Source organism: Pholcus phalangioides, unplaced genomic scaffold (assembly GCF_987345545.1).
Source record: "Pholcus phalangioides strain wild (caught in Gottingen) unplaced genomic scaffold, Ppha-v1.0 ptg000016l_1, whole genome shotgun sequence".
NCBI lineage: Eukaryota > Metazoa > Arthropoda > Arachnida > Araneae > Pholcidae > Pholcus > Pholcus phalangioides.
The window spans coordinates 3553430-3625518 of record NW_028301609.1 but is presented as its reverse complement, the minus strand read 5'-3'; the positions used below and the strand labels follow the sequence as shown (position 1 = coordinate 3625518).

The window sequence follows — 72089 nt, the reverse complement described above, 5'->3', positions numbered from 1 at the left end:
AGGCAGGCTATGAACTCAAAATTTATCTTTAATAAATTCATTGCGACCTACCCTCTAAGCCATATATAATGATAAATTGCATAAAGGCCCGTGGACCAAATATGGCCCCGGGGAATTATCTGATGCGGCCTGCCCCCCCCCCAAACCTAATTTTGTAAAAATGAACTAAGCGGCACATTTACTGTGTCCCGTGGAAGTGTCCCAATTCCAGAACATTTAAGCGGCCCGTGGCACATTTTCAGATCACTTAAATAACCCGGGCCACAGTTCCAGAACACTTAAGCGATCCGCGACATATTTAGAGATCCCTTGAGTGACATGTGACGTAGTTTTAGAGCACTTAAGTGGCCCCCAGTGCGGCTCTACATCACTCAAGTTACACGCAGCACATTCTCAGATTATTTAAGTGATCCGCGGCATATAATTACGGATCACTTGAGCGATGCGTGGTGCAGTTCCAGAGCAGTTAAGCGGCCCGGACACATTTCCAGATCACTTGAAGGATCCGCGAAACATTTAGAGATCGCTAAAGTGGCTCTGTACTGCACTTATCAATAGGGGAGAATGTTACTTCGAGTGCCGACAAACTGGCGAAAAGTTTTTCTCGTTTTTGGCGCACCGAGTAAGATGTCATTAAAAATATTTCATATTTTTAAGACAACACGGTCTACATCAGTGATTCCCAAAGTAGTTGTCGTTAACGCCCCCTGGGGGGCAATGGAATGTTCCAGGGGAGCGGTAGAAGCTACGGGTTTAACATAGGATTCTATGGGTTAGATTGGGGGGGGGGGCGATGGGAGAAAAAAATTTCTGATGAAAGCGATGGGACAAAAAAGGTTGGGAACTATGGTCTAGATCAGTTATTCCCAACGTGGGCGTTAACGGCCCCGGGGGAGGTAGAAGCTACGGGTATAACATAGGTTCCTATGGGTTAGATTGCGTTGGGGGGCGATGGGGCAAAAAAGGTTGGGAAACTATGGTCTAGATTCTCAGTAGAATTGGAAAGTAAAAGAAAAATATACGGTAAGATGAAAATACGGACGAAAAATTAACACACAAGTGCAAAAATTTGCATTTAAAAGTGCCTAAAAATATGCCCTAAAATTAATAATGGTTAATAGCAAAATATTTTCTTTAAAAAATTACAGAAATTTGATCAAATTTGAAGAATGGAGACATAAAAATAATCTTGTGCAAGCATTAATACAATGTCATCAATAGAAAAATAAAAGATAAAAATATGCATTTATTCTAAATTTTCTGTCATTTTATGCATTTATATGCGTACACTAACTAAAAAAAGCGCTAAAATGTGCAATACATATGCACTTAGCATTTGCAAATAATCCGGGATCTACTTATTATAGACAAGAAAGCTTGCGATGAAGAATATGTCGTTGGAAATGAGTTTTACGCACACGATATGGTCAAATATAAATGCCGGATTCCAGATGACCAAGGATGACTCGTAAATCATTTCTCCTGGTATTGGTAAAATGAGAAAGTGGTCATATTGCAGTCGAGCAGAGATCGGCTTAGTTTACGAGTGCGAAAGAAGCTATCATTCTTATCACTCATCTCCACAAAGTTAATGGCTTTTCCCGTCGTTTTTAAGAGAAACAAACGGCTTTCTCTTTCTGGTAAGAATTCACGCATCCTTGGAAACAGATCCGCCGCCATCTTGGTGATGTGATGTGATGACCAACACAGATAATAACGTTCCGACGACCTTGAGTTCTTCCCGTCCCGTACCGTAGCGTTGTTAATGATCCGTTCCAATCAGGGCCCGATCTATTTTCAAGCGGTTAGCTGCAATCCTTAGCTGGTCACTGGTCGAGATCTAGATCTCGCCCGGATCCGGTCCACCAATACAATCTTCAACCACCCCCCACATCTCACCCTCTCCCCCCTCCCCCATTTCATTGGAATTTGGACGTATTTATCCGCTGGGCGAAATTTTCTTGCCAACTGAAAAAAAAAAAAATTCTGAAAATTTCTTCGGTAAACTCAAAAGATAACTGTTGTTTTGAGTGACCGGATGGCCCGGTTGCAAGGTACCATGAAGAGATTTTACGTACGACAAGGGCAATATTTCTCCCGGTGTCCCCCATCCCATTACGTAATTGTCTCTTGGGAACAACGAGTCACAACATAATTACTTTGTAAACAAACAATATCCAGTAAAACTTGTTGGGACATGGCAAGAAGCAGCAATATTTGGTCAAAAATATTGCCGATCTCTAGACATCCATATAAAATGCTTGCTCATCCCTAGAAGTACTTAGGATTCAAGCCATTCTTCCTAAATAGGCGTCAGATTCTTGCTCATCCTCTAGACACGCATAAGATATATGCTTGCTCATCTCTATACATAAATAAGGCGCTTACTCATCCCTAGGCATGCATAAGATGTTTGTTCATTCCTAGATACGTGAAGTGGGCTTTTGTGAAACTCCTCAGAAATTACGTAATAGAGTTTTTACCGATCAATAAAAATACGTAGGGAGTTCTTGCCTATCCGCAAAAATGATAGAATTCTTTCCTATCGTATAAATGCGGGGAAATCTTGCCTATCCCTATAGAAATGCCTAGGACTCCAGCCTTTCCCTAGATATGCCTAGCTAATTAACTCTAATCCGGCGACAGTGTGTCCGAGTAAGTCTGGGTAAGACGGAATAACAATCATAATATAACAATAGAGTGTCATATTTCTCTCAGCACACCACGCAAAAAAAAAAATCTGGCATACGCATATCCCACACACATGCATAAAATACTCGCTCATCCATAGACACATATATAAAGATTCTTGCTCATCCCAACACATGCGTATAATGCTTGTTAATCCCCTTAAAGTATGTATAAATGAAGCTTGCGTACAAAGCCGAGGAAGCTTGCCCACTAAAAATGATTATGTGGGTTATGAGTACTTCTATAAATATATTGCAGGTTTTCTATTCCCCTCTCCTTAAATAGGAAATTCTCATAATTTCCTTGTATATTGTCATACCCATTACTTCACCGACGATTTTTTTCCACCGTTGCCGCTAATTTTTCAACTGACCCCATCCCCCTCCCCAGGAGCCGCGTACAATAGGTTGGGAGCCCATTACCCGTATATTCAGCTCAGTGGCAGAGAGAAGAAAGAGTCCGTATCTTAATGGATTATTTCATAAATATCATACAGATCGGGGACAAGATTCACGTGCCGTCCGCCTATTAGCGACGACAGTGGCGTAGCGCTGGTCATCGACTGTTGTATCGTCCATCGACATGACCAATTATTATAATCCGAAAATAATTCTTAATCGTACACTTAATCTTCGGAGACAAAGGGACACAGAGACGTCTTCAGTACCACGACGCGCATGTGCTCATAATTTTAATGACGTTTCGCGCTGTCATGGACGTCATTAGCGACTAAACGGAATTAAGCTTAGTATTTTTCCCCCACACTACGCAACGCTAATTAGCGTATTATCTAGCATAATATAATGAACGGTATAAATGTCCGCGAAACTATCCTAATGAATATTATTTCGGACAAAGGCCGATTGTGGGAGATTAGATATTTAATCGAGGATCGATCTTATAGATCGTCAGATTACAAGATGGCGTCGGTGGCGGCGACACCATTGTCGCAATATGGCTGTATTTGAAGTCCATCGAAGGGAAAAGAGGATTATATTATTCTTAGACATTTTGGTTGGCACGTCCCATTTTCGGTACCCGAAATGATCGGTTACGATGCGAGAAGATGCGAACCATGATTTCAAAGGGTGATCTTCTGTGAAAATGGGTCGAACAACGATGGACGTGACCCAATGGGTCTTCGTGCGAAGTGGAGATCGCAATCGTACCGAGAAGCTTGTGACTGGAACTTCGCGTAATTGTGCTATATGTGACTATGAACGCGTAATCGATGCATCATGACATGAGAGAGAAATAGAGACATTGTCTCTCCTTCCTAAACCTATTTGAGCAGGACACTTGGGCCGAGTCTTTCGGAGGAGCCCTTATGCATTTAGTTTTCAAAATTTTATTCTCCGTGGCTCCCTTTTCGCAGGTCTTCCCTTGTCTTACTCAGCCACCATTCACCCATTCACTCTCGTTGAAACCAAAGACCGACTCATCACTCATTTGCCATCTTTGAGCGAAATGTGGCGTCAGTGTTATTGCTATAGCCAAATCTCTCTCTCTCAGTGTGTTCCCTATCCTGCTCTTTTTTTCAACGAACAGACGTCACTTGGAGCTGTAAAACCAGTTTTTTGTTCAAAGATGGAAGGCGATGAATTTGCTCCTTTTCCTAGGTGCCTTATCTTGCCCTAGACCAGCGGTTCTCAACCTTTTTCGACTCGCGCGGAGCCCTTTTAAGTAAAAAAATTCTATGGCGGAGCCCCGTAGGCCAATTTTTTAATTATTCATCAAAGATACTGATTTATTGTTACTATTTAAAATAGTTGTAATTAATTTTTTTAATTTTACTGTTTTTTTTTTTATTTTCCTCGAGCGGCCGCGGAGCCCCTGGAGAGTGCACAAGGAGCCCCAAGGGCTCCGCGAAGCACCGGTTGAGAACCGCTGCCCTAGACATCACTTACTAGCGCGCGTGCGCAGCTCCCTTTTCTTACTTTTAAATCATTTATCCGGATTTATCCAGTCTCCCATACATGTCCACCAAAGGGAGCAATTTGGACGACAAAAGTTTGAGAACCACTCCCAAAACACCACCCGAAATTGTAGGTAGATGTAGGTCCGCATCCGCTAAGCTACAAACGGGCCCAGATCATATATTAGTATCCGGAGCGTCCCTCGCTTTACGCGAATAACTGGTCCCGCGAAATAGTCGCGTTAAGACGGAATCGCGTAAAGTGAGTTGAATTAAACATGGGAAAGATAAAGATAAGGGGTTGGCTCGCGGGGGCCCTGCACGATATTAGGCAGTTGCACCAGTTTTTTTTGGCTCTTCAGTGTATATATATACAGGGGTATGGCATTTTACTGGTGAAACCGTTGATCGTAGAGGTATACTTCCAGTAAGAAAAAGTTTTTATAAATAACGTATAGCACCAGATGTGTCATTCATGTTTCAATAGGTTGTATAATTTGGAAACTTTTTCTAACTGGAAATATTCCTCTCAACCGGTGCTCCGCGGAGCATTTGAATCTCCGTCTCCGCGACCACTCGAGGAAAATAAAATTAAAAAACAGGAATTTGAAAAACAATAATTATAATTACTTTAGAATAATAAAAATAAATCAGTAATTTTTTGCTGAATAATTAATAAATAGATCTACGGGGCTCCGCCATAGGAATTATGTGGCAAAAAGAGCACCACGAGTCAAAAAATGTTGAGAACCGCAGCTCTAGGGGATCAACGATTCACCAGTAAAATGTCATAACCCCCCCCCCCATCCCGTTGGCTATGCGCCATGTATATGGTACGGTAAAAGCCCGAAGTAAAAAAATAAGGAAGTAAAAATGGTAAAACCTAGGATTCACCGGTAAGACCTAGGTTTTACCAAGGCGAGTTGGTAAAAACCCGAAATACATATGCAAACGTTTTCATTTTGGACTCTAACCAAAGTCAAAAACCATTTTTAATGAATCAATTCACCACCATGAATTTATTATTTCCTGGCGTTTATTAATTAACAATTATAGTTATTCAATTATTATAGCTTATATATGGTTAGGTAATTGAATATTATGGGCAATTATTGTAGTTGTTTAATTAATTAAATTAGTCAAATCAATGTTTAAAGTATTAACAATTAATGTATTAGATATTAACAGTTATTTATATCTTCAATTTGAAAGCCCATTTCCAAGATTAAAGTTGAACTCCAAGTTGATTTTGCTGTTGGAATTCGTAAAAAAATCACGTTATAGCAAAACCGCGTAAAGCGAGGGATACCCTGTAGTCACCCTGTATATTTATACCCTACACCAGCGGTTCTCAACCACACACTCTCTCCGTGTGTACTTCCCAAGGGCTCCGCGGCAACTCGAGGATAATAAAATAAATCAATAAATTTTATAAACAAAAAAAGAGGTCTAAAGGGGGTGTACCGTCGTATAAATAATATACTAAATAGGGCTCTTCGAGTTAAACAGGGTTCCGCCATAGAAATTATACACTGAAAAGAGCTCCGCGAGTCAGGAAATGTTGAGAACCGCTGCCCTGTACCATAGTTCCCAAACTTTTTGTTCCATCGCCCCTCCCCCATCAGAAATTTTTTCTCTCATCGCTGCCCAACTCAAGTGAACCCATATTATCCTGTGTAAATCCGTAGCTTGTATCGCCTCCCTGGATCATTCCATCATCCACCAGGAGGCGATATTGGCCACTTTGGAAAACACTGCCTTATACAAAAGAACTAAAACCATAAGCGCGAGCCTATATAATGTGTATATATATATATATAGCTGCTACGACAAATGATTTTCGAATCAGAAGAAATCTCATATCCTCTTATACAAGATATACGGAAGACTGGATGTTGTGAAGATATTTATTATTTCAGATGTTTATTTTTTAAGGAAGGAAAAAACTCATCTCTGCCTCCACCGGGAGTCGAACCCGGGTCCCTCGATTGCCGGACGAGTGCTCTGACCACTAAGCTACAGAGGAGATAGAGATTTTCCTTCGCTAGAGCGTATATATGCCGAACGGAACCGTGCGATGGACGGTGAAACCGATCAGCTAATAGCTCATCATGTCATATCCTCTTATCTCGGACCAAATTATTTAATGATGAAATCCAATCTGTTTGACTCATTTCTCTGAGTCGTCGTCATCCGCCAGAGACATGTTTCTCACCCAATCTGTCGCAAGCTACGAGTTTCACCACCGTTAAGGAAACGGCGGTTTTTTGTTTCCTTATAATGATATATCTTTTTGTATAACCGGACTCGAGTCAATAACAGGTCTATGGTAAATCGAAACCTGCCTTATACGAGGCGCACATCTATATAAGTTTTTGTTGTAAACGCAATAATTTTAGGCTAGGGCTAAACTTCGATGCACCTTATCAAACCCAAAACAAAATACGTACTAATTATAATCAATGTTTCTTTTTTATCATATTTCAGGCCCAGTACTAATACAGGGCCGGCTTAAGAGCATCATTTGCCCCCACGAGAATCGATATTTCTGAGCTTTAATTATACAGGGTGTTTCAAAAAGAATCACCCGATTTGAAATGCGTATATTACGAAAAATATTGAACAACACATAGACACTTATGATTAATTTTATATTGCATGGCTGATCATAAAGTTATTTTTACAAACCAAATTAAAGGTGCTCAAAATGTTCTCCTTAGGATGCGCGGCATATGTCTATACGGTAGTCAAATTCGTCCCAAACTTTTGCGAGCATGTTTGCAGTCACTGCGAGTGGATTTCTGTGGACTACGTGCGAAACTCTGTCCGATGCGCTCTACCTTTTTCGTCTGACATGCGGAGACGGCCAGGGGATTTCCCTTTACACAGACAACCCTTGTGTCGGAATTGTTTATGTAATCGACTAATGCTCTGAGCGGTAGGAAGTTCAACACCAGGGTATTATCTACGAAAAGCACGATGAACATGTTACGGACTTACACTCCGCGAAGCTTAGAACACAAAACGATATCTGTTGTGCAGTCGCCATCTTGACAAACACTGAAGTGGCGGCCGAAGGAAGAGCGTTAGCGCTTTAATTGAGTGAAACTCGAGATTTCCCTCTTTCATTATTCGATCAAAACGGATTGAAAGCTGAATAGTTATGATTTTTTTTTTAAATCGATTGATTCTTTTTGAAACACCCTGTATATATTTAGAAGGGCTGGTCCTTTTATTTATCGGGTCGATCAATCGATCAATTGTTGATCGGTTGAAAATTTTAGTTGAGTTAATCGACTCGATCAATGCGATTAACTTGACTAAGAATTTTTTTTTTTTTTTTTTTGTGAATTTACATGCTACTCTCGAAAATCTTGACCAGATTCCGTAAAGGCTCCCAGGGCCATGCCCGGGTGGGTCCGCTTACGTTAAGAAGTCCCTGTGCGCCCCTCTCTCACCAGGACTTTCCACACATTACAGAATGAGTCTCTATGATAGTGTTTTTGAATTAGCACCTTAGTCAAAACACCCAGGAAAGCAAGAATCCAGTGGTCTCCATTACGTATATTCATTGTAGTTTTCCTTTTTATTGTTCTGAAACATATCCCGCGTACCGAAAACCCCACAGCATCAATTTCTTGCGGTTCCCAGTAAGTCCGTGGACCAGCCCTAAAAAATCACCCCCTTCAGTTGCCACCCCAAAATATCGGCCCTCTTTAGTTGGCGCCTTCTGCGGCCGCGTAGTTCATAGGATATAAGATCCAGCCCTGAGTGCACCCACGCTTATTGAGACAATCCTCTGCTTAGGTACTTACAATCAGAGCCGTTTGAATGCATAGGTCAACCCAGGCACGGAGCCCCAAATGTAGTTTTACAGTCAAAATGACAAAGTAATTTCGAGAAGAAATAAGTAAATTGATAAACTGGTGCTTCAGTCTGGTAGCACAGCCCATAGGCATGGCCCCCCCCCCCCATCCCGAAGCAGGGCCCCTAGGCTGGGATCTTTTACGGGGGCCCCCCCCCCCGACCAGACTTTCACGGGGCCCCTTTTATGATGAATTTAAAGCGTGAAAAAACAAAAAAATGATTAAAATCCTCTCGGGCCCCAGGGCTGGAGCCTTGTCAGCCCACCCCTCGTGGGGGTCATGCCCATAGGTGCCGGAACCTAGGTACTGAGGCCATAGGCGTACGCAGAATTTTCTCTTGAGGGGTTTTCAGATATTTTTTTTTTCCTTCGGGGGGGGGGGGGGTTTACTTTTTTCCCTGCAAAATAACACTATAATCTTGGCTGGGGGGGGGGTTAGAACCCCAACCCCTCCCCCACTTGGGTACGCCAATGGCTGAGGATATTTGAGCCCCCCCCCCTCCCTCCCAATAATTCATGAATATACAATGAAACGCACCATTCCGCCTCCTGCTTACGGGCTTGAATCCCATACGTACGGGATGGCGATTTTTTCAGCCACCTTAACATTTCCTTCATGGCGGTGCCTCTAGCACAGTCCCGGATCACTATTTTACCCGGGGTTGACGATGCTGTTGAGACGGCCCTTTTTACAGTACTTGATGTAATTAAACGTTACAAAAACTACTGTTCCAGTGCTGGAAGTCTGAATACACACAGACAGGATCAATTGTGGGTGTATTTGTTATATAGGCCTTATGTAATATAGGCCTATATATATTCTAATTTTAGCCTGTTATTCAACGAAAAAAGTGGGCGGCTGTTCTTACGTCACGTTTCGCGCCATAGACGCCAACGCCATCCGTTTCCACAATTCTATGTATTAATATTAGAAAATAAAAGAATTGAATTCTCAGTTGGCGTGGATTGAATTCGTGAGTTTGAATTTCGCTTTAAAAAGTGAGAGTGTTTTTTTTTGTAATTTTGGGAGTTGTGTGTTATATAACACGGGAAAAAGGAAAGTTTATTTCTTTTATAATATAAAAAGGCCATTAATTTGCGTAATTTATACGCTCTTTTATTTTGTGTATGTTGAGAATCGGGCGTATTTATTTTTTGGTGCTTTCCCCTTAAAAATAAAAAAAAAAGGGCGGTTCTCTTTGAGCTGAATTTTGTATATCGCGTATATTGTGTGAATAGTGAAGATCAAAGGTCTTTACACGCGATTCGTGATTGATGTACCCGGATTTTACATCCACAATCAATATTGTGCGTATATTTTGGCGGTCATCATTTCCCTTGAACTGCTTTTGTTTAGTGAATGATATTATGGTTGTTGGGAGGAGGAGGTTTCCCCCAGGCATAGAGTAATAATACTGTACTAGTATCTTTAGTCTATGCCCCCAGACTAGCCCTTAGGGGTGGGGTATGCGACATGTACGGTCGCACCAAGCCCCGCACTCTTACGGTAACACTGATTTCTTTCAAAAAATTTTCATCGATTATGGAATTCTGTGAACTTTTATCAGTTTTGTAACTTTGTTTATTCTAAATTTTCATCAGAAGTCTAGAATTATTTGTTCAATAAGTTCTGAATTATTTCATCAATTCTGGAATTCAAATTTCCATGACTTCTGTGAATTTTCACGAATTCTGGAATTATGGAATTCTGTGAACACTTTCACGAATTATTTCATCAATTCTGGAATTCTTCAAATTTCCATGACTTCTGTGAATTTTCACGAATTCTGGAATTATGGAATTCTGTGAACACTTTCATGAATTATTTCATCAATTCTGGAATTCTTCAAATTTCCATGACTTCTGTGAATTTTCACGAATTCTGGAATTATGGAATTCTGTGAACACTTTCACGAATTATTTCATCAATTCTGGAATTCTTCAAATTTCCATGACTTCTGTGAATTTTCACGAATTCTGGAATTATGGAATTCTGTGAACACTTTCACGAATTATTTCATCAATTCTGGAATTCTTCAAATTTCCATGACTTCTGTGAATTTTCACGAATTCTGGAATTATGGAATTCTGTGAACACTTTCATGAATTATTTCATCAATTCTGGAATTCTTCAAATTTCCATGACTTCTGTGAATTTTCACGAATTCTGGAATTATGGAATTCTGTGAACACTTTCACGAATTATTTCATCAATTCTGGAATTCTTCAAATTTCCATGACTTCTGTGAATTTTCACGAATTCTGGAATTATGGAATTCTGTGAACACTTTCACGAATTATTTCATCAATTCTGGAATTCTTCAAATTTCCATGACTTCTGTGAATTTTCACGAATTCTGGAATTATGGAATTCTGTGAACACTTTCACGAATTATTTCATCAATTCTGGAATTCTTCAAATTTCCATGACTTCTGTGAATTTTCACGAATTCTGGAATTCTGTGAATTTTCACGAATTCTGGAATTCTGTGAATTTTCACGAATTCTGGAATTCTGTGAACTTTTATGAATTCTGGAATTATGGAATTCTGTGAACTTTCATGAATTCTGGAATTATGGAATTCTGTGAACTTTCATGAATTCTGGAATTATGGAATTCTGTGAACTTTCATGAATTCTGGAATTATGGAATTCTGTGAACTTTCATGAATTCTGGAATTATGGAATTCTGTGAACTTTCATGAATTCTGGAATTCTGTGAACTTTCATGAATTCTGGAATTATGGAATTCTGTGAACTTTCATGAATTCTGGAATTCTGCAAATTTTTATCAGTTCTTTAACTATTTCCTACATTTATTCTAAATTTACATAAGAGCTCTAAATTATTTGTTTCATAAATTCTGAATTTCCACCATATCTGAAATTTAATTTTTAAAATAAATTCTGAATTTTCATCAATTCTGGAATTTATTTATTTTTTTCAAATTTATTTAGTAACACAAAATCAAAAATAGTCGAATTTGAATATTTGTCGTAACGAAGCCGAAGCCTGCACAGAACGACGTTCCGAAATGATTCTCATAATTTTTTTTGCTTTTACACGATATAAATTAATTACAGAGGGGGCCCCCCATGCAAAGTCTGGCCTGGGGGCCCTTCTGAAGGTTCCAGCCTAGGGTCACTGCTCTAGAATGTGAAGGCCAAGCTCATAGCCGTATTACTACGTGGGCTTAACTTGGCACGGCCGGGGCCGTTTGGTTTACAAGGGAGCTATGATGACGTTGCATGGTATTCAATAAAAATTATGTCAGACGTAGGGGACTTCAGTTCTGACTTCATTGGGTGACTCGAGGGGCCATGATGCTGTTAAGTTGTTCCAGCGCACCCCCCTCCAATGGTGACCATAGTTTTGTGCACGGCAACGCACATGCCCCCCTCCCCCCATCCTAGAGCAAGGCTCCTAGGCTAGGATATTTTGCGGGGGGCCCAATTCCAGATTTTTCACGCGCCCTTCTGTAATGAATTCATAGCGTAAAAAGCAAAACATGATTAGAACTGCCTCGGGCCCAGGGCTGAAGCCCTGGAAGTGGGGCACAAGAAGTGGGGGCCATGAGGTTGGAGGCTCGGGAAGATTTTAATTGTTTTTTTTCCTTAGTATAAATTTACTGTGGTGGGACCGTAAACATCAGACGCTAGGGGCCCTTTTGCAGGATGAAGAGATCCATGGGTGTGTACGCTTCTATAAGCCTCTCATCAAAACGTTCAACAATAAACTCTGGTTTTCAATTATTTTAACCCTTTTGTTTAGGAACCCGGATGGTATACCGTAATTAATTAAGAGAAGAAATCCAGCGGTCTTTCTATCATGGCGTATCGTCGCGGTACTTTGCCGATGACGTATGAGGCCCGTCAGCCAATCAGCTGTCATCAACCAGCCGCGCCTCCTTCGGAGCGGAACATTCGCTCTCAGTTCGCTCTTGGACACCGTAACTAAAGGACGTGTGTTTACGCTTCCGTACGTCGAATACCCACGTTTGTTTACGTTGTGGTCGGCTTGGATTTTTCTTTTGCGACTTTATTTGTGAACTCGTCGTCAATGGCTTAGACTCGATCTATTTGAGTGTTTTTTCGTTTGTTTGTGCCGTATTTGTTTTGACTCTATCGTGCCGAGATGAAAAACATCTAAAAGTTTGCGTGCCGTTTGGATTTTTTTTTTTGAGATTTTTCGTGTGTGCGGAGGTTGGTGTTTGTTTGTGTCTTCAGTCGTTTGTGTGTGTGTGCGTGTAATGCTCAAGCACGTCCACGTGTCTTCGTCGAATCTTTCGCCCTTCAGGTTGAAATCTCCGTCCAGGGATACGGTCAGCTTGACCAGCAGCCTTAGCTATGGTAGCAGCGGCATCCACGAGATGTCGAGCCGGTCGTCCAGCACCAGCAGCCTGCACGATTCCGCCGTCGTCGTGCGGCCGCAGAGGATCGGCACCACTGTACGTAATATGCCCATTGCTCTTATCAATTTCTTGTGATCGTTATGTCACGATTCTTTTCAGATCGATATTTGACGCGATATAGCTTGTCGGTGACATCAGTGAATTTATGCCAAGGGTGCTCTCAACCTTTGGGAGAGGGCGGGCCACTTTACTGAGCGACCTGGGACAGCTTAAGTCATTTATAAATGTACCTCAGGCAGCTTGGGTGATCTGTACCATGGGTCCCTCAAGCTATCTGAAAAAGCCGCGGCCCGCTTGACGGATCTGGAACAGTGCCGCAGATCACTTAAGTGATCTAAAAATGTGTTCATGTGCCGTTTAGTTCATTTTCACAAAATTAGGTTTGAGGTCAAGGGCCACATCAGATGACTCCGAGGGCCCACGAACCATATGTTGAGCCAATCCCACCCCCCATACCGAAACCTCTGTTCATGCTGTAAATCATCGGTTCCCAGAGTGTGTGTGCCATCAACCACTGTCGGGCTCAGTGGCGAGCTGTTCTTATTAATGTGTACCTATAGAATACCATGAAGCGGTTCTACATCGGATTGAATTTCTGGGTGGGGTTTCGAGTGTATTAGATTATTCTGGAGAGCCGCGAATACATGTCCACCAGGGCAAAGGGAGCATTTTGGATGACAAAGGTTTGAGAACCACTCTCAAAATCTCACCCCGAAATTAAATCCGATGTAGGTCCGTATCCCCTAAGCTACAGCAGGCGCAGATCATATTAGCATCCGATATCTGTACTTATAAACAATGAGTTTGCTCGGGAGAGGAGGGCCTAAGGTATTGACCAATCAACCCTGCGTACTTGCGCCCTAATGAGGATTAAAACAGTCTATGTTAGTGGCACATCTATAAGAATTGGGTTGAAATACTGTATCAAATATCTCACGGCCCACCTCGAGGTGCACACCCCCCCCCCAAATTGTTAATACAAGCGCTAGTTAGCATGCCTTGACAAATCCCTGGTGCCAGTTCGACTACAAAATCGGCGTTTCATTCCTAAAATCTCCTATGAAATAATTAGTCTCCATTGATGTCTCAAATATCCTGACTATTGAAATCCGAGACATCGCAAAAATTTCTGAACATTAGCAAGCGTTTCTACCCTCGTGAGAAAAGGTCATTTGGACCCAAAAAAATATTTTGGCCGTTTTTTTTTTCTCCTAAAAAAAAGGGGCTTGGCTCTTAAAAAAATTTGGCTGGCACCTAGCCCTGTTGGTTTTGAATCGCTGTCTCAATTACTTCGTCCAATACAATTTTTATCCTCACAATATCAGGTCCATTGGCATACGCAAAGGGGGGTTTTGGGGTTCTAAGCTCCCCCTCCCCTTGAGCCAAGATTATAGTGTTATTTTGCTGGGAAAAAAGTAAACTCCTCCAGAAGGAGAAAAAAATCTGAACCCCCCCCCCCCCGAGAAAATTCTACGTACGCCTATGATCAGGTATATATATATCCTCCATATCACAGGACACCAGTCCTGTGTGGAGGACCGGAGCTCCACAAAAGAATGTACACTTATTTTGCATAATAATCCTTTGAAGCGGGCTCCACCCCGGGTCTCTCGTGAAGGCATGCTACGGCCCTTGAATGAATCTCTTTTTACACTATGAATTTACTATTATTGGGAGCGTGAAAAATCCTAAACTGGGAGTCCCTGCTTCAGCTGATTTCCTATTACCTCCTAAAGTGCTACTCATCTTTAGGCGCCCTTTCCCCCTCCCCGAGCAGGGCCGTAACTATAATGTGTGGGGGGAATAAACATTATATTTTACCGATCTTACCACTGAAATTCAATTATTTTATAACAGTACTTTTGTTCCAAAACTGCCCCCCCCCCTCCTTCAATATCTACTTAGTTATCTGAGGCATGCAAGGGCGTAGCGGGGGGGGGACTTGGGGGGTCTGGTCCCCCCCCCCCGAAATGTGAGAAAATGACAGGAAAAAAGGGAAAAAGATTGCCAAATCCATTGTTCTGTCACTTTTGTCCCCCCCCCCCCCCGAACGAAATTTGTGGCTACGCCCCTGGAGGCATATAAGCCGCAACATAAAAACAATCTGGAAAACCTAGACATTGAAATTTTAAGTTTATACAGACGAAATGTTTTTTGTCAAAAATTTTCAGTTAAGATTTGGTGCTCATGCAGGGCTTACACAGCCCTGGTGCCGGCCCTGTTTCTCGCATGAGCAAACGTGGCACGTGCCAAAGGCCCACAAATATTCAGGTCCCCGAAAGCGGCTGCTTTTTGTGGCAACCCTACCTAGAGATGAGGTGAGTATATTGTGAAATATAAATCAGTTTTCATTGCCTGAAACATTTACAACAAAACAATTTTTGGTATAATCACCCCCAATGACAACTTTTAGTTCGAGAATATTCTCCAGGTCATGACGAGAGGTTTTAAAAGTTTGGTTACGAAGATTTTAGGAACCTTCAGATTATAAAACCTTTAAAAATTATTTTAAAATTAGATAAATTTTCAGAAATAAGTTCACAATAAGTGCAATTCAGCCCTGTTGGTTTAAGTTTCTTGCTTTCAAACTTTAATATTGTGATCTACAAACGTCAATGTCCCCATCTTCTTGACGGGAAGAGAGACGGGGACAGAGAATATTCTCTCTAAGGACTATTAGAAATTACTAGAGAATATTCTTATCGAAAGTAATAATTATTCTCAAGTTATTTATTATAATACATGTTATTACATATATTCTTGATAATACTCTCTGGAAAGATTTCAGTAACTGAAGAATATTCTCTGGAAGGACTATTATTAACTTCAGAATAATTCTTATTATTTTTATAAGAATATTCCTCAGTAATTTATGAAAGTAGTCCTTCCACAGAGAATATTCTCAAGGATATTATACGTAACTATATATCATAAATAACAGGAAAATATTCTCATCAAGAACTTATAAGAATATTCTCAAGTTATTTATTATAGTAGTCCTACCAGAGAATATTCTCCGTTGCCTGCTATTGCCGGCTAAACATTGATACCTGCTATAAAAACCTTCTGACACACCTTCTCAAGATTTCAACCTAGGACTTTTGTGTCGTTAATTATATAGTTCATGGACCTTGGATATTCAAAGTCGGTTAATTTATTGCTTTTCCTTCGAATGTTCTCATTGTTATACTGATTCAGTTTATTACACAATTTCCTATTCAGTGTTTGTGTGTGTATCCGTCGTCTCATTACCATACAATCGAGTGACGCGTTTTTTGTTTAAATATGTGCGTGACCTTGTTGACAGGTTTCTCCCAGTCAAGAGCCCTTTCACGTTATTACGCAAAGTATGAAGTAATAATAATAAGGTCCTCGTATATATACACCACGTGCTGCGCACGCGTGCGTACGTGTGGTCGTTACGCGTTTACGTAATGTCATTAACATTTATTGGTTTTTGTTATTCTCTCGCGGGAAATACCTCGAGGAATTTCTTCCCCCCCCCCCCCCCCGATTGCATTATAATAATCAATAGTAATGGAATTTGCATGCCATGGTATACCCAGGCTTTTTATGTGTGTGTGAAACGTACTACTTGAGAATTATAAGTAAAGATTCGATAAATGTGGGGGTGTCCCCCCTCCCTACATCGCGAGAAATCATTTATGTTGAAATCAAATCAATCATTTACTGAACTGTGAATTTGAATGTGAATTTGCTATTCAATACTTCCCTCGTGGAGCCCCAAGCACTGTCTTGGGAGGGAACCCCAGTTGAGAAACACTGATATACTTGCATAGGCGTACGCAGAATTTTCTCAAGGGAGGTTTCAGATTTTTTTCCCTTCTAAGGGTGTTACGCTTTTTCCTGCAAAATAACACTAATCTTGGCCCCTGCGTACGCCAATGTATACTTGTATTATTTTTATGTCAAATCTATTTTTCTGGCTGCTAGAGGAGTCGCCAATCTTTGTCAAACCCAGGCCATGGACGTCGCGACGATCTGGAAATATTGTTGCGTGTGCCTATTTATGCTTTGAAGTGGTTCTTTTATGAATGCAATATCTACTGAACCCAGAGTGGTGAATTCGAAAGGGCTGCAAATTTTAGTAATTGGTGGTTAAGAACATGGAACTATAACCGCGGGGCGGTAAAATTTGAATAGCCCGTAGGTGGTGAAGCTATAAATCTGCCTCGAGACACAAATTTTGAAGACCTCCCCCCCCCCCCTTGTTTCTTTTAAAAAAGTTGACCTCAATGCACTCCCACACTAAACATAATTCGCACATAGTCTCTTAATGTGCGTTTTTGTCGTTTGTACGAGAGAAAATTCTTTTCTACCATCAAAACAAACAAAGTCAATGTCTGTCTCTTAATTGATTGTCCTCTGTTACGAAAATTAATGGACATTCTTCTTTGCGTGTGTGTGTGTGTGTTTGTTTTTTATTGAATTAGAGCTTTTTGTCTCTGCTTTCGTACCTGTTTCAACAGCTGGGTGGCATGCTATTATTCTTCCAGCTGGAGATTCTTCGTCTAAACGAAGTTTTGAGAATTTCTGTCTCTCGCTTCACGGTCTGAATATTTGATTTCTTACCTTTGAAATCTGAACTTTCTATCACCTACAGGTTTGTTGAACTCTGGTCCGGTTGGGTAGTGTTTTATATATTGTGCCGTTTCGAGTTTCATTTGTGGTTCCCAGTAAAACAATCGTCCAACCTCTCTCTCTCCCAAATATTAGTATTATTGTAACAATCGGGCCTGTGAAGCATTTTATTATACAATAACGGGAGGGGTTTTCCGTTGCAATCTGGCATCATTATAGGGAGATTACTGTGCCAATGTCATAATAATGCCACTATTGCCACAGCCCTTTGAGTGTCAGTGACGTGAAAAGTGTCAAAAATTTTGTATTACAACCAGGACCGCAATTAGTAAAGTGCGGGTGGGGGACTGGTGCCACTTGCACTGGGGAAATGTTCAAAATTACTGGATGGATATTGCAGCCCATGAGTGAACGACATGGTGAATTGATGATCGAATAATCCGAGTTCGATGCTAATTGAATTGGCCCTTTTAAAAGTTATAACCCTGGTCTTCAATTTTTCTGAAGTCACGAGCAGCGTCTATGCCAGTGGTTCTCAACCTTTGCGAGTCCGCGGCCCGGTCTCATTCATTTTTGAAGTAGAAGGCCCCCCGTCAAACACACGACCAACGGAACGTGAATGAGGAAAAATGAAACGACTAAACACTCGCGGCCCGGTATGAATGATTTCAGGGCCGTGATTCAGGTGGTTGAGAAACACTGGTCTATGCCACTGTTTCTGCAGCGTTCAGCGGCTTCCTTGTCGTGCTGTTCGTATTCCCGTGACACCCTCATGGTTATATATCTATTGCAGCATAGCCAGTAAGCACATTTTATTCGTAAAATTTAAAGGAGTTTGTATATTTGAATGCAGTTTGCGAAAAAGTTATTCTGACGAAGGGAGATTTTTTTTGGTACAGAAACAAAAATTCACATTTTTGTCACCCACAGGATCCAATGTTAACATAACATAACCCGTAGCTCCTACCGCCCCCTGGAACATTCCATCGCCCACGTTGGGAATCACTGTCTTAAAGCTTCAGCCGGCGATTCGTGGCTGAGCCAAAACAACTTCACCAATAGTACTTTATTCACAAAATGTCAACGTCACAATGAAAACCTCGTGAAGCGCCAGAAACAATAAAATTAGAAGTAAGCTGGTTTTTTTTTATCGTATAGCCAACATTTTATAGGACTCTGATTTGCATTTCTCTAGTGGTTTGCTCACGTAAAGTGCTCTCTATCGACAAAACTTTCAACTATTTTTTTTCCTGTACAAAAAAAAAGACATATTTTGTGCGAATAAATTTTTCATAAATTGCATTCAAATATACCTATTTTTTTTCATTTTAAATTTTGGAATTTTTAAACGATTTGCGAATTTATATAATATTTTTTCCAATGAAACTTTTCGCAAGGAAAAATTGCTGAAATATTTTTTCAGTGTGTTGTTGTTGTGTATCGTATGTGTTGCTAGCGAACTCGTTGTTGCGTGGAGAATATTTTCCCTGCCTTGTACGAAATTGCCAACTCTCCGCATTTAGGCGAAAGACTCCGGAGTTTTCATCCTTCCTGCTCTCCGGATTTTGGCTGATAATTAGATTTTACGCGAGCCTTCACGTCTGCCGTCGTCGTTGTTAGCGAAAACACCCATATAGAGGACAACAGTGGTCAGTTCCATCGAGCAGCCGTAAAAATAAGTCTTGGTGACCGCATTTAAGCAACTGGCAAAGACGTGACTTTGTTTACGTAGTGTTTATCGGCAATCATTTATATCAGGGGGTATGACCTTGGTTGCCGAAATTCCTGTATAATCGTTATTGTATTCCATTAGCAGCCGTGCGGTGTATAAACACAAGCTTTTTCGTCAGCGGCTTTGTATTTTGAAGGTTTTTAAATTGTTTCCTCCGATTAAATATGTCTTCAGAAAGGAAATATAAAGCTTTAAGCTATACAAAGCTTTTAAGAGTTCATATATCCAAGATTATCAAACACTGATAGCATCCACGAAAGGAATCACTTATGTTTTATGAACAGTATGTAGATGTGGTTTCTCTATTCTGCATGGAAAGACTGACATGAAATTATATTCTGCTCAAGGGCAATGTAGAACCTGCCTTGGAGTGGGAGAGGAATGGAATTTTTTTGATCGAGTCTATGAGTGTCGAAGAGGGGGGGGGGTGGGAGAATCTCCGGATTTCTGGATTCCAAAAGTTGGCACGTCTGACTGTATAATAACCGGAATTTTTAATGCTATCTCACAGAATGGTTTTTCATCGGCTGTGGCAAAACTTCCCAAACCTTTTTTGTACTCACTACAAATTTGTTTCGGGCATCGCCCCCCCCCCCAACTTGAACCAGCCCATAGGATCCATCCTATATTGCACCCATAGCGTCTACCCCCCCCCCCTTCCCGGGCTATCCACTCTCCTCCCAGAGGGCGATATTGCCCACTTTGGGAAACACCGGGATATAACGGACTTGAATTATCAGTCACTTGAAAATCGTAGCTACGGGATCTGACTTTATAAGGACAGAGGTCACTTTCGCTGTCCGTTTCGAATGCACCCATGATTAGCTTAGGCGTTAAGCTGGGAAAGCCACCTCTGCCTTAGGTCAAACTTCCTCTCGCAAAAGAGTCCTTGCTGAACGTGTGGGCAGCAAAACAACTTCCAGTTCCTCCTTAACCTCAACATCACCGTCTTATAGTTTTAAACGGTGCGTAATCATCCTTTAGAATCTATTTAAGAGACGAAAACAAGGCGCAATATCATCGTGTAGGCGGTGGGCGGCCCGTCCTTTTTAAAAAAGCTTGGGAAACAAAATATACAAGGAAAACTTCGTGTTATTGTTGTGTTTGTGTGTATTGTACGAAATAGGATTTGTGATGTTTAACCGCCATGTTATTTTGTGGTTTTTTCGGCCAATCTTTTTATTGTCTGTTGTTTCTACGTGACGCGTGGATGCTTCTGTGGTTTGTTTTTTTTTGTTGTTGGTTCTTTTTATTTTATTACTGGACAAAAAGGTCCCCATGCATATATGAACCATTTGTCTCATAGATCACACAAAAGAACGCCATTGTGCTGCTTTTTAATATCAAAGAAAAATTCCCATGTCCTGGATGCTTGTGGTTTTGGTCATGGCTTTGCTCATTTCCATGTCGGTGCTGAATCAGAGGATATTCAGGAAAAAAATAATTCCCTTATTGCGGATGGTATAATAAGTGACGTACGCATGTTGGTTATTCATTAAGATGGCCTTGATTTAGTCTGTTTGATCGTTGGTTTCCAACCTGTGGTACACGTACCTACATGAGTGGCTTACCTATACTAAATGGCTTGTACGTTGCATCGAGTTGATCGCTGTCTTCATGGGGAGAACGACGTGTCTGATTCGATACTTGCGAGCACCGGGCAAGGGGAGCCACTACTATAAATCTTTGCTAACTTTTTCGACACAACTCTGCCTCTTTTGAGGTAACGGAAGTAAAGTGCTTTGCATCAGTCCGGGGTTGTGAGCGGTTCTATTTACCTATATGAGTATCAAAAATTATATTTCATACACGAGAAATTATTCGCAACGGTGGAAGAAACGCATAAAATATTGTGCTAAGCAAAAGATGAAGCTCACACACAATATACCAGGGGATACCCTAGCTTCCTATGCATTTCCATGAGTGCGCTCACACCTACCTAGACAACGTAAGCTTCCTATGAGTTTTTACGAGTACGCACAACTACCACATACCTCTAGTGGTGCGCAAGCTTTCTACGCATTTTACGAGTACGCACACACGTACCGCGTATTTGCTGGGGGCGCAAGCTTCCTACAAATTTCTACGGATAAGCAACCCTCAGAGACTATGCAGTCCTGAAACGCATGGCATGGGCCCTAGAATTCTGGCACCTACTAATTCCGTCGCCAGTCTATCTTCCAGCCTGGCTTTGTATTTCTAGAGCAGGTGGCTATCTCTAGGGCACGGAACCATTTGGGGTTCCGAAAAATAATCAACAATTGTGGAAAAGAGTAAAGTATCGAAAATATTGTGAAACATTTCAGATATAGTCATGGCCCCACGGAGGTCGGGGAGCTCGGAACGATTATTATCATTTTTTGTCTTTTCACGGTATAAATTTACTATAGATGGGCTCCCGCCAAAGATCCCAGCGTATGGGCCCTGCTACAGGATGAGGGCTCATGGCTATAATACAAAGAAAGCAAGCTCATTTCTATGACTACGTACACCTTTCATGTTAAATTTCTAGTGATACGCTTGTCTGGTGGGGAAGGGGCAAGGAAGACTCCTACGTTTTCTCATGTTTTGGGGGTTGCTCAAGTTTCTTACATATTTCTAGGTGAAGACCAGGGCTTGACAAACCTCGGGGGGGGGGGAAGAGAAGTCACCATGATGACTATAAAATCGGTATTGGTGCTTAAAGTTTCGTATATACGATTACTAAATCATGGTCTTCCAACATGAAAAGAGGTCATTGTCTCTGAAAAGTAAAAGAAAACCACATTTAGGTGGTTTTTTTCGCCTTTGGAGGGAAAAACTATGCTTGACTCCTAAAAAAATTTGTCTGGTGCCGTAATTTTCTTTTTTTTTTTAGATTTGTCAAGCCCAGCGAAAGACCCTTTTACGCATTCCAGTGCGTACGCACCTGAATATCGGAAGGTTACGAACCACTGCGCGTTTCTTCCTATTTTTAGAAAACTTTCCGTTTTCAAAGATGATGATGATGATGGCGGTGCTCATGGACGCTTTTATCCCTCTCCTCTCTATTTTGGATGTCACGAGCCGCTGGAGCGTCAAGATGGCGATCGGTCATCAAAGTGTTGAGCGATTTTACTGCTATAAAATGAAAGAAAGATCAGTGTTAACGCGAGTCCTTCGCGCAATGCGGAAACTGATATGGCGCCAGATTGCTGTAGTTATTACTTTCTCCTATTTTCGCCCTTCCCAATAATTCAATGGGTGGCTAATTGCGCAAGGCCGCGAAAATGCATTGTTTATGGCATCGTTAAAAAATTATACTACTGTATTACAGATGGATTGGTGCTTCAGTCAGTCGTATTGCGCGTCGTCCGTGGAAAACATAGTGGTAGGGAGAGTTCATTTCTCCTTGTAGAAGTGTATTAAATCGAGTCTTTGTGGCATACACAGGCTCAGCTCATGACCCATAGCCAAATGTGGCTCTTGGAGTCATCTGATGTGGCCCGCGACCTTAAACCTGGTAAAAATTAACTGAGCAACAGTTTCAGAGCACTTAAAGAGCCAGTGGAATACAGCCGAATCCCGTAATAACGAATTCCAAAAGACCGAAATCACTTCCTTATAACAAAATTTCGTTATAAAAGTATTTCAGGTTTTTGCATTGTTTCTATGTAAACTTTTCTGGGGATAAGAAAAGTGTTCGTTAAAACGAGATTTTTTTCGCTATAACGGTATTCGACTGTATTACTGTAGATGATCACTTGAGTGACCTGCGGCACAGTTCCAGAACTACTTAGGTAGCCCACTCTGCAATTTCAAAGCACTTGAGCGACAAGGGGATGGAATTCCACATCACTTCAGCCACTCGCGGCACTGTTGCGGATCACTGAAGTGGCCCACGGCACAATCCTAGATCACGTAGGTGTCTCGCGGCATTTTTACAGGTCATTTGAGAAGCCAGCGGCACAGTTCCAGAGCACTTGAGTTACTCGAGGTACTGTTACGAATGGGCTGCTCTCCCCAACCCTATAAAGACTTGACCTTAGTTGCTCCGACAGACCAGGCGCGACCCAGGCCCTGTCCCTCCCGGGATATAAGCCATTTACCCGTGTGGGTTGGGTCGTGCTGGGGAGAGTCAGGGGTGCCGGGCCGGGTCGCCCTCCGGAGAATGTCCGAAAGGCGCCCCCTCCCGACACCCCCGACCCTCTGTCTAAGACCCTAGCTGCAAGCACAAAGCCTGGTGTTTTTATTAGATGAAAATATGTACAAAGTCGCCTTAGTTGCTCCGGCACCAATAGCGGATCATACGCGGACTCATCATTCAAGTGGCTGGCTCACGGCACATTCCTAGATCACTTAAGTGACTCGTGGCATTTTTACAGATCACGTGCGTGACCCACCCGTGGCACAGTTCCACGACACATAGGCGTCCCACAGCGCATTTACAGATTATGTAAGTGATCGTAGCCGCATTTGCAGATCGTTTGAGTGGCCCGCGGCATAGTTACAGAGCACTTGAGCGTCCCACGGAACATTTAAAGGTCACTCAAGTGTCACTCGGCAAATTTACAGATCACTTGAGTGACCTCCGGCGGTGTTCTAGGCGATTTAAGTGGCCCGCACTCTCCTAAAGGTTGAACAACCGAGCTTTATGGCATCAAAAAAATCTTTAAAATTCCTCACTCAAGAAACGAGAAAAATACTATATCCATAACTCTATCTCACAAACTGGTATTCATTCATTCAACACGTCCGTCTCGAACCGGATAATAACGGTCATCTCGACACCATATTCTACTAATAATGACACCTGGATCCATAAACGTAGTAGGTCTCGATACGCCTCCACGCAACGAGGCCGACACCACGTTTATTTGCACAGCCAGAGCTCGATATATTAAGGCCCACGTTTTACGATACGCGCACTACTATAATAGTGATAGTAGTAGTAGTAATGATACACACGGACTCGCCCATCACGACCGGATGCACCAGAATTAACAGTTCGTTTCTGGTGCTGCTGCTGCTGTTGGCACAATATGGAAGACTTTTTTTTTTGCCGAAAAGAGGGTCAGTCCAGTTAGTCAACTGCGATGGCGAAAAAAGGATGTTGACTTTGTCAGTAGACGCGTGATTGATTCTCTCGGACCACCGTCGGTGTTCTCGATGCAGTCGAATCCCGTTTTAACGAATACCGTTATAGCGAAAATCTCGTTTTAACGAAAACTTTTCTAATCCCCCCCCCCCAAATAAGTTTACATAGGAACAATGCTAGGTAACCTGGAATTCCTTTATAACGAAATTTCATTATAACGAAGTGATTGTTCCGGTCTCTTGGCGTTTGTTATAACGGGGTCCGACTGTATTATGTATAGCGACCATTTTAAACGGCTGGAATGTGCGTTTTTTAAATATCGAAGTGAGGTTGAATCCGAGGACCCCCCACATTATCCTTGATTGGAAAGCTCTGGACCAGGGCTATAGGCAAATACCAGGTGACCGTGGCGACTAAAAAATTGGCTTTGGCGCCTAAAATTTTCTTTGTGTAGTTACTAAATTGCAAGCTGAGAGCAGCACAAAATGTTTGGAATTTGTAACAGCATGTGTCTGCCAACATTAAAGATGGTGACTATGTCCTGAAAATGTCAAAAGAAGCACCGTTTTTGGACCTTTTTCTTCGGAAGAAGAAAAGCTTCTTTTTTTTTGTGGCGCCTGAGAAATTTTTCTGGTGCCTAGACTGTTTTGCACTTTGTCCAGCTCTGCTTTAGGCGGAGTCAGACTTTGGGTTTCCCGGCCTTCTGCAATATCTTTAATGCTACCCACACCAGGGCTGGACGAATCGCGAAAAAAAAAAATCTAGGCGCCAAAAAACATTTTACCCGCAGAAAAGGTCGAAAATAACGTTTCTTTTAACTTTTTCTGGGCACACTGACCCTTTTTCACGTTGGCAGATAAGTTTTGAATTCTGAGCATTTTGTGCTGCTCTCAGCCTGCAATTTAGGAACTAACAAAATTTTAGGCGTAAATACCAATTTTTTACTCGATTTTTTTAAGGACACCCGGGGCATTATATCCGCCTGGGCACCCGTCCCTCCCAATTGCGGCCTGCCCTTAGATAGGATTTTTGATGGCCCCCGAGGCTGAAACATTTGGTATGCCACTTAGGTTTTCCAGCGAATGTATATAGTCGTCTACTACTAATTTGTAATCTGAAGAAAATTCAAGTCCATCCCCAGTGCTAGATCCCGATTTTTGGGGGGGGGGACACCTCATAGCAGGGATTTACAAATCCTAGGCACCGTGGCAACTAAAAAAATTGGTATTGGACTTAATATTTTTCCAAGTGGCAATTCCTAGCACGGGCAGAAGAAATGCGCTTGGTTCCTAAAATATTTGGTTGGCAACTAGGTTTTTTTTTCTCAGTGTGTCAGGCCCTGGACCACAGTTTCGATTGATGAGAAACGGCCATTCAGCTTTAGTGTCCACTTGAGGAAAGCGCCATCTACCGACAAGACAAAAAATGTTTTCCGTTTGGATCGCGGGGGGGGGGGGGGGGGTTTTCAGATTTTTCTCACGGTCGGAACGTTTTCATGATCAGACGTTTTTTTTGTTTAAAAAAATCAGAAAAATCCTCGTTTCCCTCAAAAGTATCGCTATGATTAACGTGAAAATCCTTTTCCCCCCCACGAATAACGCAGAATTTATGTTAAGAGAGGAGTTTTTGTTTTGGTCGAAATGAGTGTTATTTATTAATATATTCGTCTTTGACATTACGTAAGAGGTCAGCACCATGGATGCTCCTCTCGCGCAAACTGTTCGTGAGATCTGGTCATTTCACCATCCACCACAACAACAACAGTAATCGTTGTATTGTTCGGTTTCCCCTTGTGTTTGGGGATTGTCTCTTTTGTTTCGGTGGACGATTACAAGTCGCTCCTCCTCGGTAAATCATCGCTCGGAGATATTCGTGTTTTTCTCCCCCCCCCCACCTCCTACTTTACTTGGACGTACAAGTGTGTAAGAGATTCACTCATGTGCGAGAAATGGTTATTTCTGTGGGAATTCACATAACTTTTACTGGTTTTTTTTATCCAGGCTAACTATTGTTAAAAAGCACGTGTTTGTTTTGTTTTTTTAACTCGCACGAGGGGAGCTAGAAAACAGCCCCCCCCCCTTGTAACCTGGAAAAGAATGACTTATAACATTAACATGATTCGTCACGTACCGCAGGGCTTGACAAATTTCAGGTGCCATGTGGTGGGGAGGGAGACACTAGAAAATCGGTATTGGTGGATAAGATTTTCTGTATGCGCTTGCTAATCTGAACATGACGGGAAATTTTCTGATTTGAGGGTAATAACTCTTCCAGCGTCAGAAAGGATCATTAAGCCCGGGAAAGAAGAAAACGCTACTTGGGACTGTTTTTCGGGGGAGGGGGGGGGGAGCCTATGCTCTCGACTGCTAAGAAATTAAGCCTGGCTTCTGTTATTCAATTTGTCATTCTCTGGCTCGCCTACTGATGTAGGTGACGTCGCTATCTGTACTTATTTCAATTGTGGGGGGCGAAAACATTTTTGGGGTCTCTCTGAGCCCCCTGATTTTATGTTTTCGTTGCATCTAGAAAGAATTGCATGCACTTAGACAATAATACAGAGTGGTTATAAATAAACTGCCACTGCTTAGACATGTAGCGTCCATTTTGATGGAGGTATTTCGATGAAACTTGGTGTATAGGATATATGGATCATGAGGGGGGAAAAGATTCAATAACAAAATAGTTTAATTATTGACCACCAGGTGAAAACGTGGCACTTTTTTTTATCGCACTTACCTTTTCCGATGGTCCAAATTTCCCCAATGTTCCATTCCAAATTTCATCAAAATACCTCCATCGGCATGGGCGCTGCATACGTCTGAGTAGTGCAAATTCCCTGTAAATTTCGTAATTCTTCCCTTTTGAAAACATGCTCCTCAATATTATCTAGAAAACAAAAATTATTTACGAGAACCGTCGAGAGATAGAAATGTTGGGGGAAACACAGAAATATCCAAACAGAAAATTATTCCGCGATTTTTATCGATTAGCGACAACCCTTCCTCTAACGCTAATCGACCAATAATCAAGGGGTGGGAACTAACTTCCCAGGGTAAGGTTTATTCTCACGTGAGAACATTTCTTATTATTCTGAGGGAGTTTAATGAATGGAAGTAAAAGAGAAGGGGGAGAGAGAGAAGAAGCGACACATCAACATGACTTCTTGATTAGGGTCTTCTTTCTCTTTTTCATGTGAGAAAAGTGTGGGATTGTTCCCACGCGCATCGTTGCAGCCGCCGCCGCCTTGGGCCTTCCCGAGGGTCCTTTCTTCTCCCCCCCCCCCCCCACTTCATGCGTACGTACTACATCATGGAAATTGATGAGGAGCGATGCGCTAAGGTGGTTGGCCAACCGGTGGGAAAAGAAAGTCTTCAGTAGGTCTTCAACGCTACTGTAGGGTTGCTATTTATACTTTCTTTGGAATATATATATATATATATTTTTTTGGTTCTTATACGCAGAGATTTATTTTTTCTCTTCTGTAGGGAAAAACAAACAACATCGGTAATTCCCTAGGATCATATATTTTATACGAATTATATGTAAGCGGATTTGAATTATGGACTAAATTGATGGGGGATTTGTGGATGTTTGTCGTCCCAGTGGGTGTTCGTTTATTCTGAATTCTTCATTGACTTTGAGCAATGGTGTATGTAGGCTCGGATTTCTGAAATAGTGAATAGATATCTCTTGTGGCAGTGATTACCCAGCCTGTGTGCTCCGGCATCTCGGGATGGCATCAGGTATTTTTCTGTGATGCAACTCCCGGTTTAACGAATCGGCGGATGGAACCGATATTTTTATTCAAGAAATCGAGGATTTCATCGAAGAAATCGCCAAATCACTAATCCAGAATTGAGATACAGTGATAAACGGTCCTAACGATGCAACAGTCAGGGCCAAAGTCACCCAAATCATTGAAATTTTTTAAGCATTCTGAATTTTTAATCTATTTCAATGTCCCATTTCATTTTCCTATTGGCTGTAAAATTCGGCATTTCACCTCCGCAATCCAAATGTTTGGGACCCTCCGACTCTCGAAGTCTTCAAGACGGCTCTGTAGAGATGATCATAATTTTTTACAAGGACTCCAAAAAAAAACCCTGCAAAATAGAAAAATATTGTTAAATCGGTGTTCGACTGCAATACAGTGGAGCAAGTAGTTAGCAAGTAGTAGCATGACCTGCCCCCTTAGGGCGTACATAACCTAGCGTTCTCTATCAAGACCTTTCCGATAGGACCAAAAGAAAAATTGTTTGATCTTAAATATATTTTTTTCGCACATTACAGAAATGTCTCGGGTGACAAATATAATTCGTTCCGGAAGCAAATTCCTTTGCCGAAATGCGATTTCCCATAGGTTTCTTTGGGAAATCGTTTTAATTCGTTCCAGGTACTTCCTAAAATTTAAAGGTAAGTTTTTTAACCACCAAGGAGAGCTATAAAACAGGCCGAATGATTAAAATTAACAGCTTCAAAGTCGGGTGAATGAGAATTTACGGGAATCTGAAGGAGATGCTGGAAATATTTTTCATTTTAGGCCAATGTTTCTCAGCCTATGGTCCACGGACCGACTTGATAATTCAATTCTAACTGTGAATTCGGAATTATTCAATTGTGATTTATATTACTAATATCCATATGGGTTCAAATCCGTATCTTAAGTTGAGGGTTGAAGGTCAACGTTAAGTTGTGCCTTCATATTTTATGTTCATCAAGGAAAATGCGGGAAATTGCGATCCAAAATATGGGTTGTCATTGATTATAGCCAAAAGTTGTATTTTGCCTATAAAATTTTTTCATATTTCATTGGGAAAAATAAGGTGAGCTTGAATTTTAAATACGATAAAACACAGGACGTCGCCATTCGTACCAGAAACGTTGCCAACTATTCGGTAAAATCCATATTTGTAGTTTTTTCGCTGAAAATTGAGGAAAAAAAGTTGAGATGAATGTTTGCATTTATGGCCATAATTATCATGACAATTATGAAAACGCTGTTTGTTCACAATTTCAGTAAACATTAAAAATTTAAATAAGCATCGGTGAAACAATTCGGAACTACTAAAAATACACAAATGTCCCATAATACGGGACACAAGTGGTCCGTCGAATTGTTTCAGATATCTTACTGGTCCTTGGGCTTATAAAGGTTGAGAAACGCGCTGTTTTTATAGACTGGCTATGCAATCAACACCGGATTTAGTCTTCTAAAGCTGGTGTTGACACAACCCAGTTGAGTTCATAGATGTGTGTGTCTCAATCCGTTCGTAATTTGGTCAACTCATTTCTGTGTCTGATACATGCAGGTGGGAAAAGATTAAGCTCCTAGAAATTCCAGACTGTTCAGTGTAATGCCAAAGAGTCTAGCGCTGAAAGAACGTGTGCTCTTAAAACGTAGGCTCCTTCCTTTTAATGCATTTTATATTAGCTGAATCTTTCATTGTACATGAGATGGTTCAAAAAACTTCCACAAAGGGAAGTGAAGGTACATCCGGGGAACGATTCCGAGTTGGACATGAGCTAATTGGACTCGAGTGACAGTAATTCTCTGATAGTGCCCGAGTGGCATGGTGGTAAGATGCTCGTCTACCATCGTGAAGGTTGTTGTCAGAGTCCCGGGTTCGAACCCAAGGGAGGAAGGATATCGATAAGATATTTTCCCTAACGAACTCGAGGCGACCACCGATAGACAGCGCCTTCGCTTCCAGCCCATCTCACTAATGGCAGTAAATTGCAATATAGCGATATGGCCAGAGTTGGTGTTTGGTGAAGTAGTAGTAATTCTCTGATGATGATCGGCATTAAAATTCAGCTCACGACGCGGCTGTTTTATGTTGGAGATTGAATCCACATTCAAAAATGTTCGTTAACCGAATCCGTTTTCGTTGGCCGAGGCAGAAGAATCACGCACAAAAAAAATTCGTAAGCCGAGGTATTGCTGTTGTTCACTTCTGTCTCGGGGGACGGAATCACCTTTCCTACCAGATCCGAAACTTCGTAGGGTCCTGTAGAATTAATTGAGACTTGGGTATGATGGGATTCTTTTAGACAAACTTCGTTGAGATATATTCGTATATTTGTGCGCAATCATCATAAAAGCACCTTTTTTTCCGTCCCACGGGCGTGGGAATATTTTCCTCTCTCAATGACCCCCTGTTCGAAAATATGTGTCGCACCTACGGGGGTCAGATCATAACCGAATTTCTCCACATGCGTAACCATTTCTCCCTCAGATCTCGTAAAGAACATGCACACAATAGGGGTCTCAGAATGTGCAAAAAGGGCAAAGGGGGAGGAAAGTTCGTTATTTACCCCCAGAAAGGAATTTTTATTCACCATCTGCGCGAAGGGACCTCTTTTTTTTCCAACTCGTGAAAAAGGACTTGAACTGAGCGATCGGCTCTTAGTAGAGCACTCATTGGTGAAATTCAGGTTGTGGAGTAGGCGTATAACTGTTCCATATAGCCTGTAATTTTTTCTTTTGCAACGATCTAAAGAGATGGTGGGGGTCCGTGAAAGTCCCTGGGAAAGAAACGCGTGCCGCCCTGTAAGAAGTTTTTATCTTCCATTACATGATCATCACGGAGCGAAGAAATCTCGCCCCGTGATCGTCGTCTTAATAACGATTTCGCTTTATTCTGCGCTAAAGCCTACGCTGTATTCTTGACCATGACCGCCATTTATTTTCTTCGCTTTCTTTTCGTCTCTTAATGTGATATGATGATGACCTTGGTAGAGTGGGAATGGGAAGAAAATAAAAGCGTCTTCGAGGAATGTTTCCACTGATGTAAAGTTTATTTTGAACGAGACGTTGTGTCATATGATTGCGTGGTGTTATGATGAAATGGAGAAAAAGTGATTTCAGCTGTAGTTTATAAATCAGTTTTTCCAATGTTTTTTCACTAGCAGAAAATAGCGTGGGATCAACGTTGCATAAAACTCGTCGAAGTTACTTGTATGAAAATCCTGCAATCAGTTCCCAACCAGGGAGCCCTTGGAGAGATTTAAGGGATCAGTGAACTTGGATTAGATAACAATTTACTCATTTGCTTTTATAAAATTAGTCGGCCTCACTTAAACGTATATGAACAGTTCCAACACAATACTCAGTTGCTGTTTCACACCGCTAGTACAGTTTGCACTGTTATCACATGTAATTAGTTAGCATCAATCAAGGGCGTAGCGAGGGGGGGGGGGGGAACTTGGGGGTCTGGTCCCCCCCCCCCAAAATGTGAGAAAATGACCGAAAAAGGGGAAAAAGATGGCCAAATCCATTGTTCTGTCACTTTGGTTCCCCCCCGAAATGAAAGTGGTCCCCCCCCCCGAACGAAATTTCTGGCTACGCCCCTGGCATCAATTATTATCAATATATGATGTCTTTTAGTTCTCGTAGGGGTGGCTGTTAATTCCCGGGGTAAAGATATACTTCCAGTCACATTTTTCTAAATTTTTCGCCATCTTAAGAGATGGTGCGAGATGACTCTTAAATTGTCATCATCCCTATTCCCTTATACGAGCCATGGCTTCGATGACTACTGCATTTAATTGGCACAGTGATGATAGGGCGGGGGGTGTATGAGCTGTTGAAGTCTCATCTACAGTACCCCGATATACGAGTGAAGGTGCAAGGTAGCAATATCTCCATGGGAAAAATTTCTGTGTCCAGAGGATTTTATCCCGTTACTTGACTAAAGCGGGGCCGTCGGTATGTACTGAATATTATTCTAAAAAGGGGTCCGTGACTTTTCTTCTTATTGGCACGAAGGATGAAGGACCCTTCTGCCTTAAATGCTGTGTGCAAATTGTAGGGGAGCTCGAATCCATGTTCTAGAGCGGCTGACGGCCACCGGTGAAGCACGGAGAGATGGTCCGGTGGAGGAATTCGGACACCCCTGGATATTCTGGAAATATTGGATTTCATCTATCACCAAACTCGATATTTTAAATTTCCGTGGACATCTAAACTAGCACTCTTATAATCCCAAATTCAAATATGCACTACATAATTTCTCTATTTCTCTTCACGAATCATCAGAAATTTTCGCGTGGACCTCCGATTTGACAACTGTTGTTCTTTGAAGAACCTTTGAAATGGGTATCCATGTTTCTAGAAACCCGTAACATGCAATGTACATGTATTTTCTGGGGAAGTCCAAGTTGTGTCTCAATTATTGAAATTATATCCACAATTTTGAATGATATACTAAATTCACTTCCACCCTAGAGAATGTTTGTGTCCTGGGGGCGGCATCTTGACCCTCAACCTGTTATTGACAGGTGAAACTGATCCTAATGCAACCTTACTTCTGGAGAACATGACCGACCGAAACGAAAATCGAAAAAAAAAAATCTGAAAACGCCGATGTCTATGAAAAAAGGAATAAGAAACACGTGATCAAAGTGTCAGCCGATGATGTAATATTTACCTCTTGGATTTTGAATAAATACTCGAAACCGATAAGAATTTCCGCCGATAAGTATTGGATCAAAAGGGACACCGACTTTCTCAACCTTCAGAGAACATTCAAATCAAAAATCATTTGATTTATCCACGTCGTTTAAAAAGATCATTTAGACGTGTTTGGAATCAGTCTAATTATTTTGACCACTCCCTCGATATTGGCCAATATTGGACGGACGTAACTCGGTTGTTATTGACTGTCCTTCTTTGACTGAGGAAAGAAGAGGCCATTTACTATTTTATGAATCGAACTATTTATAACTAAGAATGTAAAGGAAAATATCCGTCAGTGGTGTTGAATAATGCATTCTTTTATTGCCAAAAAGAGCTGCTTTTTTTTTGCCGTGTGTTGCCACGCCTGTGTTTTTATTTTCTTTCGGCAAATGCGAGTAAGAAAAGGGGCCCTTTTTCTTATTTTTTCGTCTTCAAACACAGGAAATAGTACTAAATGGAGCGGGTTTATCGTATAGATGAGCTTTTTTCGGAGCCCTTAAAATGTATTGAATTGCAAAAATGGGTGCCCCCCTTCCTTCTACCGACTGCGCGGAGCCATTGGCGGCTTTTTGTCGTTTATGGGTCGGTCCCCCTTGGTACCCTAGTAGTGTCCTCTGTAATGTCTTTTGCCGCGGATCCTATTCATTGATTCCTCCCTTGGATTTAACCATGAGGAGAAATGAAGGAAAGAAAGATATAAATCTCCTTTAATAAGGATTTAACTTGTGGCTGTGAGTATACATCAGGGGTCTTCAACTTTTGTCGGGTCGCGAGCACTGCCTATGCTTATCATCAAGCGAAGAGCACCCCCTTTCGGCAAGGCTGAGTACGCGAGACACTTGAGTGATCTGTGAATATGTCGAGGGTAACTTAAATGATCTGGAACTGTGTGGTGAGTCACCCAAGTGATCATGGATCATTTGTGCTGTGGGCTGCTAAAGTGATCTAGAACTCTGTTGTGGGCCACTTGAGTAATCTGAAGATGTGCGATTTGTTCACTCAGTGATCTGTTAATATGCTACGGGTAACTTAAGTGATCTGTAAATGTGTTGCGGGTAGCTTAGGTGATCGAACTGTAGACATGCCGCGGTCCGCGTGCGAGATCTGGAACTGTGCCACGGGTCACTGAGTCATTAGGAAATGTACCGCGGGTCAATTAAGTGATCTGGAAATGTGTCACTTGAGTCATCTTTTATAAAATTAGGTTTGAAGTCGCGTGGCACATCATATTACTGCCAGGGCCACATTAGTCTCGCGGGCCATGAGTTGAGCACGTATGCCTTACGACAACGTTTGCATACGTATGTTTGAAATCTGCATTAATTGTTGAATGCAATTTTTGCGGAGTATTTAATTCAACAGTTGATCACAAGTGCTCGCGAGCACGAAATTTGGCACGATCATTGAGCGCTCCTGGTGCTCGCGAGCAACAAGTAGAAGATGGCTGGTGTACATTTTTAAACGTTCCTCTGTTTGAGACTAATTTGAATTGAATTTTTTTAAATTTAAATACTCCCACACAATAAATTTTCCGATAATGTCATGTTCGTGAAAATAATTAAATATTCAAATATTTTTCATTATTGTTAGTTTCCCCTTTTTTCCCATGACTAGCCAATCCACCAAGAAATTTCTCAACAATGATTTCTCCAAAAATTCAATCAAGAACAATGTTTTCAATCTTCTCTCTTCTCAATAATGCTTTCAATCTTCTCTCTTCTCAACAATGTTTTCAATCTTCTCTCTTCTCAACAATGTTTTCAATCTTCTCTCTTCTCAACAATGTTTCTTTCCGTGTTTCGTTACAACGATGTTTCTCTTCGTCTCTTAAGAATGTTTCTCTTCGTCTCTTAAGAATGTTTCTCTTCGTCTCTTAAGAATGTTTCTCTTCGTCTCTTAAGAATGTTTCTCTTCGTCTCTTAAGAATGTTTCTCTTCGTCTCTTAAGAATGTTTCTCCTCAACAATGTTTCTCACTATGTCTCTTCTCAACAATGTTTCTCACTATGTCTCTTCTCAACAATGTTTCTCACTATGTCTCTTCTCAACAATGTTTCTCACTATGTCTCTTCTCAACAATGTTTCTCACTATGTCTCTTCTCAACAATGTTTCTCACTATGTCTCTTCTCAACAATTTTTCTCACTATGTCTCTTCTCAACAATGCAGTTATTTTTCAATATATCCTTTCCCGACAATGGTTTTCCAGTGTTTTTTTTTTCATAATACCCCCTTCCGTCTTTCCTCAACAGTGCTTTTCTCACTGTTTGTTTCCCAACAATGTTTTCCAGTGTTTTTTTTTTCATAATACCCCCTTCCGTCTTTCCTCAACAGTGCTTTTCTCACTGTTTGTTTCCCAACAATGTTTTCCAACGTCTCTTTCCTCATTGCTTTTTGACTGATTCTTTTTCTCTCTCACCAAAATCCTTCTTTTACCGATTGTTTCTTCAATAAAGCTTCTTTTACCCAAGTTTCAACAAAGGCTTATCCATCGTTTCCTTCCCCTCCAAGCGAAAAAAGTGGGGGGGGAGGAAGAGTTTCGCCACAAAATTTTTCCTGAACAAGAGCGCCAAGATAATTTTCGATTGAATGATTCGGATTTCCCTACAAAATTGCGACGGAGATCTCCGATATAATCGAGGACAGTATCGATATCCGCGATCAACAAATGATTTCTCGGCCCCAGATGGTATTTTTGATTCGTCAATTTTCTAATTAAAATTGCAATTTATGGTCTCCAGCTGGCCTCCTAATGGCCAATACGGCTACCATTAAACCGTGTGAAAATTCCGTTCCGAGACAGACAGTGAGTGAGAACAGTGGGTTTTTATTGTGTAAACCGGAACTGAACGCATCTCGAAAGGGGTGTAAATAAACCTTCGGCTACAAGTTGTAGTAGATGTATCCTGTCATTTTGTGTTTCTTTTTCTCACCGAATCCCGTCTACCTTATTAATAAGGGTGGCCAGCTGGGAGCCATATTATATTGTGTAGTAGAGGGCGTTTCTTCCCGCTGGACAATGAATTCGGGAAGGGAGGTCTTCCGGTTATACGTTATGTTGTTATTAATACGTTATTACAGTGACAAAGGAAGCGTGAATAGCCGTAAGTATCTTCCATTCAGAGTGTCTCTCTGTCTATCGTGGCGTTTGTTTGGTTGTGATTTACTCTGTGGCCTTTTTCAAGTACATTCTAATCATCAAGGCCTATAAGAAGGTCACCTACTGCAGTTGTCGATTACGATTTAGGTGTGTATCGTGTATCCAGTGGGGGGGGGGGGGGGGTTATGACCTTTCCGAAGAGCCGAATAATATGAGGAAAATTTATTCGTCCCGTATGATGCAATGAGCCTACACAATGTAAGTCGCTTCTCCCGAAACGTCGTACTAGATCCGCGAATGCCCCCCGCTCCATTCGAAGCTGAATATATTCCTGCCTTCGCTTAGGCCAGGGGTTCTTCAACTTATGGCCCGCTGACCACATCTGGCTCTCGGAGCTTTTCTTCGTGGCCCGCCGATCAAAATATTAAAAACGATTAATTCTAGAATTAATTTTGAAAAATTTTCAGAATTAATGAAAGTGTTATGTTTCTAGAATAAACGAAAAAATATAATTCTGGAATTATAATTAGATAAATTATTTCGAATTTTGATGAAGGAACTAATTCTTGAATAAATGGGAGAAATTATTTCAGAACAAATTGATGAAAATTCAGAATTAATGAAAGAAATAATTCCAGAATTAGCGAAAAAAATTACTTATCAATCAATAAAAGAAATAATTTCAGGACAAATAAGTCTTCAATCAATTTTTCGTCCCTGTTTAATTCGGGGGCCCCATTGGCAGCTTCTATTAAGATGTCCCTAAATTACACGAGTTGGTGGCCCGTGGGCTTCGTGGAAAGTTTCAATTTGGCCCGAACCGCCGTGTCTGAAAGGTTGAAGACTCCCGGCTTATGCGTCTATCCAGAAAAATGAGGAGACTGATCGCCCCTCCAACACCATCTATAGCAGAAGGCATCTTCGTTCGAAGCTCGTGACGTCACTGAAGGTCATCTCGCCTACATCCATTGGATATACTACAGAAAAGGGGTGAAGATGGCTCGCTCATGCGTTGGCCTGCTAATCTAATGGCTATAGGTGAGATGACCTTCTTCAGTGACGTCACGAGCTTCACGCGGAGGCCTTCTGCTGTAGATGGTGTTGCAAGAGCTTAATAATATGGGAAAATTTGCCTGTCCCGTAAAATACGGAATGATCCAATGAACCTACACAATAAGTCACCGACACATCGCCGTGGATCTACGAATGCTCTCACTCCATTCACAGCTGAAGATGTCTGCCTTCGCGTAGACTCTCATCGGGAGGTGGATTGATCGCCCTCTAAAGAATAATACGGGAAAATTTGTCTCTCCCGTGGAATACGGACCTTCAACGAACCTTCACAATAAGTCACCCCTCCTAAAAGAATCACTCCTGTCCCGATCGGATATCAAATTTACTAAAAAATTATCTTCTGGCCATTGGTGTATTTATCGATGTTTTTAGCCGCTTGAAATTGTGTTCATAAGGAGCCGTATTTCTCTTGCCGGAATTCAAGACCACATGCGAATGTTCAATGGGAGCGAGATGACTCCCAGGCCAGGAATGACATATTTCCATTCATCGTCACGTTATCCTTGTTGAGAAGTGTCAACGCTGCCTTGTTTATAAGTGTCTTTGTATAAAACCCTTTCATTTCCCAAATGCAGTCTTCCCTAGACATCGTAGGCCTTTTTTAAAGTTGCAGCTACGTCTTATGTAAACCGTTTTCCTTCGAGTAATTTTTAAAAAAGAAAAAGATCTGGTTGGCATTAGAGACGTTGAAACTGGAACTCTTGAATCATGGCTATCTTTGTCCCATGCCACGGGGACCTACTTGATGAGATGAACGTAAATAAATCTGTAACGTTATATTTGTACTCCTCCATCATCGAAACGAGGCGTTCTTTTATGTTTTCGTTGAGGTTTTTTTTCCCATCTTGTGTTCAACAACTCGTTTTAATTATAGAGAAACTAGTGGTATCAAGATGCATGTTGGATGGTGCTCCAGCCGTATAATGTTGCTCTGAGGAGAGAGTATGTATAGTATCGGATTTTCCAGCGTGACCTAGTAATAGGGTGATACCTCTGAACAACCAACACCGGCTTTTGGAGAGGTGTAATTCGACTATGCTGGGGAGAATGCGATAGGTCATTAATGGGTCTTTATTCCGCTTGAAATTCAGTCTTCGGTGGATGTGCTTTACGGGCTGCGTATCCCGTGATGGGAGGTCCCCCCCTTTTTTTTCCCACGCATTACTGAGTGACAGACAGCATTGAGTGTCATGCTGTTTAAGAAGACAGCTCAAAGCTGTTACTCGCGAGCCCAGTGGTGCTCAGCAATGAAGTTACTGTCACTGCTCGAAGCCTGTGCCCGATTTGATTTCGTGCTCGCCGTCCCGATTAGACCATCTCTCATTCAAGCAGTCAGTCGCATTTAGTCGGTCTTTGTTTGTCGTCGTATGGGTGCTGTTCTTCTGATGCTGGGCGTAGACGGTGCTCGCGACTCTTCTGAGAAAAATTTCAGTTTCCCTGCTGTAGGGTGACTAGTAGTACTAAATAAAGTGATTTATATAGTGCTGTTCTTTCTACGGTGGACAATGCCAATATAATTGTCATAGGTCTTTGGCAACCATTACAGAAATACTATAGTACTTTTTATGGTTCCTTGGAAAAAGTGTTAATAATATGTATAACCCTCATATCTTTAAGCGGCCGCTATACCATGAATACTTAGGTTAGATGGGGTCTCCAGGAAAAATTTTTAGCCAGCCCTTTGTAGTGAAAAAACTCATATATATACATACAGACGGATCTTCAGACCCCAGGATCAAGCCCTGGTGAAGGTCATAAGTGTGTGACCTTTTTCAAGCTGTTGGAAAATGGCTTCTGGGTGCTCAAAGAAGCAAGTTCACTTTGTGTTTCTGGATATTAAATGACACAGGAAGAGCTCCTAGCTATCTGTGTGTGAGTTGGGGAGTCCGACTACGAGGAGTGCCGTTCCCTCCCCTGCGGGGGGGGGGGGTTCGCCAGAGAAATTGACTTATCACGACCCCTGTCAGCAGGATCAAGACCTCTAACCCCTCCCCATGTAAAATAAACGGCGGGTAATAAAACGGTGCAAACACGGGAGCCTGAAGACTAGGAGGCGTATCTTGTTTCAATTCCGTAGATGACCGTTTCTCTTGGAGATTGACTGACTGATCGGATGTTCCTGGAAGGAATCCTTCCTTCAGTTCTGAGGCTGTAAATGGAGAGGACCGTCGTCGTGTCGTCTCAATTGACACATCCTGTAATGATGCTTCCAGTAAATAACTTTCCAAGAAAAGGCGAGAAATCGAGGAATCCAATTCCCTGTTCATAGGTTGGCAGAGCGATGACCATAAATTAATTCGTTATTGGGTGAAATACTATCCACGATGATTGTAGTTTCTCACGGCTGGTGATTTGTTGCTAAAAGCGTTAGATGGTTCTGTTTATTGCAGCCCTTTATTTGGGGGTTTCCTCCGCCTTTGAAGCAGGGTTCGCTGACCATTGCAAAGAATCACTAATGTACTGACTAAAAGAAGGATAACTTTCGTTGTTGAAACACCTGATCGATCTTCAACGCGTCACTAATTACCAAAGATTGAAGCAACTTGGCGTGTCGTTCTTGCAAAATTTATTTTTGGATATTATTGTTGGTTGGAGCTTGGCTTTGGGTCATTCGGATGAGTTTATCGCACTCGCTGATCCTTTTTTGTTCTCTTTTCGCTTTCTGCTGTCTCGAATTTTCTACGGTCTAGTTGGGAATATTAGTATGTGAATCCGACTAATACAATAACGTTTTTGATTAGTTAATTGGTTCTTTGAATTTTCAGCTGTCATTAAATCAGTTGAAGTGACGAAGAGTCGTTTTTCCAGTTTTTTTGGTAACAGTGGTTTGTTTTCCTGTTTTTCTCAAACAATGGTTTTGTTCCTTTTTTTTCAACAGTGGCTTTTTCGAGCTTTTGTTCAAACAGTGGATGGAAAAAATAGGCGAAGATAGACTTTAAAGACTGGGGGGAAAGGGAGCATGTTGATTATGCCAAAGCATATATGTATGCATATACATTATATCAGTCGGCTACGAAATTGAAGCTGGCGACCCACCCCGTATCTCTGCCCGTGATTCATGGTCAGTTTCTGCCTTCTCAAGAGGTGACCAATGATCCTATGGTGAATTCTAACGAATACATGTGCCCCTGACTTCCTTGTGGATTGCTATTGTTAAATTCTGTTACAATATCCGCAATATATCCTTTCGTCCGTGATATTTGATCGTTCCATGCTACAGTCTTCTAAACTCTAGCCGGTCACTAAGTGTTTTCCACCAAACCGATATGGTCTCTAGTTACCGGTTTCGATCAGTGTCCGCTAAACAGAGGATCGCTCAGAATCTGCAAATGGCGATGAACCATTGGCTCCAGTTATGTATTTTTAAACCGAGATCTTTTGTTCTTTATATACATATAACGTTTACAGAGTTATCTCGAGCGTGAAATGGTAAGTGTGCGTGTTCGAGAAAAGCGGAGGAAAAAAAACATTATTCTTTTTCTCAACATGGATTCTGTTGCCAGCCATCTTCTTTTTCTCTCGTTAAACGATTTTCGGAACGGCATCAGCGATCTACGGGAAACGATATTTCGGTTGGTCCTCACGATAGGCCAAACACCACAGAGAGATAATAGAAAAAAAAAATGGTGCATTCCCACACGCGCCATCTTGATTCCTATAAAACCTCTCACTCATGATGGCGTCGACGTCCATTATATAGATAAAGGCACAACACTACATTGCTCTTCCCATGAGAGGAAGGGCCACATTCTACTTGGTATATAAGACAAGGCAGGACAGACTTTGAATTATAATGACACGACAGAGAATTGAACTTCCTGTGGATGAGAGAGAGTGAATTGCCCTAGGCAGGAATAATAATAACAACGTTTTTAAAGGCACTTCCTGCCCTCGAGACACACTAAGACGTTTAACACAAAGCACTTTGTTTCCACGCCATCCCTTGGACGACATCATGTTGCATCTTTTCCCCTTTTTCCAAGGTAAATAAATTTGGAAGGGGGAAAAAAATGAAACTTGTCTTTTAATAGTCATTTTGTTACATATTGTTATCTCCTCGAGGGTTATCACACGATTCGGTTTCATTTGGAGCGATACGTCACGGGTGATGTATGAATGACAAAACACCGCGGAGCAACACTATCCCGAATATTTGAGATAGTGGAACTCTTGAATGGGATTTTTGAACCCCAGAAAAATAGTTCTTGGAAAATGTCGGATTTTTTGTGACTCCGTGTAGCCGGTTCACGAAAAATTGTGAAAAAATTCATGATATAGCAATTTTTGGAAGGAAAAGAAAGTAGCGTCGGAGCAGCGGTAGTTGGGAAAATTCGAGGGGAGAAGTGTTGGAAAAAGCAACTGTTGCAAAATAAAAACTTGAAAAGCCAATGTTAGGGGGAATACGAAAAAAAGTCATGTTGAAAAGAGGGGAGAAACCACTGTTGGAGTGAGGAGAAAACCCATTGTTGAAGGAAAAAATACATTGTTGGAACGAAGAAAATAAACCATTGTTAGAGAAAACAAAAATGTTAAAGAAAACAGAAAAAACATTGTTAAAGAAAACAAAAAACATTGTTAAAGAAAACAAAAAACATTGTTAAAGAAAACAAAAAACATTGTTAAAGAAAACAAAAAACATTGTTAAAGAAAACAAAAAACATTGTTAAAGAAAACAAAAAACATTGTTAAAGAAAACAAAAAACATTGTTACAGAAAAAGAAGCATTGTTGGAGTAAAGAAAAAAAAATTGTTAAAGATGAAACTAAAAAAATTATGGGAAAAGAATAAAAATAGATTGGAAACATCACGAACAAACATAACTGTTGGGGAAAAAACTCAAAACCCACTGTTACAAGAAAAATCTCTGTTGAGAAAAATGTGAAAAAAATCCAGAAACTGAGATGGATGGGGGTGGGGGTTGCATTGCCAGGCCAGCATTAATAGCGGAGCCGACTAATGTATGCATATATATATATATATGAATTAGCATAATATTCTGCCTCTTCCCCCCCCCCCCAGCCTTTCAAATCTATCACCGCCTACGCTATGAATAAGAGCTGGTCAGTTCGCTTTCAGGGCTTGATAAATCGGGGGGAAATTTAGTCGCCGGCAGGTTTTTTCTAAGAAGCAAGCGCATTCTTTTTCCAACAAAGAAAAGCAACGGTCCAAAAAGTTTGTTTCTACTTTCTTTCTTAGAGCTCTGGGTAGGGGACTGATTCAGTGAGAAGCAAAAAGATTGACCCAGAATGTGCAAACATGTGAAAAAGAGTGACCTAGAGAGTGTGCAACCGTGTGAGTGACGAAAAAAGTGACTTAGAAACAGAGGCGTATCTGGGGGGGGGGGGCCCGCAAGTGTGCTGCAGCCGAGAGTTATAAGTTTGGAGTGGCGGCAAATTTGAGTAATGCATAGTGAAAAAAATTGGACAAAATTTTTTTCGGAAAACCGTCTTGAAAAACGTTGTAAGCGGGAAAACGCGTCAAACGGGAAATCTCGATGAGTAAGAGCTGGGACCACGAAAATGAGTCGTAGTAAGCGGGAAAACGTTCTGAGTGGGAGCGTTATAAGCGACATCCATTGCATGTGCATAACTCTGCAACACCATTGGGTTTGTGCGTTTTTGTCACCTTAAATTCGTCGGGAATAAATTGCCTCGAACGGTCTTCAATCGATCACCTTTCGAAACATGACCAGCAATTTTTGTTTCCAATATTCACACGTTTGTGGCCACAAAATAATTCAAATGCATTCATATTCAATCTGTGGCAGCAATAACCACGATGAACCACTCCGCGGATTCCCACACGCTCACCGCCAAGGCATTTGCATCGTTAAAGATGTGTCTAACGACCACAATCGACCTTTCTCCGATCCGTATCTGAGAACTCTCCGCTTTAATCCTTCAACCAGAATCTTTTGTCAGCTGGACATGGCCAGTGGTGCTGGTATGATGCATGATGAAAAAATTCAATAGATTCAATCTGATGATTGTTCTGTCACTTTTTCCGTAGTTATGCGGCGATGCTTATCTACTAATTTGCGACGTCACGTTCAAGAATCTCTCTCTCTCTTTATTTTATAAGCTGTGGCATCTCATTATACAAAGAAAGAAGACACTGTACACTTGAACCCTTCGGAATGTCGTATGTCTAGACTCCTTTGTGGCCTTTTTTTTTTTTTAAATCTTATTATTCATTTCTCTCAGCTGTGTCAGCTCATTTGTTCTGTCCCGGGGTTGCTCAACTATCGCTCTTAGAAGATGGGGTTGACCGTTCGTTATCGACGTCGCAGTTAGGTAATGGTCGTGTGTCACGTGTGGATTCTCATATCGTTATCAATCTCTGTTCCCGAATAGTTTGTTTTCGTTTCTGAGAGCCATCCCCCTAAGTGTTTTAGTTCTAGACTTTATGGATTTGATTAGTGGAATTCTTTGGAAACCTAGTCTGGAGTAATTTGATTTCGAGGATACTAACTAACTAACTGTGTGATGGCTCGGTCCATATCCTACGGGACTTCTAACTGGAAACCCATCACCGGGGAAACATTTTCAATATGGTTAAAATGCAAAATGATATAATACATATGCTCATCCCATACGCATTCCACAATTTCCGAACATTTCAGAAATAGTTATACATGCAAGCACAGTAAAATAACAAGCAAATCAAAATAGTACATATGTGTATCACATGGATATAGAGCTCTGTGTCATTACCGTGAGATATTTTAAATTATTATATCTCACTCTTCGAATATGCTACGACATACGAAAATAGTATGTTAATCGCGCAGAGCAAACATTTCAATCATTTAAGAGTGGGCAAATTGCTAGCAATTTAGTGCTCACTGAAGCTCTAAAGCAGTGTTTCCCAAAGTGGGCGATGAAATGGTCCGGGGGGAGGGGGTTGATAGAAGCTGTGGATTTAACATAGGATCCTATGGGTTCACTTGAGGGGGGGGGGGCAATGAGGGGAGAAATTTTTTTGATGGAACGAAAAGTTTGGGGAACTATACTCTAAAGCATTTTGTCCCAAACTTTTTGTTCCATCGCCCCCTTCTTTATAAAATGTTTATTCCCACCGCCCCCAACTAAATTGAAATATTGACCGAAAACCTTAAGATACTGTGGAAATTGCATTGAAGGACTAGAATTATGCGCATTCGAGTTTGAACGTGTGTCAGAATTATAGTATGGGTGCTCACATTTTCTGATGGTGATGGTCAAGTCATGGACGGTGCTCGTGACTCGAAGTTCATTTTTAGATGCCACTTGAAAGCCAACATCATCGACCTTTAGCTCGCACGGTTCTGGGTTCGCATATCTTAGCCAGCCGTTGAGCTATAGGCATATCGATGCAATCAGCCCTTAGGACTATGGAGCGGGGTAAAAAATAAAATAGGCCTATGAGAACTGCCTGCTTCTTTGGATTCATAGCGAGTTGGGGGGGGGGATTTCGAATTTATACATGCGGCTAAAAAATTCAGGGGAATAATTTTCAGACATCTGTTCGCTCTGATAAGAATCTAGTTACTTCTTCAACCGCAAGCGCGTGTCCCTGAAGGGATAATCCATAAATAACACGGGAAAGATTGCACTTCGCTGGTTGCAAAAACTCATCAAGAGAGACACCGATACCGAGTATCATCGAAATAGTCACAACAATCCGGGGCATTCCAAGAATGGGGCAACCCTTTACCGCAAATATGTGGAAAGAAAAAGAAAAACGATTTATAAGGAAAAGTGGTTTTTTTTCGCAAATACACCGCTGTAAAATCTGGGGCATTTGCAAAGGAAGGCCTGAAGCCTCGCGGGGCCGCATCGCAAGTTTGACAGCGGGAATTTAATATTTTACATGTAAATCTGTCCCGAAGCAATTATTGATCGAATAATTGATGGAAAAATATTTAGCGGCACGTGCCCACACTCCTTGTAATATTCAGTAAGTGGTTTCGAAGATTAATAGTCGTGTAACCGGCCACTAGGCAGTGGTCAGAGCTTTATCTAGGTTAAGTATTGCGCTTAAGGAAGGTAATGGTCTTATCAAGGTTATTTACCTAATGGTGATGTATGGTCATGTCGTTCCATCGACGGAGTGAGTGTCTTGGTGTCCGGAAGCGGTAATTTTATTTAAACCGCGTCGGGAAATTTCATTGTTTACCGACGGGGTTTAAGGGCTCCTTGATCGGCGAGAGTTCAATAACATGTCGATCACTGTATGCAATCCCAGCCCAATGTTGTGGTTTCAGCGGTCCCTGCCCCCCTATTGTCTGTGTGAAGACACCCATTCGGCATTGGCCGAGGTCGGCGATAGTTATTATTAGAAGGGGAGGTTAAAAAAATAATAAAGTTATAGTTGAGCATAGAATGAAGCCCTGTCCCGTGGAAGGATATGCATAATTGGCGGAGCGTAGATCGATACGCTGACCTCTCGATGTACACACAAAACTAAGATTTTTTTTTTTTGTTACTTGTATTGTCACGAGATGTCACTTTTTTTCCGTTGTTGAATAATTTGATTTTTCCCATCTACTCATTGCGATTTCCTATTGATACGTGTTAAGTTCGACTTTAATGCTAAGACCAATTAGGGACATCTGTATAAGGCAAAGGTTTGTAGCCTATGCGTTGCGACCCAAACTTACGTTGCAGCTGCTTGGGTCCCGTAAATAGACATACATTCGTGTTATAAATCATGAAAACCGTCCAATGTTGTTGTTGTAGGGAGGTGTCCGAACTGATATGTTTTACTGTATTGCTTCCTTGTGTTGGACTTGATGACGGGACATGAAGTAATAACCGATTTCGGTTACAAAAAGCGGGGGTTATCTTGAGGGATTCACCAGTACTGTACATCATCGGTGCCTCATCTCCAAGGGGCAAAGAACTCATTGAGTCTCGCGAGATTATAGAGGGACATATACGCACACACGAGGGAAAGTGTTGGTTTTTTTTTTGGGAATTTTTTCTTTTTCTGTTGAAAAACGTTTCTTCCCTATGGTTGAGATTTTTTTTTTAGGCCTCCCTTGTGTGTTAATCTTTCCCATGATGTGAAGCGTCATTTGATCCTTGAGTAACACCAGTAACCATCGAAATGTCGAGGGGGAAGAAAAAAAACCCTTTAAGAGAGTTTCTTGAAAAATCCCATCGCGTTTATACGTTTTTTTATTGAGAAGTGAAGTCGTTTGGATCTGATTTTTTGATGAGATTGCGGTTTGGCTGTACGAGATCGAAAAATGTGATGTGTGTTCTCAACAATGTTTTTTCCCAACAATAGTTTAAACAACGCTTTCTCAAATGTTTTTTCATCAGTTCTCTCAAAAAAATGTTTCAACAAACGCTCCCAAAAGTATTTATCTACAATGGTGTCTCAAGAATGTTTCTCAACAATGGTGTCTCAAGAATGTTTCTCAACAATGGTGTCTCAAGAATGTTTCTCAACAATGGTGTCTCAAGAATGTTTCTCAACAATGGTGTCTCAAGAATGTTTCTCAACAATGGTGTCTCAAGAATGTTTCTCAACAATGGTGTCTCAAGAATGTTTCTCAACAATGGTCTCAAAAACTTTTCTCAGCAAGGCTTTTTCGAAAATAGTCCATAACAGCGATTTCTCGAAGAAAAAAAAAATTCATTAAAGTTTTTTAAAAAAAAAAAGTTTTCAGCAAGGGTTTCTTCAAAATGTTTTTCAACAAAAAATTTCTCTCAAAAAAACTTTTCAACAGTATTTTTTGTATTCTACAAATGTTTCTCACGGTGGTGTCTCAAAAGTATTTTTCAACAATTGTGTCTCAAAAATGTTTCTCAGCAAAGCAGTCTCAAAAATGATCCGAACAGTGCTTTTTCGATAACATTTTTCTTCAAAGCTTAACAAATTTTCTCAACAAGGGTTTCTCCAAAATGTTTTTCAACAACAATGGTCTCAAAAAAAAATTTCCAACAATTATTGTTCTCAATTAGAATGAACGACGCTTTTTGCCAGTAATTCTTCTCAGCAATAATAAGCACAACAACAACAAATGATTTTTTTCAACAATGATCGTTCTCGGTAGTTTTCAACAATGACCATTTTAAGCATTTTTTTAATAGCCATCTCAACAATATTTTCGTGCTAAGATTCTCGCACTTGATATTTGTTTATGAGAATTTTGGAATCAATCAATTCACTTGTCTCTCAAATTTTAAACAGATGGCGTTGAATGCATGACTGTCGCTTTCTCTTACCCCGTATAAGCCTAATTTCCGCTTAGGACAGTTGTTATGGAATCGCCCTTAATTGTTTTTGTAACAATTACCTTCCTCGCATGAATTCCTAATGATAATGGAGCTGATCTCGTGCCCTTCTCAACGAGAAAACTGCTGCATCCGGCCTTGATTAGGCTCTTAACTATCATGCTACCCGCTGGCCTATCCATACCCAGACGTCGCTTAATGCATGCGTGTTTTGTGTTAGAATATGCGTGCCTGGGATTGATTAAACATTTCGACCGTTAATTTTTCAGGCACCTCTTATGGATGCTAATACGAGTAGTTAAAAAAAGGCATGGGAACGGCCTATTTTATTCATTTATTGCCTCGGGGGAAATTCGTATGTTGATTAAGAAATCTTTCTTCGAAGGCCTTTCTTTGGTATGTTTACGACATGGTCGATTGGGTCTGCATCTTCACAATGCTGTAACTCTTATGTAGGACTTTGGACACGTCATTGTCAGCCTAAGTGCCTCGAATGTGGCATACAGGCCAGATAAGTTGCTGGTTTCGGGGGCTAGGATTGATGTAGACATGAGTGAAATCACAAGTGTTTTCCGTAAAACAGGCTCCATTAGAGTGTCAGTGCCTTATCATCTGTTTCTCATTTATTGTCTTGCCTCTTCCCAGTTGTGAGGAAGGGCGCTGATAAGGCTTAGACATCATCCACTTTGTTTTTAACGCCTTTTTTTTCAGGGCCTTATCAGTTTTTAAAATAGCGACGTGCGTTTTCGTCGTGGGTGAGGCTCAAAACTGCCCGTTGGTCATTTAGGAGGAAGTCGGGACCAGCAAACATGATGGTCATGGTGTTGTTTTCAAAGCAAACAGGAAGCGTGGAAGAAAGGCTTCCACGGAGCGGCTGGTGTAGGAGATTTTGTTTTCAATTAGCGCTTACCCACGGACCCCCCCCCCCCCCCATCAAACTTAAAACCCCACCCTTGTAGGACTGACCATCCCATTGCACAAATAAGAGAAATTATGCCTTTTGGAACACATTCCGTCCTCGGATCCTCTAAGCACCCCTTCCTTTTCGGGTCCGCGGACCACGTTTTCAGAACAACTACGTTACACCAATTATAAATTATTTCATCCTGGCTAAAATTGTTGGCCGCGAGGTTAGCAAGAGGCAGTGCCGTCTCATGGGCTTGGCCCCGGGGCCTAACGATGTTTAAGATTTTCCAGATTAAGCGTATGAATTTGTAAGTCGGCATTGCTGAACAGGTAGAAGGGGGGGGGGGGTTCAGAAAAATTTCTTTTCCCGAGGGCCCATGATGCACTTAAGACGGCCCACACACAGGCCAGAGGAGCCATGAGGTACACAGTTAAGAGATCCAATTATTACTTTCAATACAGCTGTATATCAGGTTTGGACAAATCTCAGGCGCCAGGTCGACACGGCGACTAAAAATTGGTATTGGCGCCTAAAATTTTCTTTTGTGTGGTTACTAAATTGCAGGCTGAGAGAAGCACAAAATGTTTTATATTTACAGCAGCATATCTCTGCCAACATTCAAAAAGGGTCACTATGGCCTGAAAAAGTCAAAAGCCGCATTATTTTGGACCTTTCTCTTCGGGTAAAAATTTTGGCGGCTAAAATGTATATGTGATTTCAACAATCATTTTTCCCAGGGGCCGCTCTTACCAGATGCTGATCCCGGTTCGACAATAATCGGGGGGGGGGGGGGGGGGCTCTATGATTTTTGCCAATTCTTTAAAGCATTTATACCCAGATTTTCATATTTTAACCATAGTAACATTTTTTATAACAGAAAACAGATTTTTATAACAGATTTTATAACAGAAAAAGAAGAAAAAAAACGTTTGCCACCTACAATGGGGGGGCAACATGCGTGCCCACCCTCCAATGGTGTTTCTGTAACCCCAATTTTACTTTACGTAAGGGGTTTTTTTTCCCAAGTTTCTACTATCCACTAAATTCAGTTCGGCGAGATATTTGAAATTATATAATCTCTTATTTTCTCAAGAGCACCTTATTTTCTTCGCGGCACTCTTAGATATTACAGCTTTATTCAAACTAAAAACTTTCTTTATGGGTTCACAAGCACCATCTGTCAATAGAAAAGAGCACTCATCGAGCGATTCCTAAATTTAAATCGGTATTATGCTAATTGCCTTGAAATGGTGTTTATTTGGGATGTCGATATAAATGGGATATACAAAATAGGGGTCGGACAGTGAGCACCCGTGGTTCAAGATTTCACCAGCGATTTCAAGCGATGAGTTCATTCTTCCCCATGCTCAAATATTGTTTGAAGCCCGTTATTTAGGTCATTTTGACGTTTTATTGTCATTTTTAAATTTTGGCTATTCTTGGCAATATCGAAAATTCACCAAATCGTATGTTTCCATGGTCTGATTTCAAACACATAGTGTCGGCAAAGGGTTAATTTTTACGCTGACCCCGCTTCTTCGTGGGAAATATGATATAGGTGGGCTTCTAGAGATGTAATCAGGCCACTCTCTACCCCGAATTAGATCCGCTGATGTTTCTGTGCGGTCACAATCTATCTCGACGTGATTGGTCGGGGAACCGGACCAGATCTCGTCCCAAAATCAGTTTCATCAGTTCTATGCAGTGGGCTCCTCTGAAAGTTTATTACACGATAGCTGCGTTGCTTTGAGAAATTACGCGTCGGGAAAATGGCAACCTACGCAATATTCAACGGAATGCGACATTTGTAATCTTGATTTTGTGAACGTCGTCGATTTTGGTGCAGAGGCGTCAAGTCTCGTTTCTTTCTGGAGATCTTGTCGCTGGTCTGTGTTTGTGTGTGTCCATGATGCATGGATCCAGGGTCAAACGAATTAAGTACCTGCTGTTTCGTGAGAACGAGCGTTTCGAGTGGGCAGCGGCTAGTTTTTTGTTTTTTTGTTCGTGCTTGTTTCAGTGTCGAGGTCGGTCCCTTTTCGTAGCTCTGAGGCTGGCTTCGGACATCATTACCACATCACCCAGGTGTGCATGTCTGTGTGGTCCACGGAGCAGAACAGTCCATGGCCACTTCCGTGACGTGTAGGATGGCCAGTTTTTTTTTTTTTTACTTTTTTGGACTTCTTTTGGTTTATTTGGCGAGGAATTCTAGTCAAGGGTGACTCTGCCGTCGATTTTGGTAGTTTTGTTCGAACGGTTCGTAACGTATCTTCAACCAGTCGCTCGTGAGCACTTAGGTGCTCATTGAACAACTGGAGGTGCTCTTGGGACTTTGACCGATATTCCCTCCATATATATCGATTTATCTCCCATCAAGCTATCTCATTTTAAAAAAATTCTGGTTTTAGTTTAAGAATATCTCTGGGCCCAGATTTCTCGAATCGCGAACACCATTTCTGTCTTGATGGGCCGGACGATTCCCAGGCGCCAGGTCAACGTGGCGACTAGAAAATCATTATTGGCTCCTAAAATGTGGTTGAACGCATTTAAAGTAAAAGAAAACATTATTAGAAAGACCCTACCCTAGAGGTCTTGCTACAATATGTTGGGGCCAATGGGAAGGAACAGCACAGGGAACTTTTGTTTCTTTCGGAATAGTAGTATGTCAGAATTTGACACCAAGAGTGCCCTCTGTGTCTAAGAGCACCCATACCTTGCAATTTCCAGGAAAAAGGGTTTACCATCATGGGTCCTCAAGCTGGGCAATGCGCTGGGACTTTCCTACAAGTCTCTCTGCCTCTTGCCGTCAATTGCTATTCGAAATCATTAGAGGGCACATCGTGCAGTAAGAGACTTCTGGGCCCTCCTCGGCAAAGTGCTCTTGCGGGCCCCGATTCTAGTTGCTCGTCAAGTCAATTATCAATCCTCAAAAAAACCATGCAATAACTCGGCCAGCTCAACATAGAACTCTATTGTACCAGCGACGGGTAGATCCCACGGTCTCATCTGGCGTGCTTTGCTTGTCATCCCCCATGATCCCCAGACTGAAATCTTTGACAAGCCCTCAGCCAGATATTTTTCACGCCCCCCCCCCCCATCTATCTGCATCGTGAAAAAACAAAAATATATAAGGATCGTCTTCGCCCCCCCCCCCAAGCTGTAACCCTGTCAGCTCCACCCTTGTGAGGGGACGCGGCCATCTCATCTACATCGCGCACAAGATCAGAGCATTGTGGGGGGCTCCCTTTTTTTGTGCTGGTTGCGAAATGAGTGACTACGCGCAGGAAAAGCAAGGACCCGGATCCGGAAAGAGCATGGATAGATGACAACAACAGCTCAGCACTTAATAAAGATTCGCATGGATGGGTTCCTTGTTGTTGGTTTCCGTTGAGGGTGGTGCTCATAATATAATAAGGACGGATATTCGCTGACACCACACACATAAAAAGAATTATATTTCTCTTCAGTGTATCAAGGAGAGTCAAAGAACCATGAAGCAATTGAAAATGCAACGAACTGTCGGATCATCCGCGGTAACTGAAGTTTTTTTCTCTCTCTTCACAAACTGAAATTGACGTCTCGACGAGTGGCGGCATGTCTGATTCCGCAGTGGAAAGAGCCATTGGAAAACAATACCAGTTGAATTATGGCGGGGGGTTCTCAAACTGTGCTGCGCCGCCCATCTTTGTCAGGTTTTTCGAAGAGATCCTTTGTTGAACTGCTCTGGGGAGTAGCGGATAAGCGTTGATCAAGGAAAGGTGGTGACTCGGGTGGAAGGAGTTTGAGAATTCCTGATGGGACGTGCTTTCAGTTTGGAATGGCAAGGAGGGACCTAAATTTAGAAAAGGGCGAAGAGGGACAGAAATCCGTAAAAGCACAAAGAACCGAAATTTGAAAAGGGACAGAAATTCGTGAAAGCACAAAAAAGGACCGAAATTTGAAAGGGGCAAGGAAACACAAATTTCACAAAAGGACGAGGAGGGGAAAAAAATTAGGGGGGGGGGAGAGACAGAAAATTTCGGAGAAGCAGGAGGAACCAAAATTCAAAAAACGGATGAGAAGGAGAAAAAATTTAGAAGGCAAAAAAGCACAGAAATTCTGTGAAACACAAAGAGGGAGGACAGAGATATCGAATTGGTAAAGCACGAAGGAGGACTGATTTGTTAAAGGGGGAAAGCAGAGCAGTAGTGTGCCTTCTCGGGGCACACTTTTCCTTTTGCCCCCCCCCCCCGAAAGGCTTATCATTAGGCAAAACAAATGCAAACTTTTGCGGGGGGGGGAACCCCATTCGAGTCCCGGAGCACTGCCCCGATTGCCCCCCCCCCCATTTTGGTTACGGCCCTGAGCGAAATTAAGGCCATAAATTTAGAATAGCTAAAGGTACGAGAAGGAATGAAAATTCGGGAAACGACAAGGACAAATTCTCAGAAAGGGCAAGGAGAGACAAATCTAAAAAAAAAACGGAAAAGACCGAAATTCGTAAAAAGTGCCAAGAGGGATAAAAATACGAAAAGGGGCGAGGGAGGACGAAATTCAGGAAAGGGAGGACCGAAATTCGAAAAACAGCAAGGAAGTACAAAAATAATTTCCATAAAGTACAAGGAAGGGACCGCGAAATTCGGAAAAAGGCAAGAAAGGACAGCAATTCCAGTTGATCAGAAACCCAAGGAAATAATTGAATAAAATATTGTACACAATTATATGACTTTTTTTGTATTACATATATCAACCCGAAACACCCCCCCCCCCCCCACAAAAAAAATGAGGGCCCCCCGATCTCGATAAAACGGCCCCTGATTATAGACCATATCAGTGTCAGGCCGATGTGGGCATCTTTCCGAATCGGGAAAAACCTTGCGGATAGGCCCGAGATAACAAAGGGCTCCATAAATATTTCTCGCAAATTATATTTCTTGGCATTGATGGTGTAATGGTGTTTACATGCAGTTGAGAAAGGGGTGGAGGCCCTGCCGAGTGCAACAGAGATGTGTGCGACCTTGCCCTCTTGAGACACGCACCACTGGCCGTGGTCAACCATGTGTGGAGAATGCAGTTTGGCCGACAATTCTTGCCTTTGGCATCATCTTGCAAGATGCGCGTTTATTTATATGCGACTTGGACCTCGAGAAGCAAACCGTTTGCCAGGAATAATGACGGCGCTGGAAACAAAAGGACTGGGCAATATTTCTCTCGGCTTTGAATATTAATGGTGGTTTGGGGCAGGCTTGATGATGTTGGATTGCCTGTGGCCGCCGCCACGATTCCTCGTATAATCGTGGCCATTTTTGTTTCCCCCCGTGGAATTCAAGTCGGAATTACTGTACTCGAAAAAATAAATTGCCGTATCGAAGTATAATGAGCACTCACTCGCGGAGCCCTTCCGTCAAATACTGAGTGAGCCCCGCCCCATGATTTGATTTCTAAATTACACTCAATTATTTTAAAGATACCCCCCCTGGAAAAACTTCTACGCAGTGTTTCTCAACCGCCGGGCCGCTACCCAGTACAGGGCTCTGACACTAGTCACTGTGGGCCGTCAGTGATTTGCAGTTTCATTTTTCCAATGCATTTCTCGTTAGTTGTGTGTGTGACGATGCCTTTCACTTACACAAAAGAGATCTACCGGGCCGCGGGTTTCCAGAGTTTGAGAGCCACTGTGTGTTCTAGTGCAGTGGTTCTCAACCGGGGGCCATAGTGGTAATGGGATACTTCAAGGGGGCCACGGAAGAAAATTTAAAAAGAGGCCATGACCGGTGGTTTGGAGGGCTGCAGAGAGCCGAGAAGAAAAATTAAGTGTGAAGAAATAATACTTTTATATATTAGTGACTATACACTTACAGAATCCAACGAAACCACCCACAAAACCAGGGCCGTCTTAGGTCATGCGCCCACCCGGGCCTCACCTCATTTTGCAGCAGGTTCCCTAGGATGGGGTTCTTTGTAGTCCCCCGGCTAGATTTTTCGCAGACCCCTCCTCTATATTAAATTTATAGTGTGGAAAACAAAAAATGATAAAAACCATATCATTCCCCGGGCTGCAGCTCTGTCAGTCCCACTCTTGTGAGGGGTCATGTCCGTGGGTCTCGTGTTCATAAGTGACCCCACCTTATGATATTTTGTATAGTGCAATAAATTTTGAAAATAAGTAGTAAATATGTAGGCTGTTTATTTCCGGCTAAGTATGGGACTACTGTAGCATCATTTTGCCTAGGGGGCCCATGATGTTGAGGCGGTCCTGAATAGAACTCGGATTAGCGGGCAGCTCAACAAATTCTATGCCAGTGGTGTGGAGGGCAATCTTATTTGCAAAATTTTCATTCAGTATAAATTCACTGAAAAAATCAATTCAGTAAGTATAAAGGATATTGCTCCTAGATGAGGGTCTAAGACTCTGGGTAAGACAGGGGAGCCACGAGCAAAAAAAATGTTAAGAAACGCTGTTCTAGTGGACCACCTTTTAAAAAAAACACTTCGTTGAGTCTCGATTCGAAACGGCTGAACTAAGACCATGAGCCCCACATTCTGCAGCAGCCCCTAAGTTGTGGGATCTATGGTGAATTTGTAGTGTACAAAAAAATTGCAATTAACAATTGCCGTCCCTGACCCTCGGACTGGAACCCTATCGACCCCACCCAATCTCCTTGTAATCTCCACTAAACATTAAAACATCCTTGTCCCACCTAGATGAAATTAAACCTGTTGAGTCGGAAGCCGATAACCCCTCAGTTATCAGGTGACTGGAGAGATGGATGGCTTCCAAATCTTTGAGTGGGGCTCCTAAGACCTTGATTCTTGCCTGACCCTGCACCAATGCCTTAACGTTTTGTAGTTCTTCCCCCCCCCCCCCCAATAAAAACTAATTTTATGGTAAATTTATTTTCCATTTATCTCTAATTTGATTCGGTGTTTTACCGTCGAAGGATGGGTTTTTACGGGGGGGGGGGGGTTGTCCCAAACACTTTTTTGGGACCTTGCAGTGCCGTAACTAAGGGAGGACGGTGCTCTCGGGCGCTGAAAGGGCACTGAGTTCACTCTTTTTCCGTCAAACGGAAATCCGTCTTCCCGTCCTACGGGAAGGGAGCCCCAAAAATTGGTGCTAGCTCCGAGTGCCAGTAAATTTTCGTTTCTACTTACGGCCCTGGGGCCCCCATACACCACGAATTTGTAAAGGCTTCCCTATTTGTGCTGATCAGGTAAGGCAGGGGGGGGGGTCTTCAACGTGTTGCCCGCCGACGAAAAAGCTTATAATTACAGAATTAATAGAAATGTTTAAAAATAACCTAGATGAAAAAAATTTGTTAAATAATTGGTGAAATATAAGTAATTTTAAATTTACTTTCAGAACTAATGAAAAATAATTTCGTTCTTATTGAAAGAAATAATTTCTAAATTGGTCGGAACGTATGCGCGAACATCGTCCAAAATTCCAATTTGAGATGGTTAGTAGTTCAGGTGAGGTGAGGGTCCCTCATATCTTTGTTCGGGGGTCCAAAATGCTTTCAAGACGTCCCCGCGTGCCAAGAGGCATCTCTCTGATCACGCGCAGAGATTCTTTTGAGGGAGGAAGGGATCGCGGAATCGCAATAATGATAAAACACACACACGAGAAGGAAATCATTATACAAAATCTCATTGCACAACAACATGAGAATCTTTTTTTCTGTCTCTGTAGGTCTCCCGTAGCTTGTGTTCGTCTCTTGGCCCCCATCCGATGAAGCCACATGGCCCGCAGGCACATCCGGTGCTTAATGTGTATATATACACATACACACACAAATATCCAACTGTGCCATGCACATGGCTAGGCCCAGACTAGCTTCCTTTCTTGTCTTTGGAGAGTGTGACGCGCGTGCCATCCTACAGAGATGGGTATGGGATATTTTTTTTTTGTATGCAGGGCCCCCAGATTGGCATCAACAGCTGGAAATGCGTTGTGGCCTTTCTGTGATTTCTATCTTTGAGCCATGGCCTCGTGGTATTATAAACCATGTTGAATACGTTTTTTTTATTGCTCCATATTGGAGGGAGTTGGTTTCCCCCCCTCGTATGTTTTCTGTGTTGTTTTTACAGTGCGATGGCGGCTTGGACTATTGTTTGTTTGGACAAGAGGCGGCTGCCGCTGTTTTTTGGGGGGGCTCCCATCTTGTTATTTTACGCCGGGGAATGACTGGTGCTGTTTAGATTTTGCTGTTGCTTTGGGAAGTTTACGGCCCTGTTGGGGGAATGGATCTTTTTTTTTACGCGGTACGTGTGGTTTGTTTTCCTTTGAGGTGATGTTTTATTGGTGTGTAGGTGGAGAAAAAAATGGCGAAGCAGGGGAAATGGCATGGCTTGTTCCTCATAAGTTCGGGGGGCCCTGGCCAAACATGACTTTCTTTGATTCAGAGGCGTAAGCAGGGAGAGAGGAGCATTGAGGGGAGCCATACGGCTGAGACGATCAAAAGTTAAAAATGGTTTTTTTTATATAAAAAATTGAAATATCGAAAGAAAATGCCAATTTTTTCGACCCGAAAGCGTATGGCCACGGCACATGCCCAGCTTTGCCCATGTGAGGAACCACTGCGGTGCCGGGGCTGTCTTTACGTATGGGGCCCCACCAGGGCAGTCTCGTGATAATCAATTTTAACAGAAAAATAACCGAGAGTAAGTGTGTCAAATGATAGGAACTACAAGCTAGAACAGCGGTTCTCAACCGGTGCACTTCCCAGGCTCCGTGTGCACTTACCAGGGGCTCCGCGGTCACTCGAGGAAAATAAAATAAATCAATAAATTTGATAAGCAAACAAAAAAAGAGGCCTAAAGGGTACCGCCATATAAATAATATACTAAAAAGGGCTCCTCTAGCTATACAGGGTTCCACCATAAAAATTATACACTGAAAAGAGCTCCGCGTGTCAGGAAACCGCTGAGCTAGAACATCACCTCTCCCAAGGGTCCACAATTCCGTCAAGCAGTGCCGTCTTAACGCTCGGTCCACTCGGGCACGGCCCGGGGGCCTCAAGTGCAGGAGGGAAGCTCTTGAAAATAAGATCTGGTTAAAATTCTCGAAAGTAAACATGTCTGGACGGGTGGGGCCTCAGAAAAATCACTTTCCCCGAGGCCCAAGATGCTCTTACGACGACCCTGCGTGGGATCATGTATCCAAGTTCAAACTCTTCCTGTTTGGCTATCTATTACCGGAACATCTGGGATTTTGATTGGTCCATTAAATCCAGACTAGAAAGTTCCTTAAAAATAACTTTCAATTCATTATATCAGAGAAAAAAAGTATTACGCAAAGGATGTCGCTTCCTATTGACATCTATGCTATACGAAGACTTGCGGTGCCGTATAGCTTCCGTATCCGGCTATTCAACCCAACACAGGCGCATGGTGTGTTTGTGTGTCCAGATATTGCCCTAGAACGAAGTAATAATGTCTTAATAATAAGAGAAAGAAAGAGACATCTTGTCGACCTTGTCCTCTGCCACGCGTCTGCATCTCGTCACGGTTATTACGACATTCTTCGTCTTTTCCTTGATGGCACCGTGCCAAACTTGATGTGTTGACTCCATGGTTTTTCTTTTCCAAAACCACATTCCTTATGCACAATGACAGAATCGGTTCCATAATGTATGTATAGTGACCTCCCCGAAGGTCCTGTATGGTTGGTTGCGGTCATTTCTGGTATTTGTTCGGGTCTTGGTATTTGGTATGATCTTGAATGTCCTTTGTGATGGTTTTGTTCCCGATTCATTATCCTTGATTTTTTTGGAGGTGATTTCGGTAATGAATTGAGGCTATTTTTTGTGGGATTTGTGTCCATGATGATCATTCTATAGCCATCGGAAAGGACGTTCAAGGCTGATAATTCGGAGTTGGGTGGCAATGTATTCTCATAAGCGCTATTGGACCTGTTAGGAATTGCTTTTTGGTGATCTATCCTTGATGAGACTAGATGTCGCTTGCTGTGACTGTAGCAACCCGACGTAACCCAGATTCTATTTCTATGAGACTACGACTTTTGACGTCGTAGCCTTTCTTTTCTTTCATACCGACATGGTCTTGGCTGTACCAGCAAAATTCACCAGTCTACGACTATGTCGCTTGCCGTGACTATAGCATATTTGGATATAGACACGAAAGAGTGGGAGGCGGGCACGATAATGAAAAGCTGAAGGGGCATGATGTTGATGCCAACTCATATATATGCAAATGGCGGTTCCGTCATTGACGCTGGGGAGGGGGGGGGGTTTCTGACCATGGAATGCAGCAACAAGACATGAGCTGGGCTCTGTTACCATGCGACTTCGACTTGATTTCGCTTGCCGTGACTGAAGCAACCAGACATGCCTGTGCTCTGCTCCACGTGGAATGTAAGCCAATACCTCCTAGATAGCTTAGACGTAGTATCTAGTAAGTGTTGTGGAAGCCCGTCATTTTATAAGTTAGCTGTGACTGACACACCACAGTCACGGTCCGCTCTATGGATTAGAGCTGAATGCGAATTAAGACTTCTGTGTCTCAGGTGAATTGAAAAAGCTCGGGTGCTGAACATTCGGATGATACTTAGTCTGGAGTCTTGTGGAGCACGATATCCCCGGAAGGCGAATTATTCGGTCCGATTTAGACTTTTGTCACTACAAGGAAAATGTTTCTCCGGAGGACCCCGTTGACAATGCTAAAGCTGCTCACTTATAAAATTTACTCACTTTTAAGCTCACTAATAGCTAATTTTGATTTCTGTTTTTATTGCAACACATCCCGCGGACTCCCTCTTGAAAGCGCTTAGTCAGTGGCCTTCAAAATGTGGCCTGTAGACCAACACAAGTTGAAAAGGGAGCCCGCATGGGATATGTTTCCAAAGTGGAAAATCTGAGTAGAGATTAAACGACAACAACGGCATGGCCCAGAGGTCCTCGGGTACCCGGTGTTTGTTCAAGTTATCCGTGTCAACAGAAATCAATAGAAAACACTGGTCTAAGCAACCTTTTTTTTTCGATGTATTTATTTACATTTTGGAGCATGTGTCTTCACATTGTGATTAAAAGTGATTAATTGTCTTCTTTTATTTTTTTCAATCATTTCAGACGACGATCCGTGTCTTCTCGAAGGTTCTGTGCGCGGACATGGAGTACAAGACGTTGTGCATCACCCAGGACACGACGAGCGCCGACGTGATCCGAATGCTCCTGTCCAAGTTCAAGATGAAACACAGGGATCCAAAGCTCTTTTACCTCACAATGGAGGTCTGGATGAGGAAGAAAGGTCAGAAAAATATCCATTCGTTACAGGGGGGGGGGGGGGGATAACAGCTATAGACTACAGCTGAAGTAAGGGATCGAGCACACTTTGATTCTTCAGTGAGCACCATAGTGCTCGCAGGAAATGAGTTGAAGATGCCTGATCTATAATTTTTTTTTTTTCTGCTGGTTGTTTGTGCTCGGTTTCTCAAACACATTAATTACGTCATACAACGTATATGTTACGGTGTTCAAAAATCTTGATCATTGAGGCGTGTAGAACCGATCTCTATCTTTCTCTGGATCCAGTCCTAAGAGATCGGCTCCAAATTTGGGGATGTGTGTCACCGTGATTAAGGGAATCAGATGATATCTCTGGAAGGATAGTCGCTGAATATATTCAACGCGTAACTTTGTTATGATCACTTTGGATCTGACCATACAACGGATTTCTTGTTCATGAACAACACGAAAACGGTGTTGTCTTTCCAGACTGAACGTTACTCGAAAAGTACGCGTCTGTAAGTCGTGTCCATAAAAAATGGGGCTATTATTCAGAATCAAGCAGAGCTGTCCATAGAACCAGGGGCCATCTTAACCCTTGAGTCCGTTCGGGCATGTTCCGGGGCCTCATACCAACAAGGGGCCTATACGATTAGATCTGGCACTATGATCTCCAAATGTAAGCATGTAAGCTGTTGCTTCCAGCTAAGTTTGTATTTTGAAAAAGTGTTCTCATGTTTGATCAGGTGGGGTGGATATAGATTGATGGGCTAGGGAGGGTGTTGCTACTTTTCCAACAGATACTCTTTACGTTAGAGGTTCCGTAAGGAATATTAACGTGGGGTATCTGTCTTGTAGTTCAGGTTCAAGCTAAATATGGGCCCCAGAACGTCACATGAGAATAGCGTGGACCCATGATATTCAGACGGCAATGCATATAAAACCTCACAAGTAGGAAGCTCACTGAACTCTAACCCAGGGTAGGCGCGGCCCCGAGTTATGTTTGGGAGGGTCGAGGGTTTGTTGTGTATGTGTGGATCATCCATTTTTCCCATATAATTCTTTTTGGAGGGATGGTCACCCACCTCCTGGATCCGTACATACATCCCAGGGTCCAGAGACCGATCTTATTCATAATTTTTTTTTTTTTTTGCTCATTACTAATTTAACTTCGATTAAACGCAATTCAATAAGAAGAAAGGATCTCGTTCTTGGATGAGAATAGCGGGACCCTGGGTAAGACACGATCCACGAGTAGAAAATATGATCTAAAGAGGGCCGTAATCGAAAAAGGTTTAGATACACTGGTCTAAGGAATGCCATTCTGCTAAAGGAAGCTTTTTGGTAGCCTTCAAAGTGACACTATTCTGTATTCATACAGGTATGTCGGCGTGAGGCAAGAGTTACACTATAGTAATAATAATAGAGTAATAATAATATATATTAGTAATATAATATAATGATAATGTTATTTTATTATATTTATAACTCGAGGCATCCTCACCGCATCCGGTAAATAGTATTTTGTGGCAGTGAAAATCATCATTTCGTGCTTTCATTATTTCTAATGCGATCATCATTATAGTAGTATACTGGGAAAAGATAAGACTTTTTATATTAAATACAATTGCATTGAAACATTTTGATGAATGGAAATCCGCGCTCTTATCTGAACGCGGATACGGCCGAATAACCGCGACTTCCTCTTTCCCGTCACTAACGCTTCCGGCTCCATTCATGTTTTTTTACCCAACACGTTCATTTTAATATCCGCCATTTTGTTTGGAAGCGGATGTCGTCGGTTTCATTCATGAAAGGAATCGACGCACCCATTTTTCGATGTCGGTGAATACGATCGGGAATTTGTTATGAAACATTATTCAGTTTAGATAAGCTTACGGGTAGGCCTGAGTGATCAAATGGCCTTAAATGTGTATTGAGTTGAGTGTTGCATCACCTAAGCATGGGCCCCACATCCTGGAGTAGGGTCCGTAGGCTGAGATCTTTTGCGGGGCTCCCTGACCAAACTTTTACGGGGGCCCCTTTATGATGGATTTATAGCGTGAAAAAAAAAATGATGATAACCGTCCCGGGCCCTAGGACTGGAGCCTTGCCAGCCCACCCCTTGTGGGGACCATGCACCTAAGTGTCATCATGCCCCCCCCCCCCAGGCTTTATAGGGCTCGAGATTGAGACCCCAGATTTTTTTCTTTAATTTTTACGATAGAAAATTCATATAGGAGGCCCGCTAGAACCTTGGCCACAAGGGTACCCGCTAAAGAATGTGGGTGCTTGGAAGTAACTGAAAACTAAATAAGTCGTTTTAAATTGATAATGCGTGCATGTAATTTTCGGACTGTTTATGATCCCAAATGGTCAACGAGCGAAGGCTCAGAACATAGACCTGATTTCCGGAGCAGTTTCCTCTCGTGTATTTTCCCTTCCCCGTATAATTTGGGGCCTAACTTGGTGGAATTTACTGTCACGTTGGCTAATCAAATATATTTGACCCTGGTTGTTGGATCCATCGATGTTCTCCAGTCTCAATTCGAATTCGGTGGTTCGCAATTTGCTGTACGCGTACCCTTTGGGGGATAAGTGACAAGCCATTCAGGAGTACGTAAGCTTTTTTAAGCAAGCTTCCTGAATTTCAATGCGTTACGCACGCTGTAGAATTTCTAGGAGTGAGAAAATTTTCTACGTATTTCAAGAGGGTCACACACGATTTAATCGCATTTTTAGAGGTATTTGAAGCTTAAAAGGTTGAGGCATGGGCCCTTCACAAGAGGGTTGACAGGGCTTTGGCCCGAGAGCCTGGGACGATTCTTGCCATCTTTTGTCTTTTTACGCTATTAATTCACTAAAGTGGAGCCCGACAAAGATCCTAGCCCGGGGCCCCCTGCTGCATTATAAGCACCATGGGTTGGGGGCATTACTGGCATAAGTGACACGATCGCCCTGGTCAATGATCTTGATTACAGAGACCTAGCGGAGATTTTCTTCTCCAAAAGAGTCACATTTTTGTTTAGAACTGGCCGTGTCTTCACATTCTCTGAGGTAGAATGGTCTGCAACTTGTTGAGTTCTATTTTGGATCTGGACTAGGGACTGTCTGGTGTTGCTAGACGTGCAGCCCTATGCGAGATCGGTTTGGTACTATGTTGGTAATTAAAAGTTCCGGGTAATCGTTGACTTTGGTGAGCTTAAAGCTCAGCATTTTCTTTTGGGAATAAAAACTTCAAGGTGTTTTTTTCGGGGGGGGGGGGAAGTCCTGATTGAATGGCGAGATTTTTTACGGTGATCCAACCAGAGGTGATGAGGGGAACGGATCTGGAGCCCCGGGCACTGGTCTGGGGCGGGGGCGAAATGCGTCCTTTAACTGCTCCTTCTACCTTACACGGGGGACGATAAAATGCGTGCTTGCCCGTCTGACAAAGTACAGTAAAACCTTTTTTTTTTTTACGGACACCAACGGGACAAAAAAAACTCTTCCGTAAAAGAGGGGTGATCGTTAATCGAAGTTTGAAATGCATACTTTCGTTACATAAGGGGCCGTATAAGTATTACGTTATCATCGATGGGGGGGGGGGGAAGGGGGTTTCCGATTTGCTGACTTTTGATGACGGGGGGGGGTTTGGATAATGCTTACGTCATCAACCACCTCTTATGAAAATATGAGTTAGGATTCAGAGGGGCAGAGCTGATGACGAATAAGGGTGGGGGGGGGGGTTGTCAAAAACGGCTAAAAATTGGCTTACGTAATACTTGAACGGCCCCTAATGGGAAATTATTATTTGGCCACAAAAGAGAGGGTGATCGTTAAGAGGGGTTTTACTGTATCTAGTTGCGGGTTTGATGTCACCAGGCGCTTGTCAACCTTTGTCCGGGGTTGTGCAGGGTTCACACACGCATTCAATGACACGCGGCGATGGTTCTTCTGCAGCTGAATCTGGCCACTTTCTCATCGTCTTTCTTTTCGAAACATGCGAACCGAGAATGTCTGAGCCTCGCGTGAGACAAGTTGTTATACATGTACGTGGAGATCTTTTTTCCATGGCGGAACACCTGAACGGTTGGCTTCCTTATAATGCAGTATCCCCTCCCCCTTCTGTCTTGTCTATCCTTGTATAACGACAGGCAGGTGTACGTGAAACGCGAACGAACTTGTCCGTCCGTTTAATAAGCGACTCCGTGTATAGCGGCGAAGTGAAAAGAAAAATGTACAGAAGAAACGAAATGGCTGGTTTGACTTTTAGTGTGGCGTGAAGTTGGAGAGTCCGATGTTTTTCGTGCTTCGAGGTGGGCTCCACGAGAGGCAACGTCAAGCTCAACGGACACGCATTAGAATATTCAGGAGGAAATAAATAATGGCGTGATGTGTTTGTCGGATGCATGCGACATCGGTCCTGGCTTTGACTCGATACTTCGTGACCGAGTGGACTTGCTCGACGCCAAGCCGTATGTGTAATGGCATTCGCCATGTCGGTCGTGTATGAGAACTGTCGAGAGCAGGGGTTCCCTATCTCTCAAGCTTCAATTGCTCCCTCGGAGGCAAGAATACCTCTACAAATGCATATGCACAGATGCCCAGAAATGCGTAAACTGTGTGCATATCTCTAGAAATGCGTCTGAGGTTGCTTACCCATAGAAACAGTGGCGTTGCAGCCAGAGGCGCACGAGCACTCACAGCAGGGGCGTAGCCAGAAATTTCGTTGTGGGGGGGGACCAAAGTGATAGAACAATAGATTTGGCATCTTTTTCCCTTTTTTCGGTCATTTTCTCACATTTTGGACCCCCCCCCCAAGTTCCTCCCCCCTTGCTACGCCCTTGACACAGTGTTTGTTCCTTGCAGCAAAATACCTCACGAGACTCGCTAATAAGCCCAATGGGTGCCAGCATCGTCTTTTGTATATAATTCTAAAAAATATAACTTGATGAACGAATAAATGGGGAGGTGGGACTTCGCTGAGTGGTGCGCATGCGCAACATCGGGGGTTCACCGCTTGGTAGGGAGCCGGATGGCAGAATTTCATCATATCTTACAAGTCGGAACGAGTGGGGGGCCCACAGGGGTGCCCCTTGCCGCTTTGCCTGCCACGGGACGGGATAGGGGAAGGTTAGAGGGTTGGATGTGCCGGAGCGGGGAGTCTTCGAATGTATCTCGAGGGCGCCCCGGTCGGACACATTCAGCACTCTCCAGCACGGATCAATTCAGGGCTTATATCCCTAGCGGGACAGAGCTAGGTCCCTGCCTGGTAAAAAAGAAAAAAAAGGTGTTTATTCCTCCGGTCTGAGCGACCCCACGTATTCATTCAGAAATCAAGCCAAGCTCTTACAGGTAAATAACACTTGCGGTGCCGCTTCCACCTATAAATGCGCCCGAAATTGTTTACCCTTACAGATGTTCCTGACCTTTCCCTCCTACAAATGCGTTTGAAATTTTCCACACCCAGAAATGCGCCTGAGGTTGTTTACCCTTACAAATGCGCCTAGTACAGTATTATCCCTAGTAACGCGTGGAAGGTTTGTGTGTCCCCTTTGTATATTGTGTCGTATGTGCTTTGCAATTTTTCCATTACTGCACTCGTTACTTTCTGCTCCGCTGGAATGTCTCTAGAATCGTAAAAAGTAGGAAATACATACCAGTGACAAGATTCGTTATCTGTCCGGTTCTCCACAAGAAGCGGAAATACATAATTTCATCTCGTCGAGGCCTTATATCACTCAAACCTCTTCCTTTCATGTAGGCCAGGCCCAATAACTCAACGTGGCTCTGGCCGAGTCGCAAAACCCCACTCTCAGGGCCTCCCCGTAATAAAACGAAAAGGAACTGCACTTATCTTATTAGTGGCGGCCCGTGGACACATCTAGTAATAAAGATCGAAATAGGGCCCTATTAAGAGACGAGGCAGCGCGTGCGTGTCTCTTGTCTTCCAGAGATGGAGAACGTCCCGATGGAATTATATTACAGTGAAAGCCAACGAAAATGATTGTTGGGCCTTAACAATAGGGGCTCGGTAGATAACATCAATTTCAGTGGACGGAGAAAATTGTACAGCTTCGTAAATAACTCCATTGATGTGTGTCTCCACTGTCACGTGTCCGTATATTTTTCTTAAATAGGCTACTAGGCTCATATTTTGCTTGGAGCAATAAATTTGTTCAATAGTCCGCCATCTCTAAGGAAATGAAAATCTGTGTGAAATTTTAGGGCTCAATTGAAAATTTGGTCCAGTGCCGTCTTAACGCATGTGCCACAAGTGTAGAGCGGGCCTCAGAAAAAATTAGATCTGATTGAAAATTTCGAGAATAAGCATGTAAATTTGCCTGGTAGATCCTCAGAAAATTCACTTGACCCAGCTTTCCCCCCCCCCCCCATGATGTTCTTGGGGTGGCCTTGAATGGGTCCCATAGCAAGAGGAAAAATGTCTGAATAAGTAATTTGACAAAAATCTTGTGAGAGATGCGGAGACATACTCGGGCGGGTGTGGGGGAACCTGGAGCAAATTAGCTGGTTGGGATAAAAACCTGGTCTGGAACAGTGTTTCCTAATCCCCCCCCCCCCGCCCCAGGAGGGGGATACGCTTGCATTGCTCTAGAAAAATTTTTCAATCTATCATTCTAGGATGGTAATTTACTCTGGGTGTAGTGTAACATTTTACATAAACTTTCCTGATGAAAGTCCACCACGTACACAAACCTTTCCCATGCATTTAGGACCAGGTTTTTCACAGGCGACTATAGTAAATTTTAACAGAGAAAACGGAATTAAAAGGATCGGAGCCCTCTCAAGCCCCCCCCCCCTCACTGAGGCCTTGGCTATCAGGAAAAATTAACCTGCCGCTTCATAAGTGGTCCAGACGGTACCTGAACCATGTCATCCTCAGACGCTATAGCACCATATGTTCTTGAGAAACCATCAGTTTGACACTAATTGCCCTCCGTCTCGTAGTTCATAAATTTCCGCGAATTTACCATCAACTTGTTTCCCCCGAAACATTTTATTGTAATGAAGAAAGGGTGAGGTCACTGGGTTTCTTCTGGACACCAAGAATAGAGTGCGTGTCCGAACCGCACCTGTATGCAGTTTATTTGATTAGGGGCTTCATTATGGCAGGTAAATCGGCCATCAGCCATCTGTCAGGAGCGCAAAAAAAAAAAAGCGGTGGAAGAAATTGGCCTCTAGGGCCTATGAGTAGAATCCAAGATGGCTACGGTCGGATGGACGCCGAAAACGCCAATAAATTCTCCACGCATCGCGACAGATGGTTGGCTGATCCACGCCGTATAAAAGAATATATTTTTATGTATTCATTATGTAATCCTCATTATCCTAAATCACTGTTCATCAGGTTAGCAGAGTGTGGGAATATTTCTCGGGAAGAAACTCGTCATTTTCCTCTATTATTTACATGTATTCTGCATTACATCATCGTATTGTAGGTCAGTGAATGGAATTATTAGTGTCGAAAATGTTGTGAATAAATTTTGTTTTGTATCTATTTCAGGGATCCCTATCAGATCGATAATTGTGTTGGAAGACGAAGCGCATCCAGCTGAGTTGCAGGCGTGCCATCCCAGGGGCGAATCCAAGTGAGTGTGATTTGATAAAGCGATTCGGTTGCACCAGTTCGATAATGGTTGCCAGACGTCCCATATTTCAGAGAGATCTCCGTTTGTCCCGTATTTCAGTTTTAGGTCGAGGAATCCGCGAACGTCAGGGTATTTAGCGGGAGATGATTTTTTTTTTTTTCTCGATCCAATAGATGAAATTCGTTTCGTCTCCTTCGGGAATCGAACCCAGTCCACTTGCGATCCGGGCAAGCTGGCTATCCCCATACACCACTGCGGACAGGATCAATCCTTCCTTCTAATTTACGCGTAGTGGCGTAATACACAAAAGTAAGCGGCATAGTTGCTCAGGGTCGAAACTATGATTTTTGACGCCCAGCGCAATCATTATTTTGCCACCCCCACAATTTTAAAATTTGATAATTTTATTTTAACTGTGTTCTTTGTTTCCACCTGAAAAAACTTTTTTTTTCAAACCGAGCACAACTCAGGTCTATCGCCATAGGCAATTTACTACCTAGTGAGTTGTGCCGGAAGTGTAAGTGCGTGTACCTAACAGTCTGAGTGCGTATCTAGTGTTGTGTATGGTTTTTCAGTGCTGCCATCTATATCTCAGAAGTGAAGTGAGTGATGTGTAGTGACTGAATATTTGTACTGTTTGTAGGACTGTTGCTCTCTGTGGCGAGACTTTTTAACGGGGAGATCGGCTCGCATTTGCGCGATGCGAGTCCGTCACTATGACCACTCGACCACCACAGCGGCCACCTAAAAAACTGCGTCCCCTAAATTTTTCCGCCCGAGGCAGTTGCCGCCCCCCCCCCAGTTCCGGCCCTGTAGTAGCCCCCAACTTCAGCAATGGCTCCCAGGTGGCGGTAGTCGTGAGAGAGAGACAGCCAACGGTGGCCATAAATTTATCATTGGTTAGTCAGGACAATGCAAACTAATTTCTTATGTAAACAGTACTTTTCTTTCTTTCAAACCGAGCACAACACAGGTCTATAACATTGTGGGACCCCAGGAAAAGAAATATTATGGGGACTCTTCGGAAATATACCAGCCTTCCAATTTACATACTGTATTACAGTATATCAGGGCGGGACAAATTTTAAAAAAAAACTTAGGTGCCAGAACAATTTTTTTAGGCACCTAAAAAATTTTACCTAAAAAAATGAAAATAATGCTGCTTTTGACTTTTCAGGGCATGGTGACCCTCGTTCATGTAGGCAGATATGCTGCTATAAATTTCAAACATTTTGTACTGCTCTCAGCCTGCAATTTACTAACTACAGAAAAATAATTTTAGGTGCCAAAATACCAATTTTTTTAGTCGCCATTGTGACTGGGATTTGTCCAGTGCTCCTGTATGTACTTGATTAAGATTTTATATACATCTGTCCATTGACGGTGATTACAATTTAAATCAGAGAAAAAATAAAGTTGGCTGGATTTTCTAGGCATGTCCGACCCTCGGGAATGCTCTGATGTCTGTATCGGATGGAGAGCAGAGCGCGTCTGGTAATAAAAGTAAAAAAAAAACATGTATGTACTTGCAAAAAATTATAGCATCAGATCTCAATAACATGTAGGCCCCCTGTGCATTTGAGTTCCCTCGAGCCATCCGCTGATAAACTACGGCAATGGACCCTTATGTGTGCAAATTAACGTGCCATACAACATTACATTGCATGGCATTACTCATTCTTAAAAAGAAACATAGATGGCAGCACAAAGATTTTCTCGGAGGGGGTGGGGTGGAACCTTCAACATGATTTAATGATATTAGGTGTTTATCAATTGTCTGTGTTTCTCAAGCTATCCAGACGAAAGCTCAATTTTGAACATAGCATGTATATTATAGTTCAGTGGATGTTTTATGTATTAATTACTTATTGAATTGAGATAATGGCGCCACCTGTATAGCTAAATTTGTAATATATTGCAATACCTTGGAATAAAATGTTTTTCTTGTCTCTTTCAAGGTTTTCTCTGAAAATGAGGAGAGGAGGTCTAGTGAAAGTTTTTGGGGGTAGTTGTCTGATGGCAGGGGTAAGTTGGAAGGTTTTTCTTGCTACTCCCCCATGCATTTATAGAGCACCCTTCATTTGATACAAATTTTGTCTATTTGATACTACAGTGAAACCTGTATAAAACAGAACATCAATAGACTGAAATAATAATCTGTTTTAGACAGATTTCCATTTTATGAAGGTGCAAATGAAAGAACCAATCATTTAACTGACTATATCAGGTTTCCGTCTCATACAGTGTCCGTCTTAGACAGGTTTCACTGTATTTTGTCATGTTTATTTACAATTACCCTGTTAATAAGATGACTTTTTTTTTTTTCTTTTTGTAGTCGTTATACAAGAGCTTACTTGTCTCAGACAGAACAACTGTGGAAGAGTTGATACAACTCGTTCTCCATTGCTATAACTCCAATGAACGATCATCTAAATTTGCCTTGTATGAAACATGTACAGCGAAGAATTGTAAGTTCAGTCTGAAATATCATATTTGCAAACTTTAAAACTATGTTTGTGGGAAATTTAATGGTTTGTAATTATTGTGATATTTATGGTATTTTTCCCCCTCACCAATCAGATGAAAGGAAGCTGCACTCCAATGACTTGCCACTCCAAGTCCAACAGGAGTGGCCTAGTACAGATTTTGCTTTCCATCTTCGAAGGAATATTGAAGCTCTCCAGAGACGAGTAAGTAAGAATGTGTGAATGAAAACATTTTTAGCAATTTCTAAACAAAATTTCTGTATTGTTATCGCACTAATAATTGGTTTTGTTTTTTTAACATATTCTGTGTTTTTTCTTAAAATTTTCTCAATGCATGTATGGCTTCGATAAGTTAATATCAATTCAGGATATGTTTGATGCATGTTTAACACTACGCACGTATTCACTTTTTTCTTGCCTGTAAGAGCACATTCTATCTTCTTTCTAGGGTTGGTTAGGGTCGAGCAATTCTCTTACCTTCCGTCTCTACATATGATAATGTTATGCTGTTATTTCAAAAAGGTAAACAATTGTTGTGGAAATGTTTTGCACTCTCTCCTACCTCTAAATTGATTTGTTACAACAATTGACTGCAGCAATAATTTTTCTCCTGTATTGATAGCATCACATTTTTCTATTGTACCACTGTTGATACTTATTAAACACTCTTCTTTTCTACTTACAGCTTCCTTGGCCAGGAAGTTACGATGCTACTGGAAAAACGAACTTGAACTTACTTTACAGGGCTAAAAGTATCACCTTACATTCATTAGTGGAAAATGACGATTCGTTCAACACATACGAGAACTGTTTTTATATATAAAAATAAGCTAGTCTGATTGTAAAAATCGAAAAAGAGAAATTTTTTTAAGATAAAATTCATGTTATAGATATTGTTATATAGTATATATATATATATTTTAAGTGAAATGCAATGAGACCAAAAGCACAATATTACTTGTATCGCAGGCAGCTCCGCTTCAAATATTGTCATTTGTTGTGATTTAAGAAGCTATGATCTCTAATAGATCTCAGTGTTAATATCTCTTAATATTTGCAAGTTAATTTTGATTAGTGATATGGTTTTTGTAGTTTCTTTTCAATTTTTCGGTACTTATAAACTTTTTTTTTTATGTCATTTCTGTGAAAATTCCATTTAGTGTTTCTATAATGTGTTAATGCTTTAAATATTTGAGCCAAGCTCTTCATTTTTTTCTCTGAATGATTCAGGAAGAAGTAGTCTACGGGTCACAAATTGGTGGCCCATGGGCCAGATACAGATGAGAATTGTAACGTTATTGAAATTTTACCTAAATTCTAAACATGACTGTTTTCAAATTTAAAATAATTTCAAATCTAAATGATGCTTACAATGTATGTTAAGACCCAGCAATAAATGGTTTTTCTGATTTATTTTATGCTTTTTCTTAATGAAATATCCCCCTTTTTTATACACACACAATATTAATGAATATAGCCCCTGCATGATCACAGATCTAATTGAATAAACTAACTGCATTTTTGAGACCCTTGGAGAAATCCTATCACTGACACATGTCAATAAAAACCCTGGGATTAGTTCAAAAAAATAGTAAATGATTGAGCGAAATAAGAAAAAATTATGAAGCATTCAGTTATTTTAATAGGTGTTAAATATCTATTTCTCTCGGGAAAAAAATGCCGTTTTGGATTGGACTAACTGTTAATCGATACATCACTGTGAATTCTGTATATTTTTTAAGCATTCGATGTAATTTGTATATACATGTCCATGGTTGTTCAAAATTTTACAACTTTGGTAACACAGCTTTATACCAAAAAGAAGAAAAAATTGTATATTTTCGCGATATTGATTTTATACAGTGTAAATAATGAATCGTTTGTTACTAGTCATTGCTTCCACTTGGTAATGACAAAAAAAAAATTTTGCATGCGAAATTTTTTGTATAATGCAATAATGTGCCAATATGAAAATGGCGTTTCAAGAAAAGAAATTTATTTTTAGATATCTAGCGGCTTGTAATGACGATTCTGCTACTTATCTTTTCAGTGTGCCTTTTACTTCACCAGTGCAATTAGCTATCCAGTGAGTAAAGTTTGAAATAAATTATGTATCTGATGTCATAGTTAGTACGTTGCTGACATACCCCCCCCCCCCGAGAGTACTTATCTTTTGATTCTCTGTGAAGAGTATTGCAAACTCTCTGGATAATAATATATGAAGCACAATTAAAAACTTGTCCCCCCCCCCCTGCATATAGAGAGCAATAAAATAAGTAGCCTTTTCGATGTGTCACTATCAATGTTAACTGTTATTAACAGAACACACGTTTCAATGTTGTTCTGCTGAATGAAATATTAAAAATAAGTTGTTTGTTTTCGCAAGTACAATTGTACATATGTAAACATGTATTTCATGTATTCATACTTGTGTGTAAAAATATTTTCATCTGTCATTTCGCAGAGAATAAAAGTGATTCTAAAAATTTTTTTATTTTTCCTGTCTTTTGAGTGATTTTTGTTCTAAGTAATATTTTAATGTTAAGTCATATCATATGTACATATTAACATGGTATGAATTCAAACATAAAGTATGCTAAACATATAAGTTATATACTTGACTTCTCCTACATACATCAGTCAAATATACTTGATTGTTAATTAATCATATTGGTTAAGAGCAATCCCAAAAGACAACACTGGTTCAGTTCATTTTTACCCCTGAAAGGAGTGTAAATTGTTAGCGAATTGCCCA

The 72089-nt window shown here is 41.8% G+C and overlaps 1 protein-coding gene across 2 annotated transcripts; it reads left to right on the top strand.

Annotated features, from left to right (window-relative positions):
• The first annotated feature begins 12402 nt into the window (after window positions 1-12402).
• On the top strand, window positions 12403-71824 carry rau (RA domain-containing protein rau). 2 transcript variants are annotated; one of them, XM_089245847.1, is made up of 8 exons: window positions 12403-12918; window positions 59101-59278; window positions 66764-66848; window positions 68807-68873; window positions 69184-69316; window positions 69429-69538; window positions 69783-69856; window positions 70020-71824. In XM_089245847.1, exons 1-7 carry the CDS (start codon window positions 12721-12723, stop codon window positions 69828-69830), a joined length of 819 nt encoding a protein of 272 aa, XP_089101973.1. In that variant the 5' UTR covers window positions 12403-12720; the 3' UTR covers window positions 69831-69856; window positions 70020-71824. The 2 variants fall into 2 exon arrangements, with proteins under 2 accessions (XP_089101973.1, XP_089101972.1); XM_089245846.1 differs by lacking the exon at window positions 69783-69856.
• Window positions 71825-72089: the final 265 nt, after the last annotated feature.

What these genes read in the sequence shown, in the direction of transcription:
- rau (XM_089245846.1), top strand. Translation starts at nt 12,721, where the DNA reads ATGCTCAAGCACGTCCACGTGTCTTCGTCGAATCTTTCGCCCTTCAGG. An exon ending in GTAGTTGTCTGATGGCAGGG is followed by an intron (nt 68,874 to 69,183) that starts GTAAGTTGGAAG and finishes TTCTTTTTGTAG; the next exon opens with TCGTTATACAAGAGCTTACT. An exon ending in TTGAAGCTCTCCAGAGACGA is followed by an intron (nt 69,539 to 70,019) that starts GTAAGTAAGAAT and finishes TTCTACTTACAG; the next exon opens with CTTCCTTGGCCAGGAAGTTA.